Source organism: Mustela erminea, chromosome 4 (assembly GCF_009829155.1).
Source record: "Mustela erminea isolate mMusErm1 chromosome 4, mMusErm1.Pri, whole genome shotgun sequence".
NCBI classification, from domain to species: Eukaryota; Metazoa; Chordata; class Mammalia; order Carnivora; family Mustelidae; genus Mustela; species Mustela erminea.
This window is the reverse complement of record NC_045617.1, coordinates 20,965,488-21,033,489: the sequence shown is the minus strand read 5'-3', so window position 1 is coordinate 21,033,489 and position 68,002 is coordinate 20,965,488. Positions and strand designations below refer to the sequence as shown.

At 46.5% G+C, this 68,002-nt stretch overlaps 1 protein-coding gene and 1 long non-coding RNA gene across 10 annotated transcripts; one reads left to right on the top strand and one right to left on the bottom strand.

Moving 5' to 3' along the window:
* Positions 1-20,314: 20,314 nt before the first annotated feature.
* Positions 20,315-67,455, bottom strand: TRAF3IP2 (TRAF3 interacting protein 2). 9 transcript variants are annotated; one of them, XM_032337988.1, is made up of 10 exons: positions 67,030-67,455; positions 66,326-66,453; positions 46,697-47,533; positions 36,877-37,045; positions 33,635-33,813; positions 31,291-31,379; positions 28,091-28,159; positions 26,865-26,981; positions 23,352-23,426; positions 20,315-20,889 (listed from the first exon to the last, which is right to left on the bottom strand). In XM_032337988.1, the coding sequence occupies exons 3-10, from the start codon at positions 47,523-47,525 to the stop codon at positions 20,743-20,745; spliced, it is 1,674 nt and encodes a 557-aa protein (XP_032193879.1). In that variant the 5' UTR covers positions 47,526-47,533; positions 66,326-66,453; positions 67,030-67,455; the 3' UTR covers positions 20,315-20,742. The 9 variants fall into 9 exon arrangements, with proteins under 9 accessions (XP_032193879.1, XP_032193878.1, XP_032193881.1 ...); XM_032337987.1 differs by lacking the exons at positions 66,326-66,453; positions 67,030-67,455 and adding an exon at positions 60,443-60,538; XM_032337990.1 differs by lacking the exons at positions 66,326-66,453; positions 67,030-67,455 and adding an exon at positions 55,381-55,399.
* Positions 60,439-63,982, top strand: LOC116587485. Its single transcript, XR_004284467.1, has 3 exons — positions 60,439-60,551; positions 62,169-62,346; positions 62,774-63,982. It is a non-coding gene; the product is annotated as an uncharacterized LOC116587485 (long non-coding RNA).
* Positions 67,456-68,002: the final 547 nt, after the last annotated feature.

Genomic DNA, 68,002 nt, shown 5'->3' with positions numbered 1-68,002 from the left:
GGAGAGAGAGAACTCAGAGTATTATATATGCTTTGCCCTTGCATACGTTCAGATTTTAGAAATTATTTGCCATATTTACTTAGGAAGCATCCTCACCTCGCGGGTAGAAGGACGAGGTAGAAAGGGCGTATCGGAAGCCGTCTCTGGTTTATCTGTGGATAAAGGACTAGGAAATAGGGAGCCCCAGCAAGCAGCAGTATTGCCTCCTGCAGGTGAACTGGTAGAGACTTAGAAAAAGAACTGTGCCCTGGCCTGGATGGCTACACTTGCACCTCTCCCTTTCCTTCTGTAGTTATCAGGCCTTTAAGGAGTGGTGGTCGCTGTATCGAGGGTTGACAGTAATCATAACAACCAAGAAAAACTCATGTGGCAGAAAAATGACGCGCCACTAAACTTGGAATGAGGAAATGTATGTGTAGGGTAGAATTATTATTTTTTTTAAGTTTATTTATTTATTTTTTTAGTAATCTCTGCCCCCAACGTGGGGCTCGAACTCATGACCCTGAGATCAAGGGGTGCACCCCCTGCCCACTGAGCCAGCCCGGTGTTCCGAGAACTGTCCTCTTTTAGAAATTAAGGAACACCATCATCCAGCCTTCGCATTATTTATTGATGGCTACTGTGGTGACAAGCGCAGTTCTAGGCGCTGGGGATACAGCAGTGACTAAAACAAAAATCCCTGCATCCCTGGAGTTCAGGTTCCGGTGGGAGATGTAGAAAACAAATACTATAAATTAGCTACTGGTATTATTAGGAAGGAGTTAGTGCTAACGGGAAGGACAACGCAGGAAAGGGGACCCTAGACTATCAGTGGGGACGAGCTGTTGAAATGTTCAGGTGGTAGTTCAAGGACAGACTCATGCAAGGTGGTTTTGAAGTAAAGACCAGATGGCAGTGACAAGTCACCCATGAGGATGTCCAAGGGACAACTTTCAAGGCAGGGGAGGAGTAACTGCAGAGGTCTTGAGATGGGAGGGCACCTCGTGTGTCTGCGTATCAGGGACAGGCAGGAGGCCAGCGGGTGAGCTGAGAGGGGGAGGGGGAGCAGCTGGAGATGAGGTCATGGAGAAAACAGGCTGGTTGTGTTGGGACTTACAGGACACGGGAAGGATTTTGGCTTCCAGTCAGAGTAAGAAAAGAAGCCACCCAGGAGTATGGGCGGAGGGATGATCAAGTATTTTATAACCCATATTGACTGAGTGCTTCCTCTGTCAGAGTCTACTTTAAATGCCTTACTTGTGATCTTTACAATAACCTGTGAGGTCGGACCCGCCAACTTCCCCATTTTACAGTTGAGGAAACAGAGGCCTAAAGAAGGTGAGTACCTTGCCTGAGGTCACACAAGCTAGTAGGGACTTGGCCCAAATTTAGACCCATGTCACTTTTTCTTCTTTTTAAAGATTTTATTTATTTATTTGAAAGACAGAGATCACAAGTAGGCAGAGAGACAGGCAGAGGGAGAGGAAGGGAAGCCGGCTCCCTCCTGAGCAGAGAGCCTGATGCGGGACTCGATCCTTAGGACCCTGGGATCATGACCTGAGCCGAAGGCAGAGGCTTTAACCCACTGAGCCACCCAGGTGCCCCGACCCATGTCACTCTTAACCACCTCATTGTCCTGCCACCACAAGTGTCTAAGAGACTGAGACCCCGTTCCTTTTTTTCTTCCTTGGTATCTGTATTTCCAGAGCACACTCCCAACAAAATTACTTCATACTCATTCATAAATACAGAACTTCTTCACTTAAACTGATAAATATTCCCAGTATTCTGCCTTGTGATTACAAGTTTTCTTAAAAAAGCCTTCAGATTAGCATATTAACAAGCATGTTGACATGTTGCTCTTTAATTATGCAGACAGCGATTTATTTTTTTGCTCCTAATATAGAGGTTGATTGGGAAAATTTTATTTTCTTGCTTACAGCCTTACCCTAGTGCTGCCTAAATCACTACTATATGATTTGGTATCTATAATTTATCATGTCCCCCTGCTATTAGATGAAATGCCCTTTAAAGCATTCCACAGCAAGGTGAACACAAGTCAAGCTTGCAGAGTTTGAGAGAAAAGAATTCAAAGAGTCATTAAAGAATAATGAAAGTTGATTTATATAGCATACAATATCAGATCAGGGCTGCCCAGCTTCACAAATATAATGATTCCGAGTCATTTTCGGAAGGCATCTCAATTTCAGCACCGCGTTTTCATCATCTTTGAAGGAATAACAACACAAACACCCTATTTTTATAAAAACTCCCAAAGCCAAATCTTTAATTTATCCTCTTGATTTCACTAAAGTGAAGGCTGAAACAATAGACGATTTTAAATATAGGAAACCCAGATTCCTTTTACCGCTGTGTGGCTTTAACATTCTACTGCTGTAGCCAAGAGTCCTTGGCTTCTGGGGCCAACTGCCTTCTGCATGCTGATTTTCCAGAGTCTCTTTGGAGTTATTACTTTTGAGTACCATCTACTGTGACTTCAGTCCCTACAGGCAGCGGGGGTAGCGGAGTTTGGGAATGAAAACGGGGGTAAATTTCTCCCAGTAGAATCATCAACTCAATCTCATTTTGCATTGCAGCCGGACGGCTTAGCTGTCTTCCCAGCTGCTTGCAAACATGTCTGCCTCTCAGATGGCCAGCGTTGAAGGACTGCAACCCGGACCTTAGACACAAGAATAAAGTTTTCTATCATGGTATTTTTCAGTGAAATAGGTGATGTGTGAGGAGGTGTGTGTGTGCGGGCACACAAGTGTACCAACCATGGGCAAGTACACACACACTCAATTTTCGTGTTATTAACAATAAGGGAGATGGTCCCAAAGAGTTTCTTTCTAGCCTTCATAATCTCTCTCTCTATTTTTTTTTTTTTTAAGATAGAACGAGAGCGAGAGAGAGAGAGCACAATCAGGGGAAGCAGCAGGCAGAGGGAGAAGCAGACTCCCTTCCAAGCAGGGAGCCTGACGTGAGGCTCGATCCCAGGACTCTGGGATCATGACCTGAGCCGAAGACAGACTGCTTAACTGACTGAGCCACCCAGGTGCCCCTTCATAAACTCTATTTAACTTTTCCTCCCAACCCCTCAGACCCAAAAGGACTAAAAAGTCCTGGCCTCAAGACCTCAGAAACCCTATTACTGAGTTATGTGAAACGGAAATCTGGGACATTTTTGGTACTGATTTTTCCATGGAAGCTATTTTGATACAGAAACAACGAAATCAAACCTAATAAAGGTCTTTTGAGAAGAAATGGTTAAAAGGGCGTGCTTTGAGGCCAGGAAAACCACAGCAAAGTATTCCAATTAGGAATAAATTAAAGAGTGCTCTACTTTTCTGGAAGGGTCAGGAAGTCAAATTCTTGGCCTTGAGCTGCCTCTCACCCCCACCCTCGCCGACCCTGCGAACAAGTCACTCCCATCTCTTTGTGAATGCACCAGTTGCTGCCAAGCCTTGCCAGTTCTCTGAGGAAAAGAGCCAGGGATTTTCACCCCAGGCTGCCAGCCAGCATCAAAGTCAGCAGGAGGGAGCCGAGGTGCCCGGGGTGGGGGGGGGGGTGGGGGGGTGCGTCCTGTAGTGCCCCAACGCCAGCTTTCTGTCTACAGAGGAAAACTCACTCAAGTCGTGAAAGCCAAATCTGACATATTTAAAGGTCTCCCAAAGAAGTTTTGTAGGCTGTTTTTCTGCTGGAAGGTCTCATTTCCCGGATTATGTTTTCTATTTTCCTTAAATTCAGCAGTGCTTTTTTTTTTTTTTTTTTTAATTTTATTTAGTGACTTGACAGAAAGAGAGAGCACAAGCTGGCGGAGTAGCAGGCAAAGGGAGAGGGAGAAGCAGGCTCCCTGCTGAGTAAGGAGCCCGACATGGGGTTCACTCCCAGGACCCTGGAATCATGACCTGAGTCGAAGGCAGTCACAACCCACTGAGCCACCGAGGCGCCCCCAGCAGCGCTTTTAATCCGTGACTCCCATTGGTATATAAAACGACTCTGCTGTCTTTGTAATCAATCTAAAGCTTACAGCAGTGACATCTTGGTACTTTCTGTTGAGATGAATTGCCTCATGCTAACACCTGATGACCATTTGTTGCTAACATTCCTGAGATAACCTGTGCAGCTGACGTGAGCGGTTAGTTGGGGGAACCGGGGCCATGAGGGGAGGCGCCCCAGACAGCTGAATTCGATCAACAAGTCTTGCCTTCTTAATCAGAGAGGATTTTGCTCTTCGGATGGCAGCTACCACCTACCTGCACTTCAAGTTCTAGTTCAGTTCCTGCCTCCCGCCCAAATCCTTGCCTGACAACTTAAGACCTCATGGAGATCTTCCTCGGGGACCACCCGAAGAAGCCCCATGATGTGTGTCGCTGCTATAGCATTTGGCTATGTCCCCATACACCCCCAATGATTCACTGACTTTTTCCAAGGGCCACACGCTCTCTTCAGCTCCCTGCATGGTGCCTAGCATGGTGGTGAACACAAGTGAACACTTTGTGGTAGAAGCGAGTTGAACTGACACAGCCTTTTTCATCATTCTTCTCTTATCCTGTTGGAAGCTGGAGTTTTAGTTCCCCATTCGCTACAGGTCCCTCAGTGACTCAGAAGCTTCCAGAATGCAAGTTGGATCACTCCTGGAAAAGGCTCATCACTTGTGTTTTTTGGCTTAGACATCACCTTTTTCTATCTACCATGGAAAATGGGAGACCACGTCCATCCCTTGTGATTGCCGTCATTGGGGAATTATCAATGAGGGTAAAGAGGAATAAATTAAGTAATGGGACAGAGAAAGAAAATAAATGTAGAAAAGGATGAGAGGAAAAGAGATGGGGGGAAGAGCAAACAAACCAACCCCAGCCCCCAATCCCGCTCTCTGCCGGAAACATTTCCCGTTTTAATGACGCGGCATAGAGTCCTTGCCTGTGCGTTTAATAGACGATGACTTGCGCATCTTAATAATGTCAGCTTTTTAGGGAATCGCATGCAGAAAGAAGTGCCTTTCCTGCGCGAACTAGGAATAAGCTGGAGAGGCAGTGACTTTGGGGGAAAGTAAAAGCAACAGCCTAGCAACACTGGCGCATTGTGTGCGATGGTAAGAAATGACAGTTCAGAACGAGGCAGGCTTCGCTCTCATGTGATCAGCTCGTTCTGCCCTCAATGAGTCCATGAGATTTCGCATTTTATAGGTTGAGCTTCCCACTGGCAGCAGCTGAAGCTGTTCATGATGCACCCGGGTCACGTGATCCACTTCATCAACCAAATGGAACTGGGAGAATAAGTCACCCTAACAAGATCCTTCAGTGCGCTCTTAAAAACCACTTACAGATGTGCTCTTCCTCTGAAGGGATACAATGAGTTTCCTTGTACGGTGCCACATGATACAGGAAATGCATTATCCCCATCCAGATTCAGGCAGACCAGGAGGAAGCACGTGAAAAGAAAGCAGCTCACAAAAGCACACACAGCTTTTGCAAAAGTCCTGAGAGGGGCTCATACACCAATTTATGATAACGGCGGATGAAAGCCCAGTCCTCTGAAGCTCGGTTCATTACCAATGCTAATGTCCACACAGGGAAAGCAAACCGCATCAGTATTCAGCATCGACACAAACACTGCTAATGCTTTTTATTTATGGTTGTCACCGAGTCCCCTCAGCAGTAGGCCAGATCTCCATTTGTGTTGTAACTTCAGCTACTTTATGGGCTTTTGTGACTAGCTGTGTTATGCACCCGAAGGCGATGTGTGCCTTCAGACTGTGGCTGGTGAGAGATAAGCAGCCACACTTTGGGTTGAATCAGGGCGATTTTGTTCATGGGCAGAGCAGGTAGGATGAATGTTTTTGTAGGTGAGTCCAGGATTAGAGTCATCTGTCATTGTCACATCTTCCGATTTCAGTTGGTGTGATCAGCTTAGCATTCACTCAGATGACAAATACCCATTGAATACCTACCATGTGCCAGGCACAGTTCCAGGTACTAAACAGTGAACAGACTGTCCTACCGTCATAAAAAAAGTAAATTCTAGAGGGGGAGCGGGGGAGGGAGTAAACTAATAAATATGTAGTATGTCAAAGAGTGTGGAATAAACAACCCATCGCAGTGACTTAAAAAGACAAAGTTTCTTTCTCATTTACACTGCGTGTTCATTGCATGACAGCTGGGGGCTCTGTGCACCTTTGCTCCAGAACCCGGGCTGCCCGGAGAGCCATCACCTGGAGTATGGCTAGTCCCCACGGGCGGGGGAGAAGACAGAGTGGTGGATTGCACGCTGGATCTTCAAGCTTATGCCTGAAATTGACACATGGCCCTTCTACTCACGTGTCACTGGACAAAGCAAATCACGTGGTGGCATCCAATGTCAAAAGGTTAGGGAGTGCAGTCATACCATGAGTTTGGGAAAATCAGACACACTTTGCAGGCAGAACTGCTCCAGATGATGCTATGAAGACAAAAATACAAGGTAGAAGAGATGGTCTATGGGTAGGTGGTTTCTGCTTGATGTGGAGGGTCAGGAAAGGTCTGTCTGATAAGGAGATTTGAGGAGAGATCCTGAGAGAGGGAGGGCCATTTGGTTGGGGCTGGAGACTACTTCCTGCAGAGGATACAGCAAAGTGTGCCTGGCATGTGTGAGGTTTGCAGATTGAGGTGTCTAGTGTGGAGTGAGCAAGGGGAAAACTGTAGGAAATTAGCTCAGAGAGGTCAGAGAGTCGTAGGACTCTAGGTTGCACCTTATGGCATGGGCGATGGCCATTGCAATTTTTTGTGTAAAGACTGAGCTAGGTTTTAAAAAGGGTCCTTGTGGCTGCTGTGCGGGCCAAGCAGGCAGTAGTTAAGAGGCTTTTTCAATAATCCAAGTGCAGTAACGGGTAGATGGGTTATGGTCAGGTTCTGGGTATAGTCTGAAGGTAGAGCCAACAGAATTTGCCAGTGTGTGGCTCAAAAGAGAGAGAGAAGATTCCAGGCTAACTGCAAAGGTTTGTTTCTTCTAGTAATCCCTGGATATATATGAGCATTACCTGGTGTGGTTTTTTAGAATCTTCACATTTGGCAATATCACTGTAGTGTATAACCTCCTCCGTAAATGAGTTGAGAGTTGGACAGTCGAGTGGAGATCTGGATGCTGGGCACTCTGCTTAAGCTAGGCACCACCTCAGGGACTTATCTCCCCACATTGGCCTGATGTGTGCTGTCCCTTAAGGTTCATGATCCAAGTTCATGTATAAAACCAGAGAAATGAACTTCATAATTATAAGCAAAAAAAGAAGCTTATGACTGAGTCATCCCCACCTTATCCCACACTTCCTTATCTCATCCTCTGCAAACCTTAGATAGCACCATACCAAGAAACCCACCTGTTACAACACAAGGTCTATCCTCAGTGGACACTAGTATAATGATCTATCACCTCCAATCCTCCGAGAAATTGTTTGAATAGAAATCTTAATAAAACAACATTGTGATCTTCTTCTGAATAGCGTGTCCCCTCTTTCTACTCATGCTGTCTTCTTGTAACATGGTTCTCCACATTACTACCACCCAGTAAATGGCATGAGAACTCCCTACCACACCTGGGCCTTCTCATAGATCTTCTCCAGTGGAAGAGAGCATGGGTTGAATGCAAAGTTTGCAAACTACCATAAGGGAGCGAATGACTACAGGTCAATGCTATTTTTGAAAACTACATTTTTGGTATAAATGTTCAAAAACATTTATTCTTTCAACCAATCTTCTTGATTGGTTCTAAGGTTCTAGGCACTGAAGACACAACCATGAATAGAATACATAAGGAATTCTTTTTTTTTTAAATTTTAAAAGATTTTTATTTATTTATCTGACAGAGAGAGAGAGAGAGACAGTGAGAGAGGGAACACAAGCAGGGGGAGTGGGAGAGGGAGAAGCAGGCTTCCTGTTGAGCAGGGAGCCCAGTGAGGGGCTTGATCCAAGGACCCTGGAATCATGACCCAAGCCAAAGCCAGATGCTTAATGACTGAGCCATCCAGGCACCTCATAAGGAATTCTTAATTGTTGAAAACCGGGAAAGCATAGAAAAGTATTTTAATTTTTTTAAATTATTTATTTACTTTTAAAAAAAAGATTTTATTTATTTATTTGACAGACAGAGATCACAAGTAGGCAGAGAGGCAGGCAGAGAGAGAGAGAGAGCAGGCTCCCTGCTGAGCAGAGAGCCCGATGCGGGGCTTGATCCCAGGGCCCTGAGATCATGACCTGAGCCGAAGGCAGAGGCTTAACCCACTGAGCCAGGTGCCCCTAGAAAGGTGTTTTTAAAAGACCGAATTTGCACGAGAACATAACTGCTGTGAATACCCTGGGGCCGTCTTTTTCTCAGCATACCTATCCTTCCTATCCTTTTCTTTTCTGAATGAAATTTATAACTTTGGACTTCTGTAATACATTCAACATTTTTTTCTTATAAAAATAAATCATAGCAGATTACAGTATTTGTTGAATGAATTGTTTATGGAAACAACAAATTGCACAGAAGCAAAAAATTAAAAATGAAAGTCACAGATAATACCACTACTAAAAGACAGTATCACCATTAATAGTTTGGGTTATTCAATAGGGTTTAGAATAATCAGCACATTTTTACAAATTGCTCCGAGACAAATGATTTAGTTTTTAAATGAAAACTCTCTCTCTCTTTTTTTTTTTTTTTTTTGTAATTACAAAAGCAACATGTCATTGTAGATATTTTGGAAAATACTGAAAATGACAAAAGGAAAAACTAAAAGTCATTCAAAGTCCCACGACCCAGTGGCAGTTCTGTTTTGAACATTTTCCAAAGGTCAGGAAGCAAGAATTCCTCTTGCCTTCCATGGTCCTTATAGCTGGACTAAGAATCAAATTGACATAAGGCAGATTAACAAGAGGAAATCGAATTTAATAGCGTACATACAGGGAATCCACACAGACATGGAAATTCCAAAGACAGGCAAAATGAGGTCTGTATTTCATTCTGGGCTAAGAAGGGGAAGGGCCTGGGACTTCAGAGGAAGAGAATGTGCTTCACAAGGTGATAAGAAGAGCAGATGATGGGTAATTAGAAATTTGCCCTGCCATACAGATGGGTCACCCAGATAAAACTGATCTCTGCTAATAACCCTTACTTATTAGGACCCCCAGTTTCAATTCTTCTATGTAGTTAAGGAAGGGACAGAGATTTCTCTTGACCCTGTAGGGTCTTGACTGCCTTCAGCTCAGAACAATCTTCATGCCAAAGTGGCTCGTCTTGGGTTGGCATGACCTTAGTCCCTACACAATCTTTTCGGAAACTTTTTCCAGTTTTTTCTCTGAGCAGTATAGTACACTAGGTTAGTTAAGAACCCGAGGAGGTTACTCAACCTCTCTAAGCCTCAGATTCCTCATCTATAAAACAAAACTAGTAACACCCACTTTGAAAGATTGGTGTGAAATTTAAATGAGATAAAACATTTAAACTACATCGCCCGTATCTGATACATAATAATGCTCAATATGAGAACTCTTACTATTTTGCAAGATATGTCTATATGGCTGGTCATCCTTCGTATGTGCGCTTTTATCATTTTTTAAAACTTAAACTACATATTTTAAATCTTGAGACAATTTCGAATTTTCGGAAAAGTTGTGACTAAGATACAAAGACCTTTTTCCTCCAAACCATTTGAAAGGATGTTGCCAATCCGATTCCCCCAACACCCCCGAATATCACAGTGCACATTTCCTCAAAGAGAAACCTTCCCTTCTAGAGCTCCAGTTCCCAACAGCAACGCTGGGAAACTAACATTGACACATTGAGGTGTAATGTTCAGACACTAGTCAAGTTTCTCCATGGCCTGATAATGTGATAATGTACTTTATAGCAAAAAGATTCAAGTTCAGAACCACATGATGCAATGATTTCTCCTATCTCCTTAGTCTCCTTCAGTCTAGAATATTTCCTCTTTCTTTCCTTGACTTCCATATCCTTGACAGTTTTTAAAGAATAGAGACCAGTTGTTTTGTAGAATGTCCCTCCATTTGTGTTTGATGTTTTCTCGTGATTAAGTTCTATGTCTCTGTCAAGAACACCACAGAAGTGATGCTATGTTCTTCCTGTTGGATGCTAGGAGCTAGCACACCTGCTCTGGCTGTAACAACCCATGCTGGACCACCTTCCCACACAGATACCCCGCTCATCTCTCCTGGGCTCTGAAATCCTCTACCGAGTTACCTCTCTGCAGGGACGCCCTCTTCACCCTGCCTGGACTTGGACACCCCACACACGGGGCTATCGCTTTGTAAGAACAATCCCCTGCCCCCACGTGGGCTCTGGAGGCCCAGGTGGGCTGCCTCCCCGACCCATGCCCAATCCTCAACCCACCTGGGTTCCAGCAACCTGCCCTGAGCCATCCACTCAGCCTGCTTTTTTGGTTCTGACACTGAGCCAAGCCAACCCTCTTCACCAACACCCAGAACCCTGCACCAGGCCTTCCTCTCATGCAGATGCCCCCCTTACCCCAATTTTCTGGTGTTCTAATTCTTCAAAGATTTGTATTATCTCTCCCTATATCGGTTTTTCCTCAAACTATAGAAGTCTCTGTATATATTATTGATGGTCCATCAAATACTGTTTTCATTTCAACAATAGTCTAAAAGCATGTATACAATAAAATATAAGCTTATTTGGTTCAACTGGGATGTTTGTTTTATAGCCACCCTCTTGTTGGTGGTGCTTTGTGTTTAAAATTGGGTGGGTACCATGTGACTGTTAATATGGCAATATTCAACTTTTAATGTGTTGGTAGTCTTTAGATTGGCATTCTGGGCATCAAAATAACAAAAACTATCTTGCTTTCTATTTGATGGAAATCAAAGTGAATTATCTTATCAATTAAAAAGCTAAAGTTGCTCTTTTTCAGCGATAAGATGCAATTACATTTAGTGTCTAAAGGTATTTAATAAATTGGTTTTGATTTTCCATCATAAAAATAGCCAGGCTACTTTAATTGTCACAGGCTAATGAGAAAAGATGACTTAACACACAGATGACGTGTTCATGCAAACTGAAGGCCAAAGGAATCGTGGCACCAGCATAAATGAAGTTTTACAGTAGTTCAAAGAGAGAAAAATGGAGAGAAAATTGAGTCATTACAGGTCTCATGGTAGCATAGGCTAAATTCAAAAGAAGCTAGGCAAAGCAGTCACTTAATTCAGATTATAAGCAGATGTGTTGGTTTGATTCTATGTTTGTTTGACATACCAGCTTGCAAATATTCTCCATGAAGAATTTTTTGTTAGGAGCGTTTCAAAAAAATATGATTTATCAATATTATATTTTGAAGTGAACCATTTTTTAAATCAGTTGGACCAATTAAAATAATCAACTGATAGTTTCAAATGAGTAACCTGATGGGAGGCAAAATTATAATGATAATGACTGTGAGTCAACGACTGTCGTTACTTTCACCATCAAACATTTAAGTCAACAATTGAAAGATAAAATGCAAAAAAAAATCTTCATTTCCTTTTGTAATGACACGGATAAATTAAACCCAACACTGGCTATTTAGTCTCAGCAAAATGTTACCACTTTTACACTAAATTATTGTTTTTTATTTGAATTTATCTGTTGATGTCATTTTTATTTAATTTTTAAGTTTGATTTGTTCTTATAGTTTATTTTTAAAGATTTTATTTTTTGACAGAGAGCATTGCATATGAGAGATGGAGACACACACACACACACACACACACACAGAGCACAAGCAGGGGGAACAACAGAGAGAGAGGGAGAAGCTGACTCCCTACTGAGCAGGGAGCCTGATGTGGGGCTCAATCCCAGGACCCCAAGATCATGACCTGAGCTGAAGGCAGATGCTTAGCTGACAGAGTCACCCAGTCACCCCTTATAGTTTTTTTAAATTGCAAAACCACATGCCATAAAATTCACCACCTTAACCAATTTTAAGTGTACAGTTTGTAATGTTGAGTATACTCACACTGTTGTGTAGTGGGTCTCTGGAACTTTTTCATTTTGTGTTTGTATAGCTTTTAGCAAGCTAAGAGTATACGTTATGAGCATTTATACCTTATCATACAATGGTACATATATAAGGAATGATATAATGAGAATGACTTAAGCCAACATGGGGGAAATTTCAAGAGAACTTTTTCCGTTGGGGGGGGAAGTCTGAGAAACACTAATCAGTATGGCAACTGTCTTTCAATTGAAATGTCTGCTTAACCAACCCTCCCTCCTTTTCCTTCGTGGCTAAAGAGCTTGGAGTGAGCTGTTTTGGAGGTGACAGTGATACCTTGTTTCTTGAAAAAGCAGAGCCGGGGAGAGCATAGCAGTGTTCCCAACGTGAATTCAAAATTTCCTTTTTAATAACAGGTATAATATGAACACAATACTGCCTTTCAAATTACTTTTCAAAATAGTTTCAAATCCATTATCCTATTTTTGAGGCCCCATTGTGAATCTCTAAAGTTAGTTTCCTTTAATGTCAAACATCATTGCCAAGTTTGATATGTTACACCTTTAATCATCCTAGCCCGTGCTGCTGAAACTCTTGCTCCTTCGCGACCCGACCATGGGAAGAAGGCTGTGTCCAGGGGCTGTGATTGTTCTGTGAGTCGACCGTGGTCCAGGCCTTAGTGAGAAAACAAACGAATGCTGATGATCTCCTCTGGAAAACTAGATGGAGGTGTTTTTAGCTTAAAAGCCTATGTGTTAACTCTCCTGAGGCTTCATTTTTAAAATGAAAGATTTTTTTGTTGTTGTTAGGATTTGCTATTTTACTTCTCAGAAATAAGAAAATATTCAAAGTCCCCACAAATAATCACTGGTTAAGAGGGAGAAAGCAAGAAGGAAAGGGCAAGAGAGGAACATTTGCTGAGAACTGACTACCTGACAGGCACTGTTCTAGAAGATTCATGTCGTCCGTCTTACCTTATGCTGACAGTCTTCCTGGGAGTCGGTTCTGTCGTCTTCATTTTAGAGCTGAAACTCTAAGAGAAAGTAACTTGCCTAAGGTCACGCAACTTGTAAGTAAGTGAACTGGGACCCACACTCAGGTTCGTCCGATTACAAAGCTGCTCCATCTGCGCAAACGAGAAACTTGTTAAGACGCTTGTGAAACTTGTCCAGACAGACTCAGCGTGGTCAGTGCTCTCTGCCACATACTTCGCTTGGGGAGATTGGACAATGCCAACAGTCATTCATGGAGAGAGTTCCCTTGCCCCTTCTGGCAAATTATCATTTTCTGCTTCCCCACTTAGTTATTTGTAAATAACATTTGCCAAACGGCTGACAGGTTCAACTTCCAGCATTCTCCACTCCCTACTTAGCGGAGTCGAGAAACCCATCTGCTCTCTCCCAGTGGATCCCAGCACCGGCCAGGGCTCTGCCTTCCCAGATCACTGGAGGGTACACTGCGAGAAGCACATCCTTCCCTGCCCTTTCACTGCAGTGTGGTCTGGCCCTTCTTGTGGGATAGACGTAGGCTGCCTTCAGAGAGAGCTGATGTATACCTTGCAGACTGCATTGGCCTTTATTGGTTTATTTTTTATTTTTTAAAAGATTTTATTTATTTGAGAGTGAGAGAGAGCACAAATGGGGGGGTGGTCGGGAGAGGGAGAAGCAGGCTCATCTCTGGGTAGGGAGCCCGACACGGGGCTCCGTCCCAGGACGCTGGGATCATGACCTGAGCCGAAGGCAGATGCTTAACCTCAGCCCCCCAGATGCCCTCATTTATTACTTTAATCCATATACTCTGCAGTGCTTTTCCATACTTTCCCGTTTCTTACATTGTGTTTCCTAATCTTGGATCTCACCCACATGGTGGCTTATAGGGATGTTGAATATTATAATCAAAAGGGAGTGTGCGGGGAGGAGGAATGAGCAAGACTTCTGTTTGTTAGGAAAACGTCCAGTCTGCTTGTTGGAGACACCTGGAAGCGGCGTAGATGTGAGCTGAGTGCTGGGTCATAGCGAGGGTCAGGGGAAAGGGAACAGTGGCTCCATCGCTCAGCATTTACCATGTACTGCCTTGACTTGGTCTTCTCACGTGTCACGTCCCATCCTAGATTTTAAATAATTTTATCTATGTCCTAGACTTATTTATTTATTTATTCATTTTGGAGAATGAGTGAGCAGGGAGAGGTGCTGAGCGCGGAGCCTGATGCAGGCTTCAGCCCCACCACCCAAGAGTCAGATGCTCAACTGAGCCACCCAGGTACCCCACCACCACGTCTTAGATTTTAAATAATTTGAAGGCAAGAGTCATGTATCACCTTTGTGCCAAACATAGGACCTTGTACATAGTAGGCATTTAATAACTAATTGTCGATTGGTTGCTGATCTCTAGCTACTGCTTAGCTCCCACTAGGTGACCCTTCTGGAATTAGTTTTGAATACCCATCTCACTGGAAATGGTAGCATGATGGAACCAAAACCTTCACTGTTACCTTGGGACTTCTGCTTCCAAGTGCCTTTTTGACGAAGAACTGTATGCTGGTATCCAAAGACATTAGTTTAGAATCTGGAATTTTAAAAATCTGGATATAGGAAGGTCCTGTCCACCCAGTGTGGAACCTCCCCTTCAGTCACCTGCCAGCCTGGTTGAGTGCCTGAACTTGGTGATACTCTTTTGCCTGGGAGGGTTAGTGCATGAGACTCTTTCCAGTGTGGACACCAGAGCTTAAGTTATTTCTTCAGACATCCATTTTTTATTTATTAAGGTCAAAGGTAGGATGACGAGTGAAGGGGCCTCCGGGGCACTGCCCAGGGGGCTGGGGGTTGACAGTGGAGCAGGAGCACTGGTGCTGGGCATCCTGGAGGAGGAATGCAGGGGTGTGAACAGGAGCAGAGAGGGAGATTGGTGCTGCTGAATAGTAAGCACCACTGGACAGTTGCTCAGGGAGGCAACTGCACAAGTTGTCCCCAGTGCAGCTCTTTTGCCCCAGCCTGGTTTAGAATTGTCCTGTGTCCTTGGAGTTTATTGTGAATGAGCATCCTGTTTTGAAAACCAATTTGAAGCTAGAATGGGAGACGTTTTCTTTTAGCCACAAAGTGAGAACAATGAAAATAGGACTATCCTAGTTGATCATTACTTTCAATGTTGTAACCACAAAAATGGGAAACTTCTCTTTCTAGCTTGGGAGGATTTTATAAAATCTCCACATTTTGTGCACATTTTGAATGTGAGACTTCCCCACCACAGAACCCATCTGAGAGGGATTTAAAGCTCAGGCATGTGGCTGCTCTCTGTAAGTTTCTGAGTAACTGAACTTTGCAGATAACAACAGATTGGAAGATAGAATCAGTTAATCCCTGAACTCGGGGAACCCTTGGCCCGAATCCCAGATAACACAGGATGCTGAAAATCAGTCGGTTCCTGGCCTCACCTACACTTCTTTCTCCTCTCCTTGGAAGAATGCCGCTTTTGACCCCCGCCAGCCTGAGAGCGCGGCCTCCCCGTCCCACCTCTATGCGTGCAGGGACAAGCGGCCTTCTGTGCAGGGCGTCGCCCGCAAGGTGGCAAAGGCCAGGCAGGTACGCGCCGCCCAGCTGCTGCTGAGCGACGAGGCCGGCCGCCAAGCCCCACGCCAGCTTGTTCTAAAGCAGCCCTTTTGATAACAGCGATTCCATTTCCCTCACTGGAGCCTTGGGCTGATTGAGCCCCAGCCAACTTCTCCCGGTAACAAAGAGGAGGGGAAAGTAATCCAAACACAGGTTTTATTATAAAAACCAGGGAGTGAGAGAAGCATGTTTATTCTGTAAGATAGCACACCTGCTTGGGGCCCGGGAGGCTCGTTTCCATCAGTTGCCATGGTAAACTCGTTATACTTCAAGGCCATGTGGCTTTGTTTCCTTTTGAGGTCTGGTCCTTGTCCTACCTTTCCTAACAACTCCAACACAATGACATGCAAGCCTGCGACAGCATAATTGATTTCTCCTTGCCTCTATCCACGGTTTACATTTGCGCCGCGCAGGACTGAGGTTCCCTTCTCCTTTGAACTCGCAGCTCGCCACGCAGGCCTGCCTCCGAGAGAGCCATCCTCATTAACATTCCAGGTCCCCCTCCCCGCCAGCCGTAAACGAGCCCCGCATCAGTGGCCTCCTTCCTTCCAGTTTTACCAACGAGTGGCTCGGTTCCATGTTTTGCTGCTGATCCAGGTGCCCGGGCGCTCCGTGCGGGGCGAAGCAGCACGCGGGAGAGGCTAAAAATAGAACAGCAGTTTGGACGCATACCAGAGCAGCGACTCCATTTCAACTAGCTTTGCACACTAAGCCTAATGGGATCCATCAGGCACGAGTTCTCTCTTTCGTCCTCCGCACCCTGCCCCCCTCTCCCCAGCTGCCGCCTACCATCAGCGCCTTCCTGGTGCACTGAGCACAGGGAGGTCAGGCAAGGGACAAGAAGTGTGTGCCCTCGTGGTTTCAGTTGTAAGTGCTGAGAGATCTGGGGGCTGCGGTTACTTATTCCTCCCATGTGAGTGTTTCCAGAAAAGAGCAGGCAGGTCCGGCACATGGTCACCTTGACCCAGGCGCACTTCGGCCCAAGAGCCTCTCCTCGTTTTAGCGGAGGCTCTAGTATCACTTCCTAAACACCCCCCGGAGTATGACCTGGACCCACGCTCACATGCTCCTTGAGAGAGATTACAAATAGGCAGAGAGGCAGACAGAGGGGAAGGTGGTGGTGGTGGTGGTGCGGGGCGGGGGGGTTGGGGGTGGGGAGCAGGCTCCCCCACTTCCCCCCGCTGAGCGGAGAGCCCGTGGTCGATCCCAGGACTCTGGGATCAGGACCAGAGCTGAAGGCAGAGGCTTAACCCACTGAGCCAGGCGCCCCCTGGGATTCTATCTGAAAGCTTTTCCCAATAGAAAATGGGACAGATCAGTATGGAGTTAGGAACATGCTATCCTTGTTGGGCACAAGGCCTCCCCAGATGCCAGCTCTGTTGACTGGGCTCGGCTCTTGGGTGGTGTCCCTGTGCCTCCTGATAAAAGGGACCTTTCCTGCAGCCGCCCTCACCCTGACTCAAAGGAGAGTGATCAGGACCCATACCTTTCTCGTTTCTTCAACTGAAAGGTAATGCGGGTTTTCCAAACACCCACGCCTTATTCCAACAAGTTGCCGCTCTTGTCGAATGAGAAGTGCGGCGGGGAAAGATGACTGTTAGAGGATTTCGAAGTAAAAGCATTTTTCATTGTCCTCGCTGCGGAGTTTGGCCAGATAAAACTCAACCCAAATTGATCTAATGGCAGATTTTATCTGTAAGCTTCGGGAAGGTGCCAAGATCTTTTAAATTGTGCTTCGGTTTTATATAATACTAGTGTGAAATAAATAAATATGCCAAAACGACTTCACGAGAAGTCACACTCCAGCTAATCACAGCAGTAATTAATTCCCCAAAGAGTCTCCCCCAGAACAAGTTGCAACACGATCGTTTAATCCTCCAGCCACCAGAGGACAGAGGGACGACTTCCCTCAGGCCTCCTGCGTTCAGGAGGCTCAGTTTACCTCCGGGAGATACTGGGTCATTTGTGGAACAAATCTACCCTCAAAAGCCAGAAAGCTTTCTAGGTTTGCCAGAAAAATGTCAGCAGACTAGACACCAGGCTATCTGGGATCTAGTCCTAGGGTGAACTTAAACAAACTGTGGTTTTGGTGGGTCCCATGATTACTATGCCAAAAACTACACTGCAGAGGTGCGTGATTTCTAGGGTTCTTTTCAGATTGAAAATTCCAGATGGTTCCAGAAGGAAGTGATTCAAGAATTAAATTTATTTCAGTGCTTTCTTTCTTCCTTTCTCGTTCTTCTTTTTGTTTATTTGGTTGGTGGGCTCATACAGAGCTATTTATCGTGAAAAGGAGCTCATAATTCTTCGGCAGGAGAGGCGTGTCTTCTTTGTGGTATTTTCCCACAGTCTTAACCTTCCTCCTCTTTTCACTCACCACGAGGAGGTGGGGCTCACTGATTCTTCTTGGTTCATTAGGAAGAAACAGAAAGATCCTGTGTTTTGAGAAACTCTTTCTGGATCATTTCCCAATGATCACGGGACTTTGCAGTCCCTTTGGCAAAGGTGACGGTGACAATGGGGTGTTTGGCAAAGTGGTGGAGGTGGTTAATGAAGTGGCTGAGGTGAAGAAAAACGCTCTTGGCAAAACATCATGAGACAAGGTCTGGAATGCCCAGAGCAGAGGGCTTCCCTCCCTTGCCGAGAAGACGGAGGGAAAACTCAATCTTTAAATAGGTGATTTATTTAAGAGGAAAAAAGAAGAGTATCTCCAAGCATCATTTTTCTGAGCACTGAACTGAGACCTAGCTAGTCTAATAGTTAGACTGTAACCATACACCGAGATGCCGCCGGATGATAGAGGTTAAGTTGAATTAATGAGGCATATGTACATTTGATCCCCGAAATTAAAAATTACGTTTCAAATTCTAAGTTCGTCACTAAACATTGGATAAGAATCTCACCTTGCATTCGGCATACCTCTCCCCTAAAGTCAGTTTCGGTCTGAATAAAGCCTTGTGGCCAAGAGGTTATTTTTTTACTGAGTCAGCCTTACCCCACATCCTCCCCCGAAATATCCGCAGATGAATACACAAGGACAGGGATAATGTCTAAATAAACCAAGTGTTAATCTTCGGGTCGGTGTTCTAAAATAGTTGTTAAATTCCTTTGATGTCCGTGGTCATCAGATTGCATAGAAACTTCAAGGGTCAAGCTTTCATCACCTGGCCAGGTGGTGTGTGTGTGTGTGTGTGTGTGTGTGTGTGTGTGTGTGTGTACTTTTGTTTTGTCTTTTTGCTACCACAGTTACCAGCTGTAACACTTTAATGACTATTTATGAGAACACCAGGGACCTTCCCTCGTCATTCACCTGGGGCAGGAACAGTGGCTGAGAGCTCAGGACAGGTCTCTGAAGGGAGGAAGGGTCACAGCCTCACATTATTAAACTCTTGCAAACTGGAACGATTTCAGAGAAATAATTGCTGACGTCATTTTACTTATAATTGTTGGAATCCTTAATGATAGTGTCCCCTCAAACAAGAAAGTCCCACCAGGTCTCAGACGCTACAGCACTCAGGATGCTGGTGACCTTCTCACTTCAGGTAATGACGACCTCAGGCAAACTAGTGGTTTCCCTTTTCCTGTTTTTATAAACATTCACTTTACCGCCCAGTACACATCGAGGTTCCATACATGAACCCATGTTCTTTGCAATTCATTGGCAAACCTTCTTTAGCGTGGATATTTGTCTTTTCCCTGCAGTGACAAACGAGAGCTGAACGGACAGCATGATGGTCTTGTTTCCGAGACGACAGAGACAGGTAACAGGAAACAGTAGCTCTCTCCCCCCAGCCCCACCTTAAAATCTTCATATTTCTGGGGCGCCTGATGTGGCTCAGTGGGTTAAAGCCTCTGCCTTTGGCCCAGGTCATCATCCCAGGGTCCTGGGATTGAGCCCCACATCGGGCTCTCTGCTCAGCTGGGGGCCTGCTTCCTCCTCTCCCTCTGCCTGCTTCTTTGCCTACTCGTGATCTCTGTCTGTCAAATAAATAGATAAGATCTAAAATAAAAAAAAAAACTTTGTATTTCTATTTAGGGCATAACTAATGTCGCCCCACCACCATCACCCCACCTTGCTCTACAGCTTATGTACATTATATATATGATGTATTTATTATATAGTTATGTTGGTGTTTTCTTGAGATCAGATGAGCAAGATATATAATGCTTCTAAAATTACAAATGTGAAGGTGTTGCTGAAGAAAATTTAAAAAAGAAAACGTAGTTTTGTCCTCTGGGCGATATCATTATGAAAACTCAGTCATTCCTCAATCGGGTATTTAGAACTTGGGTCCTGGACCCAAACCACTTAGGGCCCAGAAGATACTTTCACCCACGTCGTCATTTTAGAAGCGAGTCCTCGGGGTTTCAGGCAAGTGACAGGACCTGCTCAAGGTCACACAGCTAGTTAGTGGGGGGAGCGAGACAAGAGCCCCAACCACCGGTCCAGCCTGCCTTCTGCCGCCGCTGTCGCTGCCTCCTGTTCCTGGATATTCTTCCGTGGATAGCCAGGCCCTATTTAGAATATATTTATAACCACGGCTGTGTGTTGTATGGAATGGTTTTGCCAAAAAGTTCTACTGCAAAAATAAAGCTATGAAGATTACATTAAAAAGAGATTGTTGAACTGTCTGCCTCCAATCCTCTCCTATAGAGCAGTCGGATACATTTATCTAATAGGACATCCAAGCAGCTTTCGCGAAGCAATTGCCCGCGTCACTAGGAATTAACACACATCCATTTCCTTTGAGATAAGTAAAACACCATCTTACAAAAGAGTAAACATTTTATTATTTGTACACGAACCAGGCTGATCGGAGGACCCACGAGCATCTGGCTAACTCATAAACGTAGCTTTAAGCGAGGGGAGGGTGTTTGGGGTCGTCAATGGCAACGTCATTTATATGATCTACGGGCTAAGCAGGGAGAGGCCCAGGACGGACGCATCAGGCTGTTAGGAGCAGCGTGGTAGGGGGTGGGGGTGGGGGGGACGTCAGAAGTAGGGACTACAGAGCAGCCACTGCCTCTTTCTGAAAGGCAGGGTCTGAGGAGGTCTCCATGGGAAGAGGGGTCTGCAGGACAGGTCTTCCGGGGTGGGGAGGGGTCCTCTGAGAGGGACTTTGAGGGGACGTGTTGTCCGAACAGGATCCCCCCCCCCCACCCCGGCACAACCCCAGGGCTCTGGGCACAGAGGGGTCACAGGGGCACCACCTGAAGCGTGGGCAGGGGCCCCCGGGGCGGGGCTATGTACTCCTCTTCCCTGAGCAGCCGCAGCAGGATGTTTTTCTTATTCTTGGGCCAGCTGTAGACGTGAGTGTTCTGAAGCCAGGTGGGCACGTGCTCCTAGGGGAGAGACAGCAGCACAGGGGTGAAGACCTTTAGAGAGAAACCCGGATTCCAGATCCCAGGCCCAGTTCCCAAACCTCCCGGGCTTCCCTGCATGGGCGTGCCCTCGGGCAGTCTCCGGGGAGTCATGCTGTTTGGCTTTTTGGAAGGGGTTAGCATGTGAGACGCGCCTGGCTTCGGGGTAAGCTGTAGACCTCATTATGGAAACCACATGTGCGCGGCGTTTGCTGCCAGCCTCCCAGGCTACCTGCCCTTTGCATTTCAACGTGCTTTTCACCACCCTCACATGAAAGGGGTAGGACAGAGGTCACACAGAGTGAGGCGAATTCCTTTGTGGCTTCAGGAGAAGTATGCCAAGGCTACGGGCTTGATGTGATTCATTATCCTTTCATTCCAGCCACACAGATCTGGCCTGCAGTAGAAGGAGCCCACCAGACCTGGGATCAGGCCAAAAGCAGAAACTGTAAGCCTGGGATCGTGAGGGTGCCGGCCCAGACTGCCCTCGCGGAGTGGACATTCTGTGGGGGAGGCAGACGATGAATACGGAAAATACATAGTAGGTTTGACGGTGATACATATTGTGGGGAAAAATATGGCGGAGAAAGGGGAGAGGGAGTCCTGGGCAGGGCGGAAAGGTTTGTGGCTTTAAGTAGAGTGTTTAGGAAAGGTTTCACTGAGAAAATGAGCAAAGACCTAAAAGAGCGGAGGGGGCCAGCTTTGTGGGTGTCTGGGTCCGGGCAGTGCAAAGGTGCTGCGGTGGGGGCGTGCCTGGCCTGTTCAAGGAGAAACGGGCCAGTGTGGCCAGAGAAAAGCCAATGAGTGAGACAGAGGGGGAGGAGAGGTCTGGAAGCAGAGAGACCTGAGTCAGGGCCTTCTAGGTTTTTCTCTGAGTGGATGGGATCCCTTCGGTGGTTGCAGAATAAGCTTAGAAGCAGCAGCTGCGACAGGTCGGGCACCGTGCTGGTGTGGAGGACACCCAAATGAAAAAGACGCAGCTCCTGCCCTGAGGAGTTCACGGCCCAATGATGGAATGTAAATGAAGTGAAGAAACTATTTTCTAGGCAGTGGTGTACCAAAGGGGCAGGAGGTGGGAGCACTCTACCTCGAGCACAGGCAACCAGGGGGTTGTCTGAAGAAGTTTCATAAGCATTAATAAAACCAACTCAGAGTCGGTCTCCTTTTCCACCACTGTGCTCCCGCCAGCCCTTCCACCCCGAGCCGCGAGCCCCTGGCTCAAGGCACTCTAGCTCAGAGAGCTCAAAAGAGGAACAAGTTAGTATATTGGCAAGGAGGATGAGAGGTCAGCGGAATCTAGGGATTGGGTGATAGAAGGCTAAGCGAGAGTTGACTACACAGAAAAGTCAGGGAAGGGCATGGCCAGCAGGGGGAACAGACAGTGCGAAGGCACAGAAACAGAAAGAACAGGGCAGGTGTGAGGGCATGCTGGGATAGTCCAGTATGACCAGAGCATAGAGTCCCTGTGCAGATGGCGGGGAGAGAAGACTGAGCAAGTGGGCACAGCCCTCTTCTAAGGGGCCTCATCTGTCACGCTGAGAAAAGTGGACACGATCCCGGCGTCCGTCGGAATCCACGGCACAGTTTCTAAGCTGGAGCGAGACAGATCAAATCTGTATTTTGGATGTTCCTCTTTCATGGCAGGAGAGAGGGTGGCTAGTACAGGGCCAGAGTAGGCAGGGAGACCAGCAAGGAGATCCCGCAGTGGGAACAACGGGAGCCTGCGTGGGGGATGGAAATGCACGCTGTCGCCCAGGGTGTGAGCTTTGTACTGAAGTGTCTCAGGGCGCCTCTGCCTCCTGCCCCAGGAAGTCCCTGCAGTCCTGACCTTCAGGGATCCTCCCAGGTACAGCTGGGCCTGAGCTCAGGGTGCTGTGGTCTGAGTCTCGAAACAGTCATGACACCTCTGCCTGTCCCTTGCCAAGCCTGGAACATGGCTTCAGATGGTTTTTGTCCCCATGCCCCAAACTGCTAGAATGTTCTTTCGGTGTAAAAACGCTCATATAAACCACAGCAAAGTTCACTTTGGAAACACTGTAGATTTAATTCCTGCCATCTACAGATTTGAGAGCTGAACTCTGTGCACCAAAATACCTCTGTGGACAGTCAGCGAAAACTGTCCATATCTTGACTTTTACGTATGAGAGATAAGAAGTATCAGATGAACCGTCTTTTTTTCTCTCCTGAGTTAAAACACAAACTACTTCTTTGTGTGTAATGGCTGTTTGAACAATTAGGACAGTGATGGCCCAGCAGATAACACCTTAAAACCTTCCTGATTCATGCCGCTGAGCTGAGCGCTACAACTTGTGGATCTTTCTCGTAACACTGTTATCTCTAAGAACTGATACAGAGTTCACGAGCTTTTCCACTGAGAAGCCCAGATAACAAGCACACCAAAGCTTGAATTGGAAGGTTTTTGGCTTGCTTATTTCTTTGTTTACCTTCTTAGCATTCGGGAAGAGCACGGGGATGAATCTGAAATTCATGCTTCCTTGTTTGATGAATTCGATCTGCATCTGGAACAGAAAGAATTTGAAGGTTTGAGTTCAGGAATGAAGGAGAGTTAATGGCACCCAGGACCCTGCAAACCCCCATAGCATTTTTATTCTGACTTCCCTGAGTGCCACACACTGAGACTTTTAAGGTCTCCCCATTATGCATGCATGCTGTTCACTCTTCCATGAATCATTTATTGAAGGCCTATTAAAAGTCACACTCTGTGCTGGACTTCAGGTTTCAAGGATTAGGATACCTGGTAGGGTGTGCCGAGCTGGCTTGTATTGGCTCAGGAAAGCCAGTCGTATGTATCCCTTCCTAATTCTGTGTTTGATGACTTCACACTGGTAGCTTGAAATTGACCATAATGAGAGTATTTACACCATGGAAATGGGGAAATACTACAAATCAGGATTTCTTTCTTTTCTGGGTGGGGGTGGTGGTGGTGGAGACTAGTTAATCAGAGCACTGCTGATAGGATTCCTATCCTCCCAAAGCCAGCAGATTGGTGAGCACACTGCCAAGCACAATGCAGTGTGAAAAGTAGAAATAAATTGCTGTGGAAACCCAAAATGGGGGCCATCCATTCTGCATCGGTGATTTGAAGGACAGTTAGGAGGGATAGATCACTTAGATATTGAAAGACAAGAATTTGGTCCGGGAGAGGAAGCAGGGTGAGGGGAAGGGCATCCTCAGTAGAGGAAACAGCATGAGCAAATGTCTGGAAGAACGTCCGTGGGGTCGAGACCAGCGAGCACCGCTTTGTGGCTGGGGCACAGGATGGGCTAGGGAGGGAGTGGGAGATGACGCTGGGGGTCCGCTGTGAGGAGCTCTGCCAGCCACACTGGAGGTCCCCCACACAGTTCCAGTTTGCACTGACACTGTCGTGGCCCCCAAAGACTTAGCTGCCAGGAACTCTTTATCAAACCCAGAATTTTCAAGCTGAGGGGAGCTAGCGTCTTCCCAATGCTGTGACCAGCACAAAGCTCTCAGTCATCTGATGATGAGGAGATGAGGAATTATGTGTCCCCAAGTATTTCATCTTCCAATTGATTTTTATCACCGAGAAGTCTTCATTGTACAGGGGAATAAAAACAGGACAGAGAAGAAAGTGACGGTGGTGACAGCTGGTTATTGAAGTCACCATAGAAACCCCCTAACAAACACACACACACACACACACACACACACACTCACGCACGCACACACACACGAATGCACCACAGTTTTTTTTTCCTCTCAGAACCACTGTCTTACAATTGAGAGGACCAAAACATGTTTAAAACAATCTGTGTCCTGTGTGATGTGAACACGCCAACCACCAGGACAAAAACATGTGGAAAGGAAGGGCCCAGGGTTGACAAAGAACTGGATTTAGTCTCAGACTTCCATCCAGTTCCCAGAATCCGTAAAGTTTTGCTCGTCCACTAGGCCACACCGGATGCTGATTTTCTCTCCTGTTTCCAGACACTGGCTTTTTGTGGAGTCGTTGGCCCTATGATGCAGTTACTCGTGGCTACCTCTTCATTCCCTCCGTCCTAGAGGCCTCTGCTGCCTGGAGGGGACCTGGAGGTCTACTTATCTGGCCTCTTGAACCCCTCTGGTGATAAGGAAGAGCCCAAGACACTGTTGTCCCCAGAAAACTGAGCTGGGAGACAATCTGGTTGCTGGCCGGGCACCGTCAGACAAGCTCCGGGGGTAGCTGTTTCACTGCCTGGCACTGCCGCACACCAGCACAGCGTGACAGGTTTCCTCAGGAACCGGCAGGGACCTGGAGCCCTTCCCACACACCAGCTGTCAGCTCCCAGGACTGGCAGGTTCCTAGAGATGCAGACAGGACATCCAGTGCTGTGGGCCACGCAGACATGCAGCAGGCAGCCAATGGATGGCGGCCGCCGCAGCCAGCCGTGACCGTGGGCCGGGCCCGTCCATGGGCCATCAGACTGGGAGAAGACGGAATGGGAGGACACTTAGCCCCTGGCTCCTTGGCCTTACTCTCTGGCTTCACCGCTCGCCTTGCCCTTTACTTTGGGTCGGTTCTAACCTCAGATAAGTGGTCGGTACTTGCTAGAAGAGGAGACGGATGGGGAAGCCCCATAAACCCACCTGCTCTGCCTTTTTCCTGGGCTCCTGATCCACAGGGCAGACTCGGACTTAAGTCAGCCTCCGACTTAAGTCAGCCTCCCCTGAGGTCTGCTGCTGGTCCCCTGTGTCCTGCCTTGTGCCGCTTACTTATTCTATCTGGGCCACTTCAGCGTCCTGCCCCATATTCCCATCTTAGACTATGATCCTTTCTGTCCATTCCAGGCGCTTGTGGAATGTTCCAGTTGGAATGGAGCTTACAAGTTCTAGTCCAGCGGCTGTCAAGCCTTTTTAAAAAAAAAATTTTTTTTTAAGATTTTATTCATTCATTTGACAGACAGAGATCACAAGTAGGCAGAGAGGCCGGCAGAGAGAGAGGGGGAGGCAGGCTCCCTGCTGAGCAGAGAGCCCGATGTGGGGCTTTATCCCAGAGCCGCCCTGACCCCCAGCACCTATGGCTACCCAGTAGGGACTCCACAGAACATTTTGAAAGTCAACAAGCCTAGTCCAGCATCCTAGTCAAGCAGAACTGTCTCCACAGCACCTCTGTCATCCTGGAAAGCAGGGAGATCACTAGCTCACAAAACAGCCAATTCCAAAGCTGGGTGATATTTTCCATCAGAATGTTCTATCTATCAGATGCCAAGCAAGCCTAACTTCCTACAGATTTCTCCCACTGGGTTTAGTTGGGCCAGGCCCCATGGTTCGGGTGTGGCAGCGGACTGTTGCTCATCCATTATGAGCTCAGAACAATCCCTTCCCTTGACCTGAGCGTGGAGATGTCCCATACACGTCACAGACATGACCCCATCACATCTTCACAACCACCCTGTGACCCACTGCATGATTAGGGACATGGAGGCGCAGAGAGGTTTAGGCAGTTGGCTCAGGGTCCCACAACTATACAGGAAGAAGCGAAATCTGAACCAAGTCCCTCTGACACAGCACCGTGTGTCCATTCTACTTCGCTACTCTGCGTCTCTGATGTACCAGGGGACAGAACAGGACAGATGCAGGAGCCCCCCTCTCCTCACAGCCCTGGCCCAGGCCCCTCTTGGGACCACCCAGCTGTTGGTGAACAACCAAGCCAGCAGAGCCCTGCTTTCCAGGGTCATCTAACCCGAAGTGAGGGATCACCGATGACTGTCCCCTTGCAACAGACAGGAACGGAGTCCCAGGGATGTGGCCGCTGGCCCACGGTCCCGAAGGCAGCCGGAGCCAGAGGCAACATCCCCTGTCCTGCCCGGGGTTCCTCACCCCATCACCTCGCCACCTTCCGCCACCTTCCGTTGGTCCCCAGCGGAGGACAGGCCTTCCCAGAAGAGCGCGCCCCTCTCTGGGGGGTGGCGGGGTGCGGCGCTCCCTTCGCCACTCACCATGCGATGAATGTACTTCGTGTGTAAGCCGTGCTCGTCCTCGTCCAGCTGCGACTCGGCACCTTCCACATCCTGTTTGTATTTGGGGCTGATTGCTACAATTATCATCACTGTCTTCTGTTAATGAGAGAGAAAGCGTGTTTATGGAAGTGTCGAGGGTGGTCCGCTCGCCGAAGGGAGGTTCGGGGAAGGCAGGCTGGCAAGCGGCCAGCAGGGCCCCAAGCCTCCCCCCAGGCCCCCCGCACCCCGAGGGCCTGCATCGCTGGTCCCGTGCGGAGAGCGCAAGGCGGCGGCCCCCACTAGGCCGGGCTCCTGGGTCCCCACCTCGCCGCCGCCTCCCTCCCGGCTCCCTTCAAACTGGGGCGCGCTCCCAAAGCGAGGCGGCTTGGCCCACCATTTCGCACAGGCGCCGCCGCGAAACAGACGGGAGCCTGGCCCGCCCCGGGCCGAGGAGCAGCCCCCGCACCGGCGGCGGCAGGGAAGCTGCGGGTCCGCACTCCCGAGCGCCCTGCCCGCCGCGAGCGCGTCTCAGCGCAGCCGGCAGGAGCGGCCCCTTCCGCGCAAAGCCCACGGCCGGCTGCAGACAAAAGGAAAAGCCGCAGGACCCCAGCCTGCTGCGACTCTGTCCCCCACCGCTCCCTCCAAAGGAAGCGGCTGCTTCAGCCGACGCGGACACGCTGGCGGCGATCAATTTCTATCTTGTTAGAGCACAAAGTGTCCCAGTGGTCAGTATAGATTCTGTCAGTGGAAAACAGATCACAGGGCTGCGAGTGGGCGCCTGGGTGGGGGGCTGCGCGGCAGGGGGCCTCCTCCCCACCTCCTCCCCCTCCCGTGGAAGCTCTGGAGCCCCATCGGGCAGAACACTTGGGGTGGCCTCGGATTAAATTGAATTCTGTTGCTCCCTCCCTACTCCCTGCCTTCATTTCCGCTTTTCCTATTCTGGTGTAAAAAAAAAAAAAAAAGCCAAAAAAACAAAAAACCTGCTCTGATTGTTATCAACCACCTGTGTCTGGTTTGACCGTTATTTCCTGCCTGTGCATGTCCACGAGGGTGCCCCCATCCTTCCTTTCCAGGTCTCTGCAGGGCTGCCAACAAGCGAGGCTTTGTTGGGGGCTCTCGCAGCTCTGGACTTGGTAGGTTTGCCAGGGCTTCTTTCATAAAATAACTCCACAGGCGAATTGTCTTTTTTGCCAGAAAACGAGCTCAGAATTTGGGACTGTACTTACATCTCGAAGGTAGCGTTCCATCCACTTAATGATATCAATGCCTCGGATTCTATCCTCAAATATGTCAATCTACGAGAAAAAGATGTGGGAAGTGGTTCTTAATGAGAAGCTTTCTGTAGATGTGGAGGGAGAGAAAACACAAGAGACTGTATGCATTTAAGACTGGAAAAATTACGATTGCTTTTTGCAGGGAGGAACATGTAAGTCTAAAACAAAATACAATTTTCTTAAAGTGTTCCCTATTTCAACATGAGTAGGCATTCAAGTATTAATATCCATAATTAGGATATAGTGGTACACATCAAAATCTATCTTTGGCTATACAATAATTATGTTTTAAAAATCTGAGAGACATAGTAGACCAAGTTGGATATAAGCCAGCAACATAGAGATTATATATATGTAATTTGAAAGGCTAACATGATATCATCCTGGAACATTTTAATGAATGTGTGGTGTACAAGTACTGAGATACAATTCTGGTGCTTTTGTTGCATTAGCCAGGTCATTATTATGGTATTATGTCCAGTTTCGATCTATGCGTTTAAAAAGGATTGGATGAAACTTGGCACAAATCCAAGGAACAGTCATAAAAACAATTACTGAGATGGTGGGAAAAGGTTTATGATGAAAGTCAAGAAGCAGATCTCTTGGGCCTTGAAAAGACTGATATTAAATATCAAGTCTTCGAAGGAATATTTGAAGGGGAGAAAAACCAGTTATTTTCTATTTTTCAGAAGACTAAATAAGGCAGCCTTTCTGGGGCTCTGGCCTATCCGGTAGCCAGAAAGTAACATATGTGTGTACAAGGTGCTCCTGCTTATAAGACGGATTATACACTAGAATGGGTGACTCAGGGATAGTGTCCTCGAGGAGGGGTTATTTGATTTAGCCACAGTGCTCTCAGATCAGTTGTCCTAAATGTCACTCCTCCATTTAAAACGTATCAAGTCCTAGCCATTTAGCAAGCTCTCCAGGCCATCTGTGACCCAGCCTTACCTCTTTTCCTCACGTGCCCTGTTTACTTTACTGCCCACACCCTGAAAGCATAACAGACCTCCGTGCTCTCCTCTCCCACACGCTGACTTCCTCGTCTTTGCCTCGCCTGCTTCTGCCCCATTGTGACCAGTGGTACTGGACAGTAAGCACATTATTATAACATCTTTTCATTGTGGGACGAAAAAGTGCCTCGAGTATACCAAACCGTCAGACACAAGTTCAGAATATGCATCTTTATTGATGGAACACTCAAAATGGAATGGCTTTCTTTTGGGGCTGGATGATTCCTGCTTTAAAATGTCAGATGGCCAATGACCACATGAGGTGATCTTGAGAAAGCCTGTGTGGCTTTCGGTGACTGGACTGGTAACCCACTTCTAACATATGAGACAGAAGCAATACAATGTCGGGGCTGAGAAGAAACAAGACAGCTGGGATCTAGTCTTGGTTCTACTCTTGGCTTCTGTGCTTCCTACTCGTATAATTTTAAAAACATCACTGAATCTCTCTAAGTCTTATTATCTTTATTTGTAGTATGTGGTTAATAAGCCTACTTCCCAGGATGGTTGTAAGGACTGAAACAGTTGGACATGGAAAAGGTATATCAAAATGCCAGGCTTGAAGTAGGTACTCAATAAATGGTTATTTTAATTGTTACCCCAGGACCTAAATTATTCCTTGCTACTGAGGTGGGTTTTCTGGGAGGCACAATGTGCTGGACTGTTTCTTCAGATCTCCGCCAAAGTCCACAGCTTCTGTCAGGCCAACTTCTCCACACAGCTACTATTATACGTCAAATTGTGTCTCTTCCCCCCAAATTCATTATTTGAAGTCTTAACCCCCCCACTGCCTCAACCTGACTGTATTTGGTGATACACTTAGGGGCTCTTGATGTATCAATACAGTAACTTAGCTGTCCAGGGTGGGACTCTGTGATTCTACTAGAAGGCTTCCTGGTGATCAGAATCAAGGACAGTCTTAAATTCTAAGTAGCCTCTGATTGGTAAGGTCCTAAAAACCTGTCCTCTTTTCCAAGGGCAATCAGTATGCTTACTTGGAAACATCCAAGAGTAAGATCTTTTCTGAGATGTTGGCCTTATGACCTGTAATTTGATTTTATGTCCTGGTTTCCACAGTGCTTTCTTATTCCAGAAATGAGAAATTGAAATGTTGGTTCCTATACAGTCACTAAGTCGGAATGTACAAATTGTATGCATCTTAAACTTGCGGACACTTCCTTTAAAAAAAAAAATTACAGAATAAAGAAAAAATGCAGTAAAAACTGTTAAATAATGCTAAGCAATCATTAAAATGGACGTTTAGTTACTAAGTAGTTCCTTTTTATCCTTCAACATTGCTATTCATAGATATTTTCCTTGATTTTTCACCACTCTCTTGAATTCACTGTCACTAAATACCCCACGGGGGCCTCTGGGAAGGAAAAGACGTGATCTCAGTGTTTGAGGAAAGCCAGCCCTTTGAGTGGCCTCCTGTGGTATTTTATTTATCCTACAGAAGAACGTACATGACGTGAAGCTGTGCTGTTGGAAGGTGCTGCAGGGAAACTTGGGGAGCGTGTACTTTCTGAGATTCCTTGGGCCAAGATCACAGTGCCCGGCAGGGCTGGGTCGTCTGCCTCCCCTAGAACTGACTAGACCAGCTGAGAACCTGGCCGTGGATTCCTCGCCCAGGAGCATGACAGCCGCGTCAGGGTGTGGAAGGCAGCTGGGCACAGCGGGCCTCGTGCTTCAGGCCTCACAGCCCACTGCCCAGCACTAGGACCTGGTGCAACAAGCAGGTGGCCGGGGGAAGCCCGCAGCCCCCTGCACCACAGGAATCCCAGCTGAAGCAGGCATGCTTGGTGGAAAAGGGCCAAGTCCAAAGTGTGGTAGGCTCTGGCGTTTCCTTCGGGCCAGGGGCCAAGCTGCATTTGTGGTTAGCATGAACGCTCGCCATCCTGGCTGTTCCGAGGTACTCGGGGTTGCTCAGAAAGCATCCAAGAAGGAAATGCCAGAGTCTCTGGACAGCTGAAAATCTAGAAAATAATTACCTACGTCCATAAGCATTCAGTTCACAATCCCGTACCTCAAATAATACAGTTTAAAACCTCAACAGTTATACGTATGGCTTTTCTCCCTTTGTTTTTCTTCCCACTGTACTCACTTTAGCTGTTTGGCCTTCTCTGGGGATGAGATACTTACTGCAGTTTGGAAGCCATTTACCAGGAGGAAGTTCACGAATTTCACCACCTCCATGGCTGTGTCCATAGAATAGGTGATAAAGACTTTCCCTAAGAGAGATTTTTCACATTTATTAGAAACTGGTCAGATTATTCTATCCTGAGCGCTTGTAAATTGTGTGCAAGGTCTTTCTGTCTTTCTCGAATAATAAAGTGAAACTCTGGGAAGGGGGTGGTCTGAGGGCTCATGCCTGCAGCTGTGTGAATTACTGTCCTCAGGAGAGGCCGAGAGGCAGGGGGTCTAAATAAGGGGGTGCAGACTGCCCCCTGCGCGGGGAAAGAGGAATGCCGGCAGCCTCGCACAAACCAAGGGGGCTGCTGGAAAACCACGTGATACATTAATACAATCCATCAGCCAGAACCCACAGGTCCTTGAGATGAGGCACCTCCCGGTTTCTTAGAGACACTTGGCACTGTGCCTAAGGAATACTCTCACAGCAGGCCACGAAGCCGAACCTTACTAAGGGGCCACCCAGCAGTGTCCTCTTTTGATCTCACGATGCTCTCTGCTTGTTTGACAAGAGCAATTAGGGGAGAAGGAGGAAGTGGTTCCTTATGCCCTCCTGCCCCTTAGGGGAGGGAGAAAGGCCACTGGTGGGAGAAAGGCCAGGCTGATGGGGTACACGAAAGCAGAAATGTTAGTAGGACCTTTAGTGGCTTGAAGGACCGAGATGCCACTCAGGGTACCCAGCGTCACTGACCCCCTTCCTCCTCCCTAGATCAGCCTGAAGCCACAGAGGGCACTGTGCCCACGAGCCTGACCCAGTCAGGATGCAAACCACTGTTTTCTCACACTAAAATCTTGTGGGAAATTATCTAACTAGCACGGTGATGGGAAAAATGAATAATCTCGGAGTGTTGGCTTTTAGTCTGCAATGGACAGGCTCGATCTCGGAAAGTCCCTGGGGCAGAGCATGGAGAAGAAAGGAAGGCTAGAGGGAAAATGTAAATGTGTATGTATTCATCTGTGCTTGGGCTCTGGTGCTTTGGAACAGATCTCTCAAACAGAAGTGTGGACGGCGGTCACATTGACTCATTTAAGCAGTCCTGTTGATAGCACTCAACCTATCCTTAACACCCAATATTCAACCAACTCCTACATAAGAATTTTAGGACTCCTTTATAGACTAGAGTAAGATAAATAATGATCTACAGACTGACATCAGGGTGCTGACCGATGCAGCATTCATTCTCCAGAAATATTCAGAATTAAAATGTGTGAGATCTTGGGATGCCTGGATGGCTCAGTGGGTTAAAGCCTCTGCCTTCGACTTCGGTCATGGTCTCAGGGTCCTGGGATTGAGCCCCACATCGGGCTCTCCGCTCAGCGGAGAGCCCGCTTCCCTCTCTCTCTCTGCCTGCCTCTCTGCCTACTTGTGATCTCTGTCTGTCAGATAAATAAATAAAATATTTAAAAAAAAAATAAAATATAATAAAATGTGTGAGATCTTTAAGAAGATTAAATAAAATTTTTGAATGATAAACAACAGTGGATCCTTGCCACAGAAATCTTTAGGAGTCCTAAATGACTAGAGCACAGATTCCCCAGATGGGAGTTATCAAATGCAAAAGGCTTGATTTCCAGGTTTGTTTCAAAGAGGCACCCAGATTTGCAAAGGGCTTCTCAGAATTACCTGAGCTTCTCTAGCAAGCACAACAGAATATAACAATTTCACAAGCAGTGGCTGTTTTCCTAAGATTCCTGGAACTTACTGTCTTGACTGACCTTAATATGAGAACATTTTGGTGATAGTTCAACATTTCTGGTTCTGGCTGCAAAATATGGAAAAAGAATCATCACCTGACACTTAGTCGAATGTTTCTTTAAATAAAAGGCTTAGTTTGCATTTGGTTGTAAAGCAGTATGGAGAATGTGAGACCGCTTTTTCCAAACAAGATTGCTCATTCCTACAGGAAATGACCTCGTTCTTGATGGCTGCTGCTAATTTATGGCGAAACGCTAGGTCCCCGGCCAATACCACATGGACATCCAATCAATTTACCCAGGGGCAAGTCCACTCAAGGGCATCATTTAGAAGAGAGAAGCATTCGGGTTACTTGTCATTGGAGTATATGTTTAAGAAAGTCTCGCGGTAAGCATTTTGTGAGTATTGCTGGTGGTCTCAGGGTCACTAAAAACATTGCTACAAAATGCGGGTTACTCTTTTTAGCCAAGAGTAAAGAAGTAAAATTTATTTCACTGTGTATATGAGAAATACCCAAGATTATGGGTAAAAAATCCTCAAGTATTCTGAAAGTATAAGACCTGGCAAAAAGAAGAAAAAACAACACTGCAAACAACTTACGTAACTCTTCTGGCAAATTGCTTGTTTTCAGAGTTCCTCTGGCTGGAGGGTTACTAAGGGGTCTAGGGACAGCAGCTGGGGACGGAGCCTGGGGACCCAGTGGTCTCAGTTCTGCAGGACACTCCAAGGACTCCTCAGGAACTCCAGCTCGATGAGGTGGCTGGTTATATAGTTGGTCCCTGGAAAAGAACACGTTTATAGTAAAATTTTCGTTTTTTACAATGGCCAATCCAGAGGGACAGAAAGTCTTTGAGAAGCCAGTGAGCTAGCTCTTCCCTCTGCCTCTGTTTCTTTCCTAAGCGAGGGTTGCTTCATTGAATTTGAGTCAATAAGTGATTGGCGGGCAGCCGAGTGGAAGGACCCGTGTGAGGGTTTGAAAGAGGGAACTTAATTCGATTTCTCCATTTAAGGACTGTCTAATTGGGAAGATAAGTGGTATGTACAAGGCAGACATGGTCACCAGTAAAAGAAAGTAGTATAATGGGTGATATACAAGGTTGGTGTTACAGGCATTCAGATAAAAAGACAGGACTTTTAACTCATGATAGGTAACATTTAATTGTGTATCAGAAGGTAGGAAAGGCCTTGTAAGCTTCAAGTTTTTATGTTGTTGCTAATATATAGATGAGAAATCTGATTTTGAAGACCCCTTAGAGAAGTTTCTACCACATCGTTATATGGCGTCTTTATTATTTTTTTGGTTGACAGGTACACTTGTGGGAGATTTGGAAAGCCGAAGGATTCTGTTGCAAAGTGCTGCCGTGAGGTGCCGAGCTCGTCAGGAGGCATCCCCGTGTCCTATTACCAGCCTCCCTTGTCAAGTTAAGGGCGTAGGCAGCCATTTTGGGTCAGTACAGATCTAGCAGGAACAGAATGGATCTAGTCGTTGCAGCGGCTGTGGCTTCCTGATTCTGGATTGTACTATGACAGCGTGGCCTCCAATGGAGAGTTCTCTGGTGACTTTCTCGTCTTCTGCCTCTCTCCCTGGGACAGAGAAAGCAGCTTCTTTGGCGTCCTATTCTGTGGTGCTACTTGGGATCTTTCTTGGAATGCTGGCCTAAAACTTGCTCCTCCAATGGCCAACAATTCTAGAAGCACCCACCCTACTGTGTTAAATCCCTTCTGCTACAAATAACTAGAGTTGTTTCTGGGTTCCTGACAGGGGGACTAAAACTGTGTCTGTAATGTTTTATTTCCTTGAAAAAACAAAACAAAACAAAAAACCAAAAAAACTCTGAAGGATGTGTGGCTCTTTGTTAACATTTTTAAAAAAATCTAGGGAGTGGGAACGTGGATGTTTGTTATTTGTTGTAGGTTTGAGATGGTTTTCTAAATTTTTAAAACTGCTTTGATTTCAAAATCGTTGTGTATCTGCCCAGTTTTTATAGATTATTGCATACACTTACATTTTTACCCAAAAGAGTAATAAAAAATTTTGAAAGTCTTATGCAACGGGACTTAAAATAAAATTACACAGAATCTCAAGTGTACCATATTTCTTAAGTGTGAATGTTTGAGGAAATTATTTTTATTTTAGATTTTTACTAATACATAGAAAAAAAATCCTTATAAAATATGCCCTCATCTAATGGGGACCCAGGTCCACATCTTTTTTGCATTAAATTCCTTTATACTGAAAGTTACTTGGTTGTAATAGAAGCAATTGCTCATTAGATTAAAAAAAATGTTAAAGCTTTGGTAATGTTAAAAAACCTCCCTGGAAAAACAATATCATGGATATTAATGACAGAGTAAAGTTTCTATGTCAAGGTTTACTTTCAAATTTATCACTGAGGACTAGTTTCTTTATCCAAACTTACTTTTCATTATCCTAAAATGATAAAATAAATCCAAGGAGACCACAGCAGGCTTAAATGGATGTTACAAAAGCAATTCCTCTGTACTAACTTCTCAATTCTTCTGTAAATCTAAAAATATTTTGAAATAAATGTTTATTTAAAAACTTACTATTGCCTCCCCTATCCAATGCCAGTGGACATGTTTCATAAGGATGCTTAAGTTGTGTTTGTTTTCTTGGACTTGTGGATATTTCTTATGCAAGAGTACTTTTCTGGTTGTAAAATCACATTGTCTTGATTTCGTTATTTAAACTCTGTGCCATTTTTTAAAAAGCTTATTTATATATTTCAGTAAACTCTACACCCAACTTGGGGCTTGAAGTCACAACCCTAAAATCAAGAGTCACATGATTCTCCGATGGAACCAGCCAGGTACCCCAAATTCTGCATAATTTTATTCTTAAAAAATAAGAGTTCTGTCAAGAAAGAAAATCTGAGAATGTTTGGGCTTTTTAGGAGAGGGAAAAGCAGGCATGTGCCTTATCTGCCATTGTAAATAGAATGGGCTTTTCTTCTTTTAATAAACTTTCTGAGCTAATTACCCACTTCCGCATTTCTGAAAAATCTGCTTTAAAAGGATCTTTGTATCTCTCTTTGTATCTCATTCTAGTCTCAAAACAGAATATAATTTTACTTTGAGTGGTATATAAAAATTCTGCTTGAGCAAGAACAAACCTTTCATCTACTCTTCAATTTTTTTCTTAAGTTAATAAGTTCCATTTCTAGGAGTTCTTCCTCTGTATTTTAGATCCGTAAATTAAGAGAAGAGGAAAATGTGAAGAAAAGTCAAAGGAGAACAATGAGGGGGAGAGATGACTGAAGGTTAGACAGCTGGTCTGGTCAAGCAAAACCAGAAATGGTTTTCTGAAAGAAGTATCGGAAAGACCTAATAATGGCGCTCCGTATGTGTGGGTGCTTGTATTACAAAAGAAAACAACGGGCTTTTTAAAACTGCTACTGAGAGTTAACGGAATTTAAAATTTCAAAGTAAGACATGGATTTAAACAGGCGTAGAAACTAGGGATATAAGCAAGAATTTCCTAATGGCAGAAGTCAGTCCCAGTAAAAATAAAAATCTATTTCTGAGCTAAAAGACCAGGTGACTTGAGAGTAAAAGGAGGGGGGAATGTCACTTGGCATCTTAAGGGCCTTTCCTTCAAGAGAATTTTAACAAGTCACCAGTGGCTTGAATGTGTCTGGTAGAGAGATTCCTGACCACCAGCCGCCATTTCCTCCTGACTCAAAGAGTCTGTTCTTCTGTGGGCCTCCGTCACTAGCCTGGGTGGCACAACAACAGAGAGTTTTGATACATCTTGGTCCCATTGGTATCATTCTAAATCATCACTAAAAAATGTCTGAAAGTTGGCCCTGTCATAGTGATACCTTGGGAGCCCCAGGGAGGAGTGGTCTCTTTGTGCGGGCCTCTGGTCTTGGTCCCAGGGGCTGGGGTAATTCAGGACGACCTTCTGCACAGGCCGTGGGCCCCTCACACTGGCTCCAGGGATGGGCTGGACCACTTGGTGGTAGGCTGCTTGGGGGTGGTTGTGGCCACCTGTAGGGGAAGACAGCAAAGTGAACAGGGCAGAATGACTCGAGCACCTTTGTAGGAAAGCAGAAGCTCAGGGCCATTTTTTTTCTCCATATCGTGGGTTCCAGATATCAGTTACCACCTCCGTAATGCTTGCCATATTTCTGTACTGTTATTTACTTGATTGTTTTCATGAAATTGAGTCATTTTTTTTTCCCTAAATAAAAACATCTGTGAAATCACGAGTTTGGTGTTCTAATTGGAAAGCGCAAAGCTCCACACAGGCCTCTATTTTAATGAGATACTTAGGATAATCCAACCACGAGAAACTCTCACACCAGCATTCCGACCATAATTTTCCAAGTTTCTAGAACCCAAGGCTAGGAGAAATTATCTCCATGATAGATACAGAATTGATACTCTCTTTTTTCCTTCCCCCAAGGGGACACCACACACACACACACACATACATATACCATTCCCTTAGGAAGAAGTAAATGAATGAGGAAAACTTGGCTCGTACCTCTGGGAAGCAGATAACCGGTTGGCAACATCTCCCAACTTTCTCGGTTTTTGTTCTTGTTAAAGCCTACATGCACTAGGGGCCGCAGCACTTAGGAAAGGGCCAGCCTGAGAGCAGAGCAAGGATGGGTGGCGACTTGTGTACATGTGTAATCTAAGAGAAAGTGGGTCCCAGCCAGGCCAGGAAGCAGAAGGGTCCCCAGGGAAGAGCGGCAGCCTGCCTGAGCAGGTGAAAGATAAGAATTGAAGGGCAGAGGAGGGAGGTGGGAAACCAGGCAGGGTGAGAGAGGAAGCCCCCCAGGGACCTGCCCAGGCCCCAAGGGGCTTGAGAAGGACATCTAAGCAGTGAGTGTGGGGATGCGCCTTAGGGATGGGTCTAGCCTATGGAGGGGTTGGAGAGAACCAAGTGGATAACTGTGCAGCACAGACCACGAGTACCTCCTTGTGATCCACGCACCACCGCCTCTGCCCAAGAAGGATGATCCAGGAGGCAGAGCTGGTCACAAGAAGAAGGAACCTTGTTTTTCAAAACACTGATTGGCCTTTATTCTTTTTCTGATGATAATAATAATGCTGTTTGCTTGCTGTGAAGGTAGGATATGTGCAGGAAGGTAAAGCGAAATAAAACTAGCAAGTAAGCAAGCGAGCCACAGACAAGGTGGGTCAGAACCAGAACGCAGGGCAGTGGGGGGCTGGTGAGAATGTGGCTGGGAATTCTGTTCTTGGTTTGGCAGTCAGCAGCAATGGACATTTTCAAGGGAATGTTCAGGGGAACGATAGCCTCAAGTATAGACAGAAAACAAATAATGTGCATGTTCACTGTCTCCAGGTCTCCACTGTCTGACTCAGGCAACTTGGCTGGGTGACCCTGAAATGTGGCCAAGCCAGTCTCTCAAGCATGGTCAGGTTCCCTGGGTTCAATCTATTGTCTGCTTTGACACAGGACACCAGCCAGGTCCTTCCTGTCCCCTCTCCAACACAGGCTGTCTCCTGGCCCAGCCCCTGATGCCTTCCTGAAATTGCTTAGGGCTGGTTTTGATGTTGGGGGGGGGGGGCTTAAGGAAGGGGAGGCAGGATGGAGAGATGTTTCTGGATCTATCTTGGCTCCCTGACTAATAAAGGAGACCAGGACTTGGAGAGCATGCCTATGAGTGGGGACACAGGACTGCTTAAGATATACCCCAAAGACTTGGCTCTTAACAGCCATTCTGGGGCAGGTCAAACATATTCCAAGGAGTCCAATGGCCAGGTGGAAATTCAGGGCAACAGAGCAGTTGCCACTGCTGTTCTTTTTCCCTAGAAAGGGGGAGAAGTGTCACGGCCATTAGGTCCCCAGGCAGGGGCCAGCCCTGCTTTCAGATGAGTCTTGTGTGAGTGGACCATTTATAAAACCAGCTACAGCTACACCCCTCCGGAGACCTCCCCTTGCACTTAAAATCCTCCCTGCATGACTGCATCCCTGCCCTTGACCTTAGCCCCTCATATGCTCTCCCAAGCTCACCAAGCCCCAGCTACCCTGGTCATCTTTCTTCTTGAACACCCCAAGCTTGTCTCTACCTCCGGGACCATGAGATGGCCATCCTCTCTGCCTAATGTGCTCTCACACTCTATCTTTACAGACCAGCTTCTTGTCGTTCCGGGCTTATCATGTGTTTGAGTAAGCATGACTCTTACTTGTCAACTTTTCGTCTGCCTTCCCTACCGGCATCTAATGTCTGTGAAAGCAGGGACTGCATCCGTTGGTTGCCATGTCTCCAAGCACAGAGCCTGCACACAGGGATGCTTGCTTAACACGCGAATGAATGGAGATTGCATGCTTTCAAAGCCAACCTCCTGCACACAGAGAAAGGGAAGCCACGAGACTGGCCACTTAGCTGCAGCCCACTTGAGTCTTGTCTCCCTCCACAAGTAGGAAGGAGAAAGACGAGGTAAAAGAGAGGAAACTTTGCTGGAGGCCTTGAAAGTTGTTCATGTTTGCAGCCATTTTTGCTTCCCTCATCCATTAATAAGTGGCTAATAAGGTTTTACTTGCTTTAAAAGGGCTACCAGGCTCTAATGATAGGGTTTGTTTCTTTTCCAGAGAGCGGATGTTAGTGCTCTTAATCAAAAGCCTTTGAGTCGAGGTCATATGATTTCTAACAGATTATTTCCCCGCACAACATGTTTTTGTCTCATAGCAACAAATCCTGTCATTAAAATCACTAAGGCATGTGGGCTAAGGTTTGATTAGCTGTAACTTTCATTTCTGAAACGGTCACCTGTGGTAAAAACTTACAGTGGTTTACGTGAACAGATGAAAAGGATCCACCTTCCCAATTTTTAAAAAATGGACAATGGAGTCCTCGGTGCCATGCTTTCATTGGCTAAAACAAAAAGATATCAAACTCCAGAGGATCAGTCAAAAATAAGCTTTCCCTTTTGTGAGTGAAATTTGGTTGTGTGGAGAATTGGCTCAATAAGAACGTTTATCAGGTGAAGGAGTATCTTTTCATTGCTCACGTTTTAATCATTCTGTTCCACGATGTTGACCAAACTTTTTTCCTTTAGTTGGGCTCCTCGACAGAGAATTGCGGCTAACATTTATTCAACCCTCGCCCCATGCCAGATACTGCACTAAGTTCCTTATTTGGGATTAGAGAGGTCAATTTTCTGTTTTCCTGAAGAAGTTCAACTTACGATAAAATCCAGTTCGCGACCCTAACCCTTGCATCGTTCACCTTGTGGCGTAGCTCACCTCGCTCCAGGCCTGCTGGCTCGCTTTGGGTGCCTTGGGTGCCTTGGGTGCCTTCCCTCCACCAAGCTCCTTGCTTCCTTCTCCTTCAGATTTCAGCTCAAATGTGTCCTCTTAAGGAGGTCTCCTCTTACCATCCTACTAATGTCCGACACCCAGTTTCGTCCTGTAGGGCCCTTAGAACTTGTATGTTTCGTTTGCTGATTTCTCCTCCTGGCTGGCTGCTGAGGAGCCCGCCAACTCCATGAAGACCAGACCACGTGTGTTTTATAGCTGTACACCTGGTGCCTAGCACAGGACTGGGGAAACATTTGTTGAATAAGTTGATTAACGAATGGACAAGTTCTGTTGCCAGGTCCCTTCAAGCTCCCTCCTTTCCTCTCCTGCCGTCTTGCACAAGACCATTCAAGATGGCCTTTCCAAGGCTTGCTGTCACAAAGGCCGTACTCACGATTAGGGATTCCTCCTTTCCCCAGGAGGCAGGGAACAGAAAGAACTTCTTTTTATTCATTCAACAAGTATCTGCTGAACCTCTAGTGCTAGCCATAGCCACGCAGTGAACACAGATAAATAGGATATAGTTTCTCTGAGTGGCTCAAAATAGAGAAAAATCTGTTTTGTCTGTGGGTGTCTGTTTTGAAACGCAAACCCACACTCGTTAGTATGTGAGAAGGGGAGGCGTGGAAGTCGGCAGCCACCTACTTAGTAGACTTAAGAATTACTGCCCCAAAGTATCTCCCTTACTGACTTGTCCTCGGTGCCTAAAATTCCATCAAGATAATTTATTCGGCAGAGGTTGGAGGACAGAAGGCTGTAGATGGTGGTTCAGGCGAGTGATTTGTAAGCACTGGAACTCCTCAATTCTGAGGCAGGGTTAATCACAGAACAAAGATACAAATCTTGCACACTCGTAAATGGGTGCCCAGAACTGTGTGTTATTTATCAACCTTAGGATCCTCTTGGCCTGGGTATAGACGGTCTTCATGTTACTGGCCTTTTACCACTTGGAATCTGTAAACCAAATCCTAAACGAGGTTTTCCACTTATCAGTCAAAACATTCAACATTTTTCTTCCTTATTAAGCATGGTATTACAAGAGTACGAGACAGAAAATAAAATCTGATTTTCAAGTTGTCAAAAAGCATGATGATGTAACGCAATCAGCTTGGCCAGGAAACAAAATGGCCAACATAAACTGTTACCGGAACACCCACAGCCGTAAGCAGCTGGGGTTCCTGAAAGGCAGCTCCTTCCTTTATCATTTTTTCCATCTGGGTTATTTTATTTCCCCCGACTTTTAACTGTGCAGGCACTCCAGCATACAAATGATCACTTTCTTTTCGGGTTCCTTCGAGCAACAGTAGGTATATGCCCACAAGTGTATGTTATTCAGTCTTCTTGGTAGAGAAAGCAAACATTTTGATAGTAAAACAAAGGCTCTTTAGATTTCATTATATTCTTTTTTTTTTTTTTTTTCCCCAAGTGATTTGCATCATGGGTTTTATTTGATTGCACAGCCAACTACAACCCGCCGTTCTGGTGACCTTCAGTAGAAGGATCCTGGGACAGTACGGGGCCAGCTTCTCTGGGGGACTGGTCGGGGGTAGGGGAGAAAACACCAGCTTATTCGACTTCTACTTACTCTCTACTCATTTTCGCTAGCTTTGAATTTTTTTTTTTTTTTAACATAGAAGGGGTGACCAGTAACTATTTCTCCTTTAACTTGCAAAGACGAAGGTATGCCATTTGCATGGCGATCATTATTTATTTATATTTTCATTAACAGATGAGGAAGTAACGCTCTCGGAAAGCCAAGGAGAACCACGTAGCCATGGTTTCCAAGCATCCCTTAGGTGAACAGCTCTTTTGAAGTGGTTTTGTTGGCAATTAAGTGCAGTTATAGTCCTGACAGGAAACTAAGCATTCGTACACCTGCTCTGAATGCTTAAAATCTGTGCCAGCCGGAGGGAGGGAGGGGCGCGCTACAGGATCCATGTAAGGAATAACAATAATAACTAAGAACTGCTTGTGGGGGAGGGCTTCCATTCCAGCGCCCTCCGTATATTATCTCATTTAATCTTCAGGGTGACCTTCCTGGGAGCCGTTGGAGCCAGAGGCCTCATCAAGCTTCCCAGCTTGTGGTGTCCCGCGGAAACCCTTCAGCCCTGGGCTTCCCGGACAAAGCCAGCCCAACCCTGACTCAACCAGTGACGGATGCTTTTGGGAGCCAGGGCCAGGGTAAAGAGAGGCACGGGGAATGAGGCTGCCCTATGCTCTCATTCCCCCATGTTCTTTTCTCTTCGACATTTACTTATTTTTAAATATAAAAATAATACCTCTTTGCTGTAAAAAATTTAAGTATATAAAGGTAAAAGGAAAAGTCTCTCTGTCTCTCCTGAATTCCCTGCCCCCACCACCCCCAGTGTCTCGATCAGCGGCAACAGTTAAGGCAATCCTTCCAGACTTTTCAACGTATGGTTTTTAAACACATTTAGCTTTTTAAAACACATATGGAATTAGCAACGCACCTTGCTTATCCACCTAATCTTTTTTATGTCAAAATGTATATTTTATTCTGTGTAACAGTGGCCTAGCAGTCCACTGTATAAATAAACCACAACTTAGTTATCTGTCCCCTTATGAGTAGCACCTGAGTTGCTTTCCTGCTTACTTTACTATAATGATGGTTTACTAAACATCCTTGTTCACGTGTTTTTATAGGCTTGTTTAGTGCTTCTATGGGATTGATCCTACAAGTACGCCTGATGGGCCAAGGAAGCACATTTAAAATTTTGATAAATAGTGAGATGCCTTCCAGAAGGTTGTAGGTTGTACCAATTGCCACTTCTGCCAAGAGCAGGTGGGAGCGTTCATTTCCCCATAACCCCATAATCCCACAACAATGCATGTGAGCTGAGGGTCTTTTCTTTCCGCACACCTAATTAGGAAAAGGGCAGCTTAAAAAATTTTGCATATATACATTTTTCTTAAATTTAGTAACACGAAGCTTGATTTCAAATGCTTATTGTTTGTGTTTCTTCTGTGAATTACCCCCTTCTCCTGCCCAAATTCTCTCCTCTGCCTTTCCAGACCCCTCCTCCTTTCCAGGACCCACAGCGGCCTTCTCCTCCCTGCTGCGAGGCCAAGACAGCTGAGGAGAGAATTTCATCAGCAGGTATTAGAGACTAAGAGTCCCCGGTCCGGGGTGTTTGCATTTTAAAAGAGTCTGCCCAGAGAGGGCATTTTGCTCTTGCTTCCGAGACTGGACTGCTTGTGGTGTCATTTCAGGCTTCAACACAAAAAAATACTTGCAAGTGGGAAGATCTTTCTGGAATCCTCAAATCATATCGAGTTAATGCTTTCTTTGTCTATCACAATGAGGCTCTCTCCTGATACCAGATAAAGGCAAACTGCCTGGGACTTAGGATCACAAAGCCCTTACAAAGTATTCACACTTCTACACATTAATCTAAGGGATTCATCAGAAATACAGATTAAAAAAAATTTAAGAAAAAAAATGCAGATAAAAACTTATATACATGATGTTTATCCTCCAATTTCTTTTTGGATCAGAAACTGGAAACTCTTTACATTGTCCAATAACAGAGAAGAACTTAAAAACGATTCGGTAGATCCATCGGAGAAAACACCATGTAGCATTTTTAAATGATTCTGAAGAAGTGCACTGAATGTCACTGGGAATTGTTTTAATTTTACATTAAATATATATGTTATAGATATACATATTTCATAAGTCAAAACCCTCAAAAGGAATGATATTTAGGAGATAGAAACATGAATAGGACTTTTAGGCATATTTCAATTTTGTGAGCAAACGTATATTGCTGTTATGATCAGAAAATTTATCTTTCAGTGCAGAGAGTAGAACATTAAAAAAGTAGTTGATGGGGGCTCCTGGGTGGCTCAGTGCGTTAAAGCCTCTGCCTTTGGCTCAGGTCATGATCTTAGGGACCTGGGATGGAGCCCCATGGAGGGCTCTCTGCTCAGCAGGGAGCCTGCTTCCCCTGCTCTCTCTGCCTGCCTCTCTGCCGACTTGTGATCTCTCTCTCTGTCAAATAAATAAACAAAATCTTAAAAAAAAAAAAAGTAGTTGATGGTTTTAACTTCACAGAATTGTTTCCTTTTAACCTGGAGATCATGGAGAAATAAATGCAACCCCAACGCTGGCAAGGTTCAATCCTTAGTGAATCAGACTTACGGAACTCTGCCGCCCGCCACACCCATCCTATGACCGGGCACTTAGAGCCGGCAGTGGTGTCCACAAGCCCAGCCAGCGACTTCCCAGCCTCCAAAACTCAAGGTCCCAGTTTTGGGCCTCAGAGGCTCTTTCTCCCCGAGCCCTGCTGCTTCCACAGCTCCTGGCCTCACTCTTAGCCTCACAATCATTCCTACCTTTTGCTTCCCAACATCTTCTAAGTTCCTCTATGACTTAGCTTGAAGGTCCTTCTGGAAACCGGCCCAGATCAATGCCTCTTTCAGGCTCTGCTCCCTTGTGCTCTGTCAGAACACCTCATGTCAGCATGGCATCTGCTCACAGACTCCTCATGTCTACTTCTCCCTCCAAAATATAAGTTTTTGTACAGCGGGACAAAAATTTCTCTCCCTCCTTTTTTTTTTTTTTTTTTTAAATTAGGAATTACTCCGTTGCTCCATTCACTTTAGGCAGCTTTATAGGAGGTGTACATGTACAAATACAAAAAACTGAGATCACTTACAACATTTTTGGTTATTTTTAGAATTTATTTTAAAGCTAGGCATCAGGGGTGCCTGGGTGGCTCAGTCATTAAGCATCTGCCTTCAGCTCAGGTCACGGTCCCAGGGTCCTGGGATCAAGCCCCGCATCAGGCTCCCTGATCTGTAGGAAGCCTGCTTCTCCCTCTCCTGCACCCCGGCATGTGTTCCCTCTCTCGCTGTGTCTCTGTCAAATAAATAAAAATCTAAAAATAAAATAAGATAAAATAAAATAAAGCTAGGCATCAGGCCTTTGGTCAGACTCTTTGGTCTGACTATTTGAACTACTTCGTGTACAGCATTTATTTGCTAAGAAAAATATCAGATCTCACAGCCTTGTTATTTCCCAGTGGCCTCGGCGGAGACTTAACATCAAGAATTGTAATGGACCTTTTGTCTCAATCGAAGACTTTATCACTTTCAGACATGCTTACTGCACTGATATACATTGTTCACCTGGCCACTCATTTGGAAATAATTTACTGAGAGCCTAGGATACGCTGGTCACTGTGCTAAATTCTGGAGAATTATGGGTTAAAAATAGAACTTTCCTGGGGTACCTGGGTGGCTCAGTCAGTTAAGCGCCAGACTCTAGACTTTGGCTCAGGTCATGATCTCAGAGTCATGAGATCGAGCCCTGCATTGGACTCCACACTGGGTGAGGATCCCGCTTAAGATTCTCTCTCTCCCTCTCCCTCTGCACCACCCCAACTTTGTGCACATGTGCAGGTGCGCATGCACTGTCTAAAAAAATAAAAATATTATACCTTCGCTGATGTGCTGGAGGGAGAGGAAGACAAGTTCCTGGGTAGATGTCGTACTGACTTTAGGCGGTTCCCACCGGCAGAGCACAAGGAAACTGAGAGCCCGAAGGCAGGAGTGATCTAGGAGCTTTCCAGAATGACCCCTGAGCTAAGTCTTACGAGGTATATATGGTGATGCTTGTATAAGTCTGCAAACACTACGATTCATTGACTTGCACACCTAAATGCATAAAAGGCAAACTTTACGGTACGTAAATCAGATCACGATAAAGCTGCTAAGAAAGGAGGTACAGAGCTGGGTTAAACATGCAAGGAGAGGGGAGAACATCCCGGAGACAGAAGAGAAGGGCAGGCACTTGCCGGCGAGAAGCAGTTAGCCCAGTTCTGGGGACTGTGGTCCTTAGGGGTGGCTTAAATCCCCAAAGGGGTTTAAGTAACAGTGTCCCAGGAGCAACTCCATCTTCAGGTCATGGCCTGAATCCAGAGTTTGAAGAGCATTCTGGGATTTTTGACTGAAGGCCTCCTTTCTTTGCCAAATCTAAGACAGGGAGGACCATGCAGAGAAGGCGAAGCCCAGGTACCCCCAAAATTAAGTCAACAAAAATCTACTCTAGAAGTCACTTGGGTCATCTCCCTGACTGTAGGCAGGTTTCAGTTAAACTAACTGAGACAAAGGAATCTGTTGTCTCCTTCAAGTTTTATAGAGAAGTAGGTTTCAAGTGGGATAGGCTTTGAGCTAAGACGCAGCCTTTTTCTTGAGCTCCTGGCAAGTCCAACCACCCACGGAGAGTCCCTCCCTGCACTCTGACCAGTCTGTGCTGGTCTCAGACGCAAGGCCCTGATGCCAGGCCCTTGCCTGCTTAGTTACCCAGCCCAGAAGGTCCAGAGGAGGTGAGGTTCACTTACATGGCACCTGGTGATAGGGACCTCCAGGACAGTGGTAATGACAGTTCCACGGAGTGTGTGGGGGAAGGATGGGAGGCAGCCTCTGTGCACACGCTGGGATCCTCTGAGGTTCAAACTGAGGGAACTCTCTGGAGCTGAGTGGTCTGGGGAGGTCCTGGGGGTAACACACGGAGGTGAGGGGCAGGGGCCTTTCTAGCTGCCTGAGGCCCAGGACATCCAGGGGCTGGGAATCATACCCCGTGTCTATCGTAGGCAGATCTGGAGCTGCCCGGTTCCTGTGGGGTCGGGGCTGCTGCACCATCTCTTGGCTCCGGCTGGGGGAGTCTGCTGAGGCATTAGGTAAACTTTGGTCTGATTTGTCTGAGTCATGGCCAGTGTCAGGAGAAGCTGCTGAAAGCTGAGATCCTAGCACTTGATTCCGTTTTTCCATAAATGAAAACTGATGCTCCAGAGGGAGGCCTCCAACCACAGACTCCGGCTCCTGCTCGCTGGCTGCGGGGGAGCCCGAGGGAAAATCTTTGCCCGGGTCTGGGTGTCTCCTCCAGAAGCTGTCTTCACTCTCCTCCAAGATTTTCGCACGCAGGCAGGTGACCTGCTGCGACACAGGCCGTAGGTGATTGGAAAGTTTCAAGGGTGGCTGAGCCTGAGAAACTTCTTCTGAGGAACTTTGAGGGGTTTGGGGCGCCGATAAGCTGTTGGGCGCCATGTTCGTCAGATTTCGAGCAGGTGGTTCTGATTCCTCTTCCAGGGAGTAGTGTGGGATTGGTTTCAGTAACTGACTTGGGTATGGTTCTGATTCATCAACCTCCACAGGAATGCTTCGGTTCATTCTAGTTTCTGGAACAAGAGAAAACATGCCACAGCCTTAGAAGACAGATCATTTCTTGGAGTCCCTGCTTTATGACCTTAAGGGACCTCATTCAAGATGTGGTTTCAATTAACAGCAGTGTGACACCAACGTGCTTCAAAACCCCAGTCGCATGAAGCTGTTCTCTTATTCTCCAGCAAAAGCTCTAATCCTTACTAAGATATTTTTATATGGAAGGCGATTCAAAGGATGTGACTGGACAGTCATGTGGTGGACGGCACCACGGGCGGGGTGGGGGGGGAGGTGAAAATCATCAGCAAGTACTGAGGAAGGAGACATGATCACGTGGGCTGTTTCGTGTGTGCATGCAGATCTGTCCGACACGTGTGCAGGATAGACACACAAGACTTTGGTGTGTTAGTTGCCTTTGAGCATGCTGTTAAGTAGGGGAGAGTTTTCACCTTTTAAACTTTAAAAACTTTGCTGTGTGGCCATTGCCTAATCAAACACACACACTCACACACACGCACACACACAGAAAGAAGAAAGCGTGAGTTTTTAAAAAGCACTAGAAAAAGGTCATAGTGACATTTTCCACTTAACAGCTATAGATTGTTTGCAGGACTTAATTCCCTTTGGCCCTATGCCTGCAGTTAAGGTAGGCCTGGCCATCTGGCTTGTGATATACGAGCCGCCCACGGTCCCGGTAATATTGGTTATACCGATAACAACAGAACTCTTAGTCAACATGACAAAATGAGAGAGGAAATTAGCCTCCCCTTATCACGAGTTTGGTTGAGATGATGCCCAAGGATACCCAGACTCCAGGGGAAGACAGGGGATAGGGAAAAAGAGCACAGGAGTGACCGCAGGCCTGTAGAAGGCTCCAGAGCAGGTGGAGGGGGAGGGAGACCGTGAAGAAAACATCCCAGAGGTTTTTTCTATGCAGGCCTTGCACACAATGTACTTCACATATCATTACCGGGTGGTAATGCTGGTGGGGGACTATTAAATGCATGTTCTGGGTCCATTTAGAATTTCAACCACAAACCTTTCCTGAGGGCTTGCTGGGCCTAAAATCATGATGTATGTCAATTACTGCCCTAAGACAAGTTTTGAAAAACATGAACTCGCCTTCTCTTGAGCCCTGTACCCAATTCAATGGCAACCAGACAGCAAGATGCTCCCCTCTGAGCAGAGGGGGGACCAGCAATTTCCTCCCAAATTTATCTTCACTGCCTATAGGCAGATCCCCCCAACTGCCCCTTCCCCCTCTCTGCCAAGTGAACACTAACCGGTCTCTTCCCCTCGCTTGGTGACAAACTTACCCATCTGCCGCAAAAAACCTTTGTACTGTTCTTTGGCACAAAAGAAAACTCTAATTTTCTAATTAATTTTCTAAGTTTCTAATTCCTGGCTGGCCGTCCCTCCCTGCCTCGGGCTCCCCCTTCTCTTGCCTGGCTCCTTTCTAAGCAGTCTAGGTGGTGGGTGCCACTTGCCCCCTGGACTCTGCCAAAAAAAGAGACCTCATCAGCTACATTGATTAGACCTTGTAAAAATCAACAGGAACCTACCGCAAACACAAATATTTCAGCAAACAGCTGCAATACCAAATAATTACTTTTGAAGGCTTACCACTGTTTTCCTCTCTTTCCTACAATTTGTCTATAGCTATGACATTGGATAGGCCATACAACATGCTTTTCAGCGGGTCAGGAAACAAAAGCATTTTCTGAGGGGCTGGCGGAGGGCTGTGTCCCATCTCGTGAGCATCTGTGGGCCCACAGCTGGATGGGAGGGCAAAGAGATGCACCAAGGGAGTCAACCGGCAAAAGGACTTCGTCCTGTGGACTGCTTCTTGCTGAGATTCACTTTCATTGCCCACACTTCAGAGGCCACTGTTGACATTTTCCCTGGGTTTTTAAATACAAGTATTCCCCTAAAAAGTTGCAAATTCTCTTCCAGCCGAAGAGCCTTTCAGGGGCTTGGTGGAAGCTCATGAGAAAGTGGACAAGTGGGGTCATCCCACATAACCAAAATTTTAAGGTCTATCTTGCAGCGGGGATTCTACAGTTAAACTGGACTGAAAAGGAACAAATGGCCGCTCGGATAACAGTGCGGATGCCGTGGTGAGGAACAGCCTCGAAGGAAAGCTATGGGGTTGGTACTCCGTAGAAGACAGAACAGACCCAGATGTTTATACGTGTGGCTCTCAAGTATGCAAGCAGAAAATCACTACTGAACCCGACTATGTGTCCAACTCTGTGTTGTATATCCTCCTTCTGAGGCATGAGCTGAAGTAAACATTTTTTAATAATAAGTGATACCTACAAGTGATATAAAATTCAAGTGTATAAAAGGGTATACAGGGAATAGTAATCAAAAGTATTTCTAAGGACTTAAAAGCATTATTCCTACCTTCATGTTGCTTGTGATCCAGATCAAGAGAGAAAACTAATGTAGGAAATCAAAGGCCTGGGGCACCTGGGTGACTTAGTGAGTTAAGCCTCTGCCTTCAGCTCAGGTCATAGTCTCAGGGTCCTGAGATTGAGCCCCACATAGGGCTCTCCGCTCAGCAGGGAGCCTGCTTCCCCCTCCCCATTTACCTGCCTCTCTGCCTACTTGTGAATTCTCTCTCTCTCTCTGTCAAATAAATAAAATCTTTAAAAAAAAAAAAAAAAAAAAAGGAAGTCAAAGGCCCTACCTCAGGGCCTTTGCACTTGCTGTTCCTTATTTTCTGAACACTCTTCCCCCACATATCTGCATGGTTTGCTTCCTTTCTTCTTCAGGCCTTTTTACTCAGCTGCACTTTCTCAGTGAGGTGCCCTGGTCACCCTCTCTACAATGGTTACATACCCTTCTCACTCCCTGTCTCTCTTCCCTGCTTCACCATCCTCTCCAGCAATTAGCACCACCTTACATTCTATAAAATGTATATTATAAATACAAATATCTAATACATTCCTTATTTGTTTATTATTTCTCTCCTCCCCCAGAATTTAAACTTCACGAGGGTGCGATTTTTGACTATTGGTCTCATAGTTCTATTCTCACCACCTAGAGCTGTACCTGGCATACATAAATATTTGTTGAATGAAAAAATGAGCAATTCCTGTTCTGGAGAGGGTACAGATCTGAGTAGCTGGAAGGATCACTGACAGTGAGAAGTCAGGCTCCATGGTGGGTAGCAAGGAGCATTTGTGGGCCAAGTACTCAGAGTTCTTAAAATTATATCACATGTAGGGGTGCCTGGGTGGCTCAGTCACTTAAGTGTCTGCCTTCAGTTCAGGTCACGACCCCAGAGTCTTGGGATGGAACCTCATGTTGTTGGGATCCCTGCTCAGTGGGGAGTCTGCTTCTCCCGCTCCCTCTGCCCCTCCCCCTGCTGGTGTTCTCTCTCTCGCAAATAAAGACTTAAGAAAAATTATACCACGTGGGGACCTTTCCCCCTTCCTTCCTTGCTTCTTCTCAAATATTTATTAAATGCTCACTGACTGTCAGGCCCCCAAGGTGAGTCTGGACCATGTCTCAGAGGTCCCATCCATGGGCAGAGTAGACCATGGCCCTTGCTTGCAGAATAAAGGTGATTCTACTACCCAGTGTCGTAAGAACATTCTGCTATTCTGTTCCAGACAGGGGGCTGGTCTGTTCATGCATCCTGAGGGCTTCACCCAAAACGGTAGAGAGTGGGCACGCCTATAGCTCCCACGTGGGCCCCTCCCAGCCCTAGACCCCTACCAGAACTGGCAGAACCAACCCTGCCATCCTCCCCACCCCCAAAGCGTCACAGAGAACAACTACGCATGAATGGCACATCAGAAGGCCACGGGCAGATGAGTGGGTTGTTGGAAATGGCGCTTTTATTTTTGGTCTTTAATGTCAATATTGTAAAAATACTATGCGTTTTAAAAAATCAGTCAATATCTCACCCTCCTAATATTTCCTTTTCTCCTGTTTCACTGCAAGGCTTCTCCACATGACGCCCACATGGTTATAATGCTGGCATGGCCTGTGCTCTAGTCCCTAACCAGGAGTGGTACCTGGAGGTAAGTGGAAAAACCCTGTTTCCTACCGTTGCCCTAGTGAAGAAGGCTCTGGCTCCACAGGGGACCAGAAGGGCTGCCAGCCAGGACCCTGTGAGCCCCAGTGCTGGCAGTGTCCTGGCCAGTCTCTGGCTCCCCAGCATCCTGCCCAGCTCAGGAAGCCTGGAGCAAGCTGGGACCTGTCAGGCCTGGAGGGCGATGGCCCTGTCCACCTCACCTCAGGCCAAATTCCTAGGGGAAGTGAGGGGCTGGAGGCTGAGGGAACTCAACTCAAGAGAGTCTCTTGCTCAGAATCTCTCTTTTGGGGCTCACGATACAGGTGCTCAGGCCCCCCACCTAGAGATTCTGAGGGGAGGTCGGGGCTCCTGTGTAATTTTGTGTAAGTGCCACAGGTAAACAGGTTATCTCATTCTTTACCAAGGGAATGTAATCTGTGCAATTTGGCAAGAACTGTCAGAATTGCTACAGCTCATGCCCTTGGACCTTCATTTCACTTCTAAGAATCTCCTCTACAGGGATATGTGCACCCTGTGTGACCTGACGAGGCTCTGAAGACGGGCCAGGCAGCCTTGTTTGTAAAGGCAAAGGCTAGAAATAACCCGCATGTCCAGAAAGGTTCTGATTTTTTAAAAAACTGTAGTCCAGCCAACAATGACTTATCTGTGTCTTTTAAAAAAAGACTGAGGAGGGGCGCCTGGGTGGCTCAGTGTGTTAAAGCCTCTGCCTTCAGCCCAGGTTGCGTCCTGGGATGGAGCCCCGCATTGGGCTCTCTGCTCGGTGGGGAGCCTCCTTCTGTCTCTCTCTCTCTGCCTACTTGTGATCTCTCTGTCAAATAAATAAATAAAATCTTAAAAAAAAAAAAAAAAGACTAAGGAAGTGCTGCAGGAACTGAGGAGAACTGTCTCCAAGATTTATCTGTGAAGGGAGGAAAAGTAACAAGCAGACAGCATGTGGAGTATGTGGCTCTTTGTAGAACCTAAGATTGGGTATGCCATCTCGTCAGAAATTCCCAACAGTGCTTCTGGAAAGGGAACTGGATGGCTGAGAGAACAGGGGCAGGAGGGAGACTTGATTTCTGGAGCATTTTATTCCTTCTATATCTAGCTAAAGGCTTTAAAAAAAAAAGGAGAAGGAAAAGGAATAGCTCCAGAACGCTTCTGATGGTCACGAAGATTAAGAACCAGTGTGAAGGAGGGAGGCGTTCCGGAAACCACTCCAGGGAAAGAACAAGTCCCTCACAATACAAAAGAGCATTCAGCAGAGGGTGAGAACATTTGCCTGGGGTGGGAATGGGTTGGCACAAGCCCGGAACAGAGGACGGAACAGACGACTAGTCCTAGTCCGCAGCTCACACGACCTAGGCGGAACCAGTTGTAAGTGCTTGGAAGTCTGGTTCTTACTCACTTGAGTTGACCCAAGAGACGCTAACTTTCCTTCTCTTCAATCTCATTGCCCTTTGGACTGTGAGCTGTGGTTCTAGCTCTTGGATTCTGACCACACCTTGCCTCAAATCTGTCAGTGTTCTCTGTCCAAGTCTCTCATTTTGGGCTGCCTCGCCGTCTCCTCCAGCCTGAAACCTTTCTCTGAGCATGTCCACTCTACCTCGAGGAGCCTGATTTCGTAGCTCAGATCTTATCCAGGTGTCAGCAGTGCTGGTGTCCTCTATGACAGCACTCCCTGGTGTCCCAGTCACAGAATCCCCCAGCCCCTCCCCCCTCCCTGCGCACAGCTCTCAGTTAACTCCCTGGAGCGGCCTCCGGCTCTGCTCCTATCTGTTCCCCGCAACCTTCTTGTCCTCCAGCACATCCTGCCTTGAATTCTTTGTTTCTTGAAACAAAGCCTATGGAGACTTCACAACACTATTTTTCTGATCTCATATTTCCTCAGAAAGCTGCTTTTCCTCCCATCAGCCCCACCTCCCTTTGTGCGCGTCTATTACACCCGACCCCAGCGCGTGTGGCAGACAGGTCTCTGTCCGAGCACACATGAAGGGATCCAACGTCCACACACACAGTTAACTGCAGGTTCTGCTTTCCAGATGGACTTACCCTGAATCAACACACAATTCTAGAAAGTAGATAAATACGCAGAATTGAACAGCACAGGCTCTAGATTCAAACTCCCCGTGTTTTAATTCTTTCTCTGCCAGCTGCATGATGAGATGCATGACCTTGAAAAAACGACTTTACTTCTCTGGGCCTCATTTTTCTGGGATGTAAAATGGGGGAAATAACATTTGCTTTACGGGTATATTGTGGGGATGAGAGAAGATATAAGTAAAATGCTGACTCCAGGGGCTGTGAAAGGCTGAACTGGGTAGCTCAGTCAGTTAAGCATCCAACCTTGGTTTCGGCTCCAGTCATGATCTCAGGGCCATGAAACTGGGCCCTGCAACGGGCTCTGCTCAGAGGGGAGTCTACTTGAGATTGTCTTCTGCCCCTTCCCCCACTCATACTTGCTCTCTTTCAAATAAATAAATAAATAACTCTTTTAAAAAAATGCTGACTATAGGGCCTGTCCCATAACAAGCTTTCAAAAAACAAAACCCATCTTGTTACTTTTTTTTTAAAGACTTTTTTTTTTTTAATTTGACAGAGAGAGAAAGCCCCCATAGGCAGAGAGGCAGGCAGAGAGAGAAGGGGAAGCAGGCTCCCTGCTGAGCAGAGAGCCACGGACTGACTTGGGGATTGATCCAGGACCCTGAGACCATGACTTGAGCTGAAAGCAGAGGCTTAACCCACTGAGCCATGCAGGCACCCCTGTTATTACTTTTTTAAAGATCTTATTTACTTACTTGAGACAGCGCACGAGTGGAGGGAAGTGACAGAGGGAATGGGAGAAGCAGACTCCCAGCCGAGCAAGGAGCCCAACTTGGGGTTCTATCCCAGGTCGGAGATCATGCCCTGAGCTGAAGGAAGACAGACACTTAGCTGACAGCCACCCACGTGCCCCATCATACTATTTTTACAAGCGACCTCGTTTTAGAACTTTCTTCTACACTATGTTTACTGGTTTTATACCTCAATGTTAATGCTATTATATGAGCCTAATGGAGACTGTATCTTTTTAGCCAACGTGTGTTTCTGGCACATTCAGTACACATTGTCTCTTGTCTTAAAACAAGCTGGGCCACAGAATAGGTACGTGCTAACACTTGCATTCCTGTTTCACAGAGGCTTAGCTACATTATGTAGCTTTCCCAAAGTCACAGCCAAATCTAACCTACAGATCTCCTAGCTCTTTCCATTAAACCACATAGATCAGAGGCTTGGCAAACTTTTTCTGTAAAGGTGCAGATAGTAAATAGTTCATGCTTTATGGACCACATATGGTCTCTGTCTCCTACTCTACTTTTTAAAATGTTTTTAAACAGCACTTTAAAAATATAAAAACCAGGGGTGCCTGGGTGACTCAGTGGGTTGAGCCTCTGCCTTTGGCTCAGGTCATGATCTCAGGGTCCTGAGATTAACCCCTGCATTGGGCTCTCTGCTTGACAGGGAGCCTGCTTCCACCACCCGCAACCCCCCCACCTGCCTCTCTGCCTACTTGTGATCTCTCTGTGTCAAATAAATAAAAAATCTTAAAATAAATAAATAAATAAATAAAAATATAAAAACCATTCTTAGCAACATGCTGTACTAAAAACAGACCATGGGCCACATTTGGCCCAAGGGTTATAGTTTACCAACCGTTGATACAGACGATACTGACAAATCAATATGTAAAGAAACCTTCCCCTTAGGGTGCCTGGGTGGCTCAGTTGGGTAAGTGTCCAACTCTTGGCTCAGGTCATGATCTTAGGGTCATGAAGTTGAGCCCCGCATGGGACTCACACTGGGCATGGAATCTTCTGAAGATGCTCTTCCTCTGTTCCCCCACCACCCATTTGCATGCTCTCTATCTCTAAAAAAAAAAAAGGGAAGAAAGAAAGAAAGAAAAAAAATCTTCCCCTTTATTAGTAGTAATTGTTAGTGTTCATCGTACATTTACTACATGTCAAATACTGCTCCAAGTGCTTTACATATTTTAACTGATTTCATCCTCACAGCTACCCTATTTGGTAAGTACTATTGTCAATCTCATTTAACAGGTGGGGCAACTGAGGCACAGGGAAGATAAGTAACTTTCCCAAGATCACATGATCAGTAAGCAGCACAGACCGGATTCAGATCCAAGCAGTTCAGCCCCAGAACCCACGCACTCAATAATTTGTTGGTTGGGAGCCCTGACTTGTACAGCTATTTGAACGGAGGAGGGAAGAAGGGGCCTGAAGGAGCTGAGTAAACCCTGGAAGCTTCTAGAATAAGTATGTTTTGTAACCATTCACCTTGAAGCTGAGGAGGCGTGGATACAGGCCACCTGTGTTTTATAAAGGTTTACCAGGCGGGAAACCTGTGGTGGCTTTCCTTCATGCCATTACAATAGAGGACACGGATGAGACTGCATAGGCATCTTGATTTGAGAAAAGCACTTGATTGGATCTCATTAAATTTTAATCATAAACTGAATTCAAAATAAATTGAAAACTGGTTGACAGAGCACAAACAAAGGGTGATGATAAATGGTGATGCATCTAGAGAGGGGATATCTTCCAGGGGACGCCTCTGAGGCAAGGACAGATAGGATTTAATGAAGGTGTTATGTCCCTGGAAGAAGACAAATAGCAGAGCACGAAACAGAGGAAGGGCAGAAGTGAGCAGCCTGAGTAATTAATAAACCACATTACCAGCTCCTAAGTAATCAAGGCTTGTTCTTTACCTACTGCTTGGATTTTTTTTTTTTTTTTTAAAGAATTCTTTGGGTCAACAATGGGGCTGAAGAGTCCTAGAGACACACAACATGAATATTTCAGGTGGACAGAATAAATAAACATATAAATTTACAGCTAGAAAGATCCTCAGATCCAATATGGATCAGATACTTTCAATTACAGAGTCTCAAGGTCTTACTTCATTCCTCAGGGAGGAATTTTTTTTTTTTTAATGAGTTAAAAGTCTAAAAGTCACGTATTAAAAAACAAAAAATCTTTAAACTCATTAATGTTCTTTGTTTATTGCCCAAGTGCATGCAAACTTTCACAATGTCGGTTTGCTCAGTGGAAGCTGGTTTTGAGTGAACTGTTTGGCTCCCGTTCAAATTCCAGCGAATAAATACTTCCAAGTTTACTTGCAGAATTTCCCAGACAGAGAAGTTCTTCCATTTGGTTTGCCAGAGGATTGGAAGCAGTAGTGAGCCCAGGAGACAAGGGAGCATTTACTGGCCCTTTTTCCTCCCCTGCACAGTACGACTCACATCAGGCTTAAGGCAGCACAGCATGACTTGACCTGATTTTGAAGTTGGCCTTGGAGTTCCTCTCAGCTCCTAAACAAGGAGACCACGGACTAATGGGAACGGATGGATTCTGCTCTCTAGTTAGCTGGGGATAAATATTTGGAGAACAGCCTCAAACCAGCCCAGGTTTTTTCTTCGTTTTGTTTGAGATAAGGTTTCTCTAAGCACAGATCTGTGATTCTTAATTTCAGTCCAAGCCCCAGAGAGAAGGAAAAGGGGCAGAAAGGAAAAATCAGGAGAGAAAGATGAGGGGATATTAAGCAAAAATTGAATGGAAGAGGAGAGAGACAACAAGGGAAGTGGGGAAACCCTGAAGGGCATTTTTAAAAATGTGCCCTTTACTGGTGTAGGAGAGAGATTTATTTAAATTGGGATTTTTATGTATTACTGGGTATGAGAAGGGGTAGCTGGAAGGGAAGGGAAAGAATGAAGGTGAAAGGCAAGAGTGTCATAGGTCAGCTAATGAACCAGGAAGAGCCTAGGCGGACAGCTCGGAGGAGGAGCACAGATTAGAAACGGGAGGGAGCCTCAGTGACCCTGGGAGGGGACGAAGGAAAAACACTGGAACCCCCCGAGCGGGAAATCAATGAGGCAGAAAAGAGCCAAGTTTCCCTCATCACTGAGAGACCTGCCAAGACCCCAGCCAGCCTCGGTCTTCAGAGTGGAAGGAAGTGGGACACGCGGGCTGGGGGAGGCCCCGGCAGTTCCATTACCCCGCAAATGGCTCCACTTTAGGGGCCTCATTAGGGACCCAAGCCAAATTGGCACAGCTCTATGGGGTCACCCGGCAGACGAAAGGTGCCCCACCACCTCAGCCCATTTACAACTCAGTACCGCCCCGCGCCCGCTGGTGTCTATACATGCGTGTACGCACGCGCCCCCCGCACGCACGCACCCCCCGCACGCACGCGCATAAAGACCCTTGCTGCAGGTATTGGAGCACATGTGGGATGGCAAAGGCCTGCTGGTGACAGGACACGAAGAATGTGGGGGGGTAGGGACAGCTGGGGTTTCACGAACTAAAAATATCTTGGTGACAACGCACTGAGAAGAAACCGGAGAGGCCCAGGGGGAGAGCTTCTTGATTCCAGTCCTCCGATGCTTTCTCACGGAAGGACAGCAGGATTGTTTTGATAAGGAAATCTGATTAAACATTAGGGGTCATTTCACTGGATCTGAAAGGAATTTAAAGTTTAACGTGCCTCGTCTGTGCTTCTTCCCCTCCCCTCCCCCTCCAAACAGTTGCCTGCAATTCTTACATGTTTTTATGGGCTTATCTAAAATCGCCTGCCATAGAAAAATGGTGGAATTCAGGGTATTTCTGAGCTTTCAATTCTGTGTTGTGTAAAACAGATTTCATTTAGACAAATTACCCACATAATCTGCCTTTCTGAATGCTTGTCAAAGTATGCCTCTCCTCCTATTTTCAGAGCATTTGAAAGTCACTAACTCTTTAATCCTGGGAGAAGCAGACTTAAACATTTTCTGTCTTTGCACCCTGCAGAAGTGGGAATATCCCAGTTAGGAATCTTCTCCCAGACATGTTGGTTCATTGCCCTGACTTCACTGCTAGTCAGCCCACCCCACACAGCGCACAGAGCAGTCACCGCACCATGTCATGACCTTCATCATGAAATGACTTGGAGCCACAACACCAGATTAAGAATGACTGTGGGTGGTCTTTCCGGGTAAAAGTTAGGTTGGCAGCCGGGACCAGTGAGCCTCATTTCAGATAACGGTGCTTCATTATTTGAAAATTTAATGGGTAACTCATCACAGTCGAAACACTGTGACATTTCTGTCCTCTCATCCCGGGGTGAGGGGAGAAAGCCATCTAAGAACATGACAAGGACTATACCTCAGCCTTTCCACAGAAAGAGTCTGGCAATACTTAAAGCCCTGAGTTGGCCCATCTCAGTCAGCCAGGGCCTGCTGGAACTGCACTGACAAAAAATAACTGCCCAAAAGAAATAATAATAACAACGACAACAATAATAAAGTAGTGGTTTGGAAAAGGTTAAGGATTCTGTGTCTGCCAATCACAGTCATCACCCTTACATGGTATCGGGATGTGCTGCACACTTCCTTTCACCTCGGGTTAAAGCCCCCCACCCCCCCACCCCACCTCACCGCACAGTGATTGGTCTGGCCCAGCAGTGGTTTTCAGCTCCAGCTGAGTTGGTAACACAGCCTCCTGGAGCCAGGCGGGTCTGGCCTGCCTTGACTCTGTGGGCAAGTTCACAGGACAGTTCTTCCTGGGGAACCCAAATGGGACATGAACTAATTCAAGAAACCCCCTGTTTTATGTAGCAAGAGCTGATAAAAACGCCTAAATTCCGGGCAGCCCTCACACAGAGCCACGTGGCCTCGCAGCCACCCCCAGTCTCTGGCCCTGAAAGCTGCTTTTACCTTGTGCGTTGAGAGCAGGTGATGAAACAGAAATCAAAGCAGCTTATATGGAAAGAGCGTGAGTACCTATAAAGCGTTTGAGACCCATACAGGGTGCTAGGGGGTAGAAAAGGATTAAGAAACAAAACCCCCTTCCTCAAGGAACTAACCATCTAGTAGCAGGAGGTAAAATTAATATATTTGAATAGTCAGCAAACAAAACAAATCGTCCAAGACCACCCAGTACGGCTACCCCTGTGGGGCTCCCATTATTTTGTTAGAAGGGAATTTAGACAAACTCATGTTAGTTCATTCCCCACACACATTTTATTGATGAAGAAATCCAGGCCTAGGGAAACCAAAGTGAATTGCCTAAGTCACAGAGCCAGCAAGGAGTGGAGTAAGGACTTGAAACCAAGTCTCTTGTCCTCTTTTTTATTAATTTGGCCTCCCCACCCACCCCCCGCCACCCCGCCATCCATTTAAAAAAAATCCCCTATTCTAAGAGCTCATCTTGAACTTGAAAGTCACATGAAGCTTGATTAGATGCTGAGATCAAGTAATAGCATTTCTCCCCCTGTTCTCAGTGCCAGTAAATGTCCCCGCAGCTTGGGAGGGGGGAGGGTAAGAGGAGCTGTAGGGGGAGCTGGCACAGAGCAGAGCTGAACTTCCTGGCCCAAGAATGGGGGGTTGATCTATTCCCTGCAGGAGACGAGGATCAAGAAAACTGGGAGTTTTCCTTCCATCTTTGCCACTGACGTGTCCTGGGGCTGGAAGCCAATTACTTAATTTTTGCCGTCCCCAGCTCCCTCCTTGGAGAAGTGGGGCTGGATCCTTAACCGAAACTTGTGGGGACACTACGTACTCAAACAAATGGTTCCCAGGCAGCTCCGAAGAAAAACACACCCGTGTGCGCACTGTCCTCACAGTGCTCAAAGAGTTAATCTCACTCAGCTCGCCCGTTTGAAATATTAAACCACCAGCACTTTCTCTTCGCCAGAAACTACAGTGTCATTTTCTCAGCCCAAGTCAGTACGAGAACAAGTTCAAGGTGGGGAGGGGAGGGTGGGGGGGAAGGAAGGCAGAACGTTTCAGTAAAGAAGAAAACAGTGTTTGGGAAAATGGGTCAGCAGCTAAAAAGTAAGGCCAGGCAGGCGACCACTCTCAACAACTTACCTTAGCACCACCAAAGACAGACAGACCAGCGGGCAGGGTGGTCGGGCTCTCTGCTTCTCACACTCCACCTTGGCTGGCTCCCGCCTCCCTCCTCCCTCTCCAGGCCCAGGTAAGTAGTAGAACAGGCTCTGAAGCAGGAAGTGGAAGTTGTATGCAAATTTCTAGAGTCTAGGAAGCCTCGGCTGAAAAATCTCCCTGTGGGCAGTGAATCAACAGCCGAGAAGTCACTTTATTTCTTAAAACAGAAACCTCCTTCACTCCCTAGAAAAGGCCACTGACTGACCAATTAGGGTGCATTTCTGCTTCCACCACCCAGCTAAGTAACTGTGGAGGAATGTCCACACTGACCCGGATCTCGGATCTCCGTGCTCCCCGCAGTGCTCTAGCCTCAGCCTTAGAGGGTGCCTGGGGGTGAGGGGGATTGGGCTTGGGTGTTAAGATTGGTTATTCATTAGCAGCTCCAAAGGAGGAGACTGGGGGCAGATAGCTGGGTGGAGTATGAGGCAAGAGCTTCTTAACTATCTGCAGCTGCTTAAAATATCAGCATTTGCTGCCCTTCACCACTGAGGGAGCACTCCCTGCCCACCCCAGTGAGCGTGCACACCCTGCCCATCCACAGGCACGAAAAAGTGACTCCTTTTAAGAAAACACACACATGAACACACCCTGCCCATCAACACGCACGAAAAAGTGAGTCCTTTCAACACACACACACCCACACACCCCACACACAGGCACGTGCACAGGCGTGCGTGTGCACGCTTGCACACATGCAACATACACACTGTCCTCCTCTGGCTGCATTTTTCATGACTTCAAGTTTATTTCTTCTCCTTCCTTCTCCTTATTTAATCAGTAGCCTACAGAAATTATGGTCAAAGTAGACGCTGGACACAGGATGCCAGGGATAGCAGAATGTGATGGGAGCTGTGGCCGCTAGAGCTCTGGAATCAGAGGGATGTGGGTGTGAAGTCAGTGAAGGCACTGGCCGGCGGGTACCACAGCGAAGTGCCTGGGCGGGCACATTGTGCCGCAGATGCTGGCCCTGCCTACTCACTGAAGAGGCCCAAGGCTCAGCCCGCACATCTAGCCATCTCTGCACCCTTGTGCAGGGGACAGATCCTGCAGCATCCCCACCCAGAATGCCAGGTTCTGCTCCAGTAGGTTCCATGAAGTGGGTTCCTCTGCATTCTGCAGGCAGAGGATAAACGGCTTGTTTTTAAAATAAAATATACATGTTGTAGATGTTTGGCTATAGCCTTAAAACAGAATACTATGCAGCTGTGAAAAATCATAAATATGTATGTATGTATTTCTACATTCTAACAGGGAGAAGTGGCTCTGGGATATTATTTATTGAGACACATGATCTCATTTTTGCCACTATATATGCCAGATAAACACATGGACATACATATATAGATTTATGTTTTTTCACTTCTCCTTGGCGTCTGACATACTGACAATCATTCCATGTCTGTCAGAGGAAGAAATTATAAATGTCTGGGAAAATGCATACGCAGACTGTGAAGTGGTTGTCACCTCCAGGGGATGAGACTGAGGGGAACGAGTGAGAATGAAGGACTTTTATGCTATTTACACATAAGGGCTGTTTGAGTCTTTTTTTTTCCAGAAGCATATTTTTTAAAAAGTAGTATTTATTACGGTGGCCTTGAACTTTTTGCCTCAAAATTATAAAAGTTATTATTTTTTTTTTTTTGCTTAGGGAAAAATAGTATTCTCTGTGCGGCAGCTCGTCCCAGGATACTTGGAGAACAGAGACCAAAAGAATGTCAAGGGGAGGAAACAAGGAGAGCCGAGAAAAGGGGCGCTGTGAAAACCGTCTTCATTTTTCTTCCATCCCTTCAATGGCCTGGGAAAAGCCTGGAAGATGCTTCTGTCAGGTACTGCCTTTGGAATACAACCCACCAGGAAGAACAGGGAGAATTTTCTTTTCCATTTCTCTTCCCAGCTCTTTCCCCAGATGGGAGGCCTGAGGGCTGTGTAGGAAGATAACCAGGTGCCGAAGTGCTGCTTTTAATGGCTGTGAGCTGGGCCTTCCTCCTGTCTCTGTTTATCCTGAACAGAAGGGCAGGCACCTGGAGGAATAGGTTCATAGTTCCTACCTGGGGCCTTTGCTGGGGCCCCTGCTGAAAAGCAGCCTGAGGACGTAAACTGTTTAGAACAGTGGAGAGTCCTGTCTGAATGTGCTGTAGGCAGCTACAGGGAAATGTAGACGCAGGGAAAGCGTCAGGGAGTCTGGGAAATGAGCACGTCTGTCCCCCAGGGGTCTCCACTGGTGTTTTCAGACTAATGCATATACCCTTTCAGCTGCCATCACAGGAGAGGGACGCTTCACCAGGAACCCACCCTATGCTACAGGTCAGCACATTTAACCCTCCAGCAGTCCCGAGAAAGCCATTGACTGTCATTCCCACTTGGTCTTCGGGGACTCCAAGGCTCAGAGACATCGAGTAACTTCTCCGGATTTACACAGCTAGTCCATGGAAAAGGATTCCAGAACTGTCTCCCCTCTGGGGGAATGTTACTTCTTGTCCCTTCTTGTTGTATTGTGTTCTGTCCTTCCTGCATGCTTGGGTGCAGGCAGGTATTGTGCTTCCTTTGCACAACTCTTGACAGCACTCAAGAAGAAAAAGAAGATGTAGACACTAAAAGAGTGGCGCGGAGACTGTCGGTCATATGGTGCCATGTGTATACGGGCCTGGCGGCTGCAGAAACAATAACTAGAGTAGCCAAGATGTGGGTCAGTCCTCTCCCTAGGAGGGGACGGTTTGTGTTTGCCAGCTTCAAGAAGCCCACCAGCTTCTTGCAAAAGACATCATTAGATGAAAGTCAGCTCTTCCCACCTCCGTAAACCAAACCAAATAAAGCCATTTGGACCTGATGTTCAGAAACTCTCCACTCTACAGTATTAATTCATGAAAAGAAAAGAAAAAGGGAAAGACCCATTCCTTGGACAAGACTTGAGTTTCCATTTTTAAATGGTATGATTTTAAATGCTAAAAGGGCAGAGTGAAACTAGGGCACACCAGAAGGAATTTCCCCAAGGATGGCCCTTGTTCAGTGGGTCCACTGTGCTCACACACTGTGGGCTTACGCTCTGTGGCATGGTTGAAGGGACAATGGCAGGACGAGAAGAAATACCAGGCTCCCAGCACTGTTCTTCTGGGTATTCCAGTCACCAAACCTTTAGTGAGTGCTTGCCTTTCTCCAGACCTACACTAGGTGCTAGGCATGCTAAGTGAGATTCTCAACGTATTCTTGTGTGTCTTTCAGAAACTGTGTAAAAACGGTGTAAGGTATTTAATAATTAGGTTGGTTACAAAAAGGAGAAAGGTGAGGAGGAGAAGGAGGAGGAGAAGAGAAATCAAGTGTTGGCGAGGATGTGGGGCAAAGGGAACACTTGTACCCTGTTGGTGGGAATGTTAAGTGGTGTGGCCCCTGTGGGAAAACAATATGGCGGTTCTTCAAAAAAATAAATAAATAAAGGCCATATGATCTAGCAATTCCATTTCTGGGTATACCCCAAAGAATTTTTTTTTAATACCCAAGAGAATTAAAAACAGGGTCTCAAAGAGATATTTGTACCTCCATGTTCAAAACAGCATTATTCACAATGCCCCAAAGGTGGAAACAACACAACAGTCCGTCTTTGGATGAGTGGATAAGCAAAGTGGGATCTATCCGTACAACGGAATACTATTTAGCCTTAAAAACGAAGGAAATTCTGACACATGCTACAGCACAGGTGTACCTGGAAGACATCATGGTAAGTGACATAAGCCAGTCAGAAAAGAACAAATACTACATAATTCCACTTGTACAAGGAACCTAGAATAGTCAGATCCACAGGGACGGAAATTGGAACGGTGGTGGCTAGGAGCTGAGCAGAAGGAGGCAAGAAGAGTCATTGTTTCATGCATACAGACTTCTGGCTTTGCAAGAGGAAAGGGTTCTGGAGAGGGATGGTGGAGATGGTTGCACTGAAGTCAATGTACTAAGTGCCACGGAATCGTACACTTAAAAATGGCTAAGATGGTAAATGTTATGTGCATGTCACCACAGTAAAATAGAAAATAAAATAAATAAAATAGAAATCCCCAAAGCAGTCCTGCACAATCGGTTTCGTTCACCTCATTCTCCAAGCGAGGAGAGCAAGGTGCAGAGAAGTTAAGTAGCTTGCGAGGGCCACACAGCTGGGTTTCAAAGCAGAGTGGACTCTTGAGAAAGGCCGCCCTGCCCACCCCTCCACCGAGCTGCCTGGTACCCGCTGGGTGGCCAAGGATGCCACACATATACATGCCGAAGCCACACGGCTTCATCTCCTCTCTGCGCCCTTTTCTTTCTCTAGACCACCATCCTTCTAACGCTGCCTTTCCCAGTGTCCTTATTCTTTCTGCTGCCTTCCCCTCATCAAAAGGTGCTCTCAGGAAAAAAAAAAAAAAAAAAAAAAAAAAAAACCCGAGCACTCGTTTATACCTAAGTTACATGGTGTGAATTTAAATCAGTATGCCACCTCTCTGAGGGGTGCTTGCATTTTAAGCCTCATCACCCTGTATGAGATGAAAGCCTTTGTTCCATATTAAAGGAATTTCAGGCATCAGGGAGAGGGCGGGAAGGATCTGGAAGGGTGGTGGCGACAGGCAGGGCAGAACGCAGAGAAACGCAGTAAATGGGGGAAACCTGAGTCACGCGGTTAAGAAGGGAGATCTATTTTCCGGGCACACTGACCTTTCAGGGCTCGACCACCGTGTGGGGTGTGGATACAAGGCAGGTAGGTGGATCTTCATGTTAAACCCTCCCCTTCAAGCAGGCTCGGTCGTCCGAGCTCTGGACCGCACGCAGTCTTGCTTGGCCTCAGAACTTGCATGCCCTCAAGAGAATCTAGTCGGTTGATTTGCTTGGGGCTTCCTTTGCCTGACAGTTCTCAATGCCTCTGCTCTTCTTGTTATATCATGAGATTCTAGTCTCAAGCCACCGGGTGCCGTAGTCAGAGATCTCTGTGCAGAGAACCTGAGCTTTCACGCCTTTAGTACAAGAGGTCACTTCATATACACATTAACCCGGTAGGTTGTGTAGACTCAAAGGCCAACCATTGGGATGTGAAAGCCTGTCTTCTGGGCGCTCACAACCCAAGACTGGGAATTCCCAGGGAGTGGAACAGACATTATACCAATAGCATCCAGGTCAAGAGCCTGAGCTCTGAGTCAGGTGTCTGGTCTGTGTCCCTATTCCTCCGCCTGCCAGCTGTGTGACCTTCGGGAAGTTGCGTTGCTTCTTTGTGTCCCTTAGTTTCTTAATCTCTGCAATGGGAATAGTAAGACATCTCTCTCACAGGGGAGCAAGGCGCCAAATGTAGCAGTTCTGGCTGCTGTCTTTGTGTGAAGAACAATTTTTGCTCCCCCGGGATGAAGCCTCTTCTTCAGCACAGCCCTTGGTGGGCGAGGGCAAGGGTAGACTTTAGTCCCACTTGCCTCCTCAGCCAGACACAGATGACACAACTAATGACACCACTATACTGTGCAGGCCCGCGGGAGGAGTATGAAGAGATTAAATGATCTGTGGGCTGTGTCTGGCATTGTGCTCAGTAAACACGAGCTGCTATTATAGTAAAACATAGGAACTCTCAAACAAAGGCATAAATCAATCAGAATCAATGATCAGTCAATACTGGAAGGGCAAAAACAAAAACAAAAACAAAACAGTAGATACTACAAATATTCCTATGTGGCACTAAGATGTACTTTCCTGCTACCAGCTGACTAAGGGAGTGTTATATGTCAGAGAATTTACTACAGATCAGAGCATCCGACCACAGGTGAGGACCCAGCTGAGAAAAAACCAAAGGCCCGAAGCACATACCTGGTGAGAGCTTTTGCTTGCCCTGATCCGCACTCTGGTCTGGGGACAGACTGGCTACATCATCCAGGCCCTCTGAAAGCAGAATTGTCTTCTCTCTCTCTAAGCTTCTGCCTTGGTATCCCACCTTCCTGGCAGAGAAAAAAATACAGATTCTTCTCATGCGAGCTTTGCCTACTTGGCAGAATGCATATAGAAGTAAGAGTAAACAGAAGTAGTGATGATAATCTGTAAAAAAGATGTTCTTAGAATTGCATCTTAAAAGCAATAAGGTCAGGAAATTTTACTCGTGTGAAAGTTCCAAGTTGGAGACAGACAAGCAAAGGGGGTCCTGCTGCTGGCTGGCATCGACGCTGACCAGGGAGCCGGAGCCAAAAGACCCTGACAACCCATGAGACATCCTCTCTCTCTCTCTCTCTGTCTTGCTCTCTCTCTGTGTCACACATGCACACACACACGGTAGAGATGGCAGCATTCTGGGGAGCTCATAGGCCCTTTGAGGAAGCTTAATTTCTAGGCACTGGTGTAGCTCAAGCCCTCACACTTTGAATCTTTTAAAAGAAGTCTTACCAGGGCACCTGGCTGGCTCAGTCAGTATAGCACATGACTTGATTTCGGGGTTGTAAGTTCAAGCCCCACCTTGGGTGTAGCAATTACTTAAAAATAAAATCTTTAAAAATAAATATATAAAAGAAAAGAAGGATTACCTGGCATTTAGGTGAGAGACTGAAGCCTGGAGCTAATAACAGCTGGGAAGGAGGTGATGCTTGTCTTCAGCCTTTTTTTCATTAATCAATTCCCTTCATTGGTTCCACGTGTCCTTCTTTTCGAGCATCATCTTCCCAAGAAACTCCTTCCACAGAGGGCCCATTCTATGCCACCTCCTCCAGCCTTCTAGTGTTATTGCCACAAGGCCCTTTGCTCTCCTTAACCCTTTCCTGACACAGATCTGGCCAGTCCCCTGTCTTCCAGTGCACCCCAGGTTCATGAGGAAGATATGGAGTAGGGAGTGGAAGGAAGCTTAGGCCACTTGCCCAAGGCCACAAGGCTCGTGAGTGATGGGGCTGCGATTTGAATTCATGCAGTCTAACTCCAGGCTCTGAGCTCTCTGCCATAAGTCCTCCAAACTTTCGAGATCATCTTTCCTTTAACAAACAAACACCGTGACGTAAATCTGTCTCCCACATCCTGTGGGAAGTCCAGCGCCTCCCCACCATTTCCAAGGCTTCCTGGGCAGTCAGAGTTGAGTTACATTCTCCTGCTCATTCCCACTTAAATTCCCGATTCCTTCAAGCCCTTGCCAGCATCTGCTGGCCTCTCTCCCTGTCTCTCTCCCTCTTTCCCCGAAACACACCTGAGCCCCAGACTGGCAAGTTAAACCAGCTCTTAAGGACCGGGGAAAGTTTGGTCATAACAGAGGGTTGCCATACCACAGCAGAGCTCCGCAAAGAGCCGCAGATTCAAAATGGGACTCGACCATCCGCAGGCTCATTCCTGCACTTACAGGGAGGAGGTGGGAGCCCTTGCTCTCAACCCCCTCCCATGCTCTTCCTAAAGCCGGCTCCTCCGAGGGGCCCCTGTTTAAACTCTGTACCACCCCCTTGGAGAAAAGGCCTGCACGGGATCAAAGAATTCTACGGTCCCTAGAGGAGGGCAGAGGCTCCCTGGGGACACATCCCA

Coding starts and splice junctions, on each gene's coding strand:
- TRAF3IP2 (XM_032337988.1), bottom strand. CDS start 47,525: ATGAACCGAAGCATTCCTGTGGAGGTTGATGAATCAGAACCATACCCA. Junction 37,046..46,696: donor TCCCTATCACCAGGTGCCAT/GTAAGTGAACCT, acceptor CTTCCCCTACAG/GTGGCCACAACCACCCCCAA. Junction 28,160..31,290: donor TAAATGGCTTCCAAACTGCA/GTAAGTATCTCA, acceptor TTTTTCTCGTAG/ATTGACATATTTGAGGATAG.